At 38.6% G+C, this 72089-nt stretch overlaps 5 protein-coding genes and 2 pseudogenes across 6 annotated transcripts; 5 read left to right on the top strand and 2 right to left on the bottom strand.

The window, feature by feature from the left end:
- The first annotated feature begins 3740 nt into the window (after positions 1 to 3740).
- LOC143562169 (protodermal factor 1-like) lies at positions 3741 to 5593 on the top strand. Of its 2 annotated transcripts, XM_077050057.1 has the most exons (4): positions 3746 to 4002; positions 4222 to 4245; positions 4276 to 4621; positions 5096 to 5593. In XM_077050057.1, the coding sequence occupies exons 1-4, from the start codon at positions 3804 to 3806 to the stop codon at positions 5430 to 5432; spliced, it is 906 nt and encodes a 301-aa protein (XP_076906172.1). In that variant the 5' UTR covers positions 3746 to 3803; the 3' UTR covers positions 5433 to 5593. The 2 variants fall into 2 exon arrangements, with proteins under 2 accessions (XP_076906171.1, XP_076906172.1); XM_077050056.1 differs by having other exon boundaries at positions 3741 to 4002; positions 4222 to 4621.
- Positions 5594 to 38615: 33022 nt separating this feature from the next.
- On the bottom strand, positions 38616 to 42245 carry LOC143562181 (ketol-acid reductoisomerase, chloroplastic-like). Its single transcript, XM_077050068.1, has 9 exons — positions 41977 to 42245; positions 40811 to 40903; positions 40337 to 40402; positions 40121 to 40261; positions 39816 to 40043; positions 39609 to 39726; positions 39398 to 39537; positions 39135 to 39302; positions 38616 to 38711 (listed from the first exon to the last, which is right to left on the bottom strand). The coding sequence occupies exons 1-9, from the start codon at positions 42241 to 42243 to the stop codon at positions 38616 to 38618; spliced, it is 1317 nt and encodes a 438-aa protein (XP_076906183.1). The 5' UTR covers positions 42244 to 42245.
- A 3570-nt stretch (positions 42246 to 45815) lies between these two features.
- Positions 45816 to 49566, top strand: LOC143562170 (protein NUCLEAR FUSION DEFECTIVE 6, mitochondrial-like). Its single transcript, XM_077050058.1, has 3 exons — positions 45816 to 45955; positions 46034 to 46155; positions 49337 to 49566. Exons 1-3 carry the CDS (start codon positions 45828 to 45830, stop codon positions 49342 to 49344), a joined length of 258 nt encoding a protein of 85 aa, XP_076906173.1. The 5' UTR covers positions 45816 to 45827; the 3' UTR covers positions 49345 to 49566.
- Positions 49567 to 52199: 2633 nt separating this feature from the next.
- LOC143562171 (zinc finger CCCH domain-containing protein 2-like) lies at positions 52200 to 53361 on the top strand. The gene has a single exon (XM_077050059.1). The coding sequence runs from the start codon at positions 52203 to 52205 to the stop codon at positions 53322 to 53324; it is 1122 nt and encodes a 373-aa protein (XP_076906174.1). The 5' UTR covers positions 52200 to 52202; the 3' UTR covers positions 53325 to 53361.
- A 2198-nt stretch (positions 53362 to 55559) lies between these two features.
- LOC143562172 (uncharacterized) lies at positions 55560 to 57478 on the bottom strand. The gene is made up of 7 exons (XM_077050060.1): positions 57391 to 57478; positions 57199 to 57247; positions 56605 to 56701; positions 56422 to 56474; positions 56255 to 56317; positions 55921 to 56125; positions 55560 to 55695 (listed from the first exon to the last, which is right to left on the bottom strand). Exons 1-7 carry the CDS (start codon positions 57468 to 57470, stop codon positions 55631 to 55633), a joined length of 612 nt encoding a protein of 203 aa, XP_076906175.1. The 5' UTR covers positions 57471 to 57478; the 3' UTR covers positions 55560 to 55630.
- A 3020-nt stretch (positions 57479 to 60498) lies between these two features.
- Positions 60499 to 61728, top strand: LOC143562182 (leucine-rich repeat extensin-like protein 4 pseudogene; annotated as a pseudogene).
- Positions 61729 to 70459: 8731 nt separating this feature from the next.
- LOC143562183 (leucine-rich repeat extensin-like protein 4 pseudogene) lies at positions 70460 to 71656 on the top strand (annotated as a pseudogene).
- The last annotated feature ends 433 nt before the right edge of the window (positions 71657 to 72089 follow it).

Genomic DNA, 72089 nt, shown 5'->3' on the forward strand with positions numbered 1-72089 from the left:
TCAAGTGGAGACTAGTGATTATAAGCTACAACGAGCAAACTTATTAATGTATAAGAGACGGGTTGATGTTCCGTTTGAACCCAGTGGCTTGCTTTCGAAGTTTTCAAGTTTTCTCAAGTTCAATAACAAATGCAAGTCTGGTAAAAAGAACAAAGGAGCCGATCTATTATTTTGGGTTGTCACTAATTTTTTCGACGTTCTCAAGACTTAAGGACGAGTCTTTTTCGAATACGGGGAGAAGGAGATGGAGAGACCTAACAACCCAGTAGACCCAGGTGGTACAGGTCTAGAACCGGGTGAGATGATTTGTGAAGTTAAGTTGCGGAGACGGTTCGTGATGATTATAAACATAAATAGGGTTGATGTTCCTTTCGACCCTGGTGGCTTTGGTACAAGGCAAAACTCTTTGGTCTGAAGGCAAAACTCGAGGTCGAGTTTTCTTCGAAGACGGGGAGTATGATACAGTTTATCTACAAAAATTATTTTAAATATTTATTTAAATTTTAAGTTACCACTTTATCTTTTGTTTGAATTTTGCATTATCTTTTTTACTTCAAAACACTATATGTACTCAGTTTTACGTATTGGAGTTTAGTTGAGTTTTTGATATTGAATTTTAATTAATAAGAACTTTGTTCTTGGAACCTATGGTTCAGTTTGTCGGTCTTTGATTATGAGCCATTTGAATGCTTCTGAAACTGCATCATCTTGAGTCGGCCAAGGAGATTCGGAACACGATTAAGACGCGCAATTTGGGGGCTGATCATGTTAAGGAGGCAAGATTACAAACCCTCATGAACGAGTTTGATGGTATAATGATGAAAGAGATGGAGACCATTGATGAGTTTGTGGCGAACCTCTCATGTACGGCGTCGAAGGCGGCGAGTTTAGGAGAGGTGATCGAGGAAACTAAGATGGTTAAGAAGTTCCTTTCAAGTCTACCCCGAAGTAAGTTTATTCAAATTGTTGCCTCCCTTGAACAAAGTTTGAATCTGGAAACTGTTGGGTTTGATATATCATCAGCTTTTACTACTAAGTCTTTTAACGATTTATTAAATAACTTTTAGATATAATCACTTTTTACATCTTATTTACAAGAATTCTCTTCTAAGTTATCTATCAAATTTAGTTTTTTGGTGGACACCTAACAGTTTTGTTAAAGGTAAACTAACTTATAAATAATATTAACTCGCAATATGACGTACCCATGCATGTTAAGACAAAGAAGTCTTAAATCACTAAGGCTGAGGGGTGTGGGGGGCGCGAGAGGGGGCGCGAGTGGGGGCGCCAGCCAATAATATTGTGACGTGTGGCAGAGAGAGAAACTTGATAAGATGGGTGTTGGTAGTGGTGCTCGCGCCCCGGGACATGGTGTGGAGGGGCGCGAGAGGGGGCGCGAGCGGTTTTTTTTTTTATTTTTTTATAAATGTATTAAAAAAACGTATTATTAAACAAACTCAAAAATTATTTAAAAAAACACACATTTTTTTGAAAATTCATAATAAAAAAAAACATACTAAAAATTAAACAAACAATAATATTTAATAATAAAACTAATCTAATACAAGATCATCTGGTCGCCTCGCCCACAAATGTTCAACCAACTCATGTCGAAGATCCCCGTGTATCTCACGGCTCTTGATATTTGCTATGTTATGAAGTTTTTGTTGATCACTGATTGTGGACTGTTGTGGCGGAATGTCACCTTGGTAGTTTTGGCATATAGCTTTGCCCTCGTCTTCTAACGTCATGTTGTGTAGGATAAGACACGTGTAGACGACGTCCATTATCCTCTCCCGAGTCCAATAACGTATCGGGTTCGCCAGAACATAATATTGTTTTTTTATAGCTCCAAAAGCTATTTCAATATCTTTTCTAGCAGACTCTTGCTTCTTCGTAAAATACTTCCGTTTGTCGGCGACTGGATCTGTAAAAGCTTGAACTAACACAGCCCATTCGTTGTAAATACCATCGACCAGATAGTACCCATACTTGAAGAGTTCTTCATTTGCAAGAAAAGATTGAGGTGGTTCAACCCCGTCGATAAGGTCGTTGATCAAATGTGACTGATCGATAACATTAAGGTCGTTATTTGACCCAGCAACACCAAAAAAAGCATGCCAAAACCAAAGATCCTGTGAAACCGCCGCCTCAAGTATGAGGGTCGGCCCTTCATGATCACCACGGTGGAACTGACCTCGCCAGGCCGTTGGACACATAGCCCATCCAACATGCGTACAATCGATGCTACCTAGCATCCCAGGAAAACCATGTTTTTCTGCGTGCACCTCATATATGCGTTGGATGTCATACGTTGTAGGTTTACGCAGATATCTCCGAGCGTAAGTCGATATGACTCCTACGTACAATATATATTACAAAATGTAATAAATATTTAATAAAAAGTAAAATTAATGTTTTTTACCTTGGCAGAAAAAATGAAGGGATTCACGTGCAACCCTTTTCGACATCTGTAAATACTCATCCAAAGCGTCCGACGAGATGCCGTACGCTAATTGACGGATAGCAGCCGTGCATTTTTGAAGAGGGGTAAAACCGGGAAGACCCCTAGCATCCTCCCTTTGTTGAAAAAAGGGATACCGTGCCTCTAAATCACTCGCTATACGCGTGAACAATTGCCTGCTCATTCGAAAACGAGTTCGAAAATCCGACTCCGCGTATACCGGTTGAGGGCTAAAATAATGCCTCATCAAAGTATCGTTAGCACCCGATCGATCACGATCACGAGGTGGTGCTCTAACCCTCGGGAGTCGGGGTTGATGGGCTTGATTTTGCAAGAGATTGACCACGGTTGCGGTCAAAACTCCCCCTACATGAAGAAGCAAATCATCCTCTTCGGATGAGTCGGAATCAGACGAGTACGACGACATTATTTTTAAAAAAAAAATTGGGTTGTTTTTGGATTTTGTTTGGGTATTATATTGGAGTTTGGGATATTATATATGAGTTTGGAGATTGAAGTTGTGTTTGATATGGTAAAAATGGGTTGATTTTGTATTATATAGGATTTTGTAAAGGGGTATTATATAGGATTTTGTAAAGGGGTATTTAAAAAAGTTTGAAAGAAATGGGTAATATATAGGAAGTGTTGTATAAAGAAATAGGTAAGTTTGGTTTTTTTTTGAAGTTGTGTTAAATGTTGTATAAAATGGGTAATTTATAGGAGTAAAAAATTTTTTTTTTTTTATTAAATAAAGAGCCAACGGCTCATTTTTAAGACTCCAACGGCTCTTTTCACCATTCCCAAGCCCATTTACGCCCCACAGGTCCCGCGACCCCCCTTGCTCCTGCTTTGTTTTTCGTGCTCGCGCCCCTCTCGCGCCCCTCTCGCGCCTCGGTGGTGTGGTGCTCGCACCCCGGGGCGCGAGCGGCTGGGCTCACGCGCCCTTTCTCGCGCTCCACACCCCTCAGCCTAATATGGGAAATTAACATGGCCCATAACATGTCCGATATCAGCAAGTCGACTCGAATTTCACAACTAGTCAGATCAACAACATCAACAGAGACTGCTAGCCATTTTAACTAGTATAAGTGAATAAATTTGGTGTTAGAGAAAGTGAAAAACATTAGTTGGATTTCATGGAAAACAGTAAATGTAATCTTAAATGTATCCTGCAAAACATCACCTACCCATTCTCACTCTTCCATAACTCCAAATCTCTTTTATATAAATCACTCCAAACCCTTTACTTCCTCATTATCTTCATCTTTCATTAGCCATGGCTAGCTCAACAACTAGTTTGCTTGTTTGGGCTCTTGTGGCAGCCTTCATCTCCCAAAACATGGTCTCATGCTCAACCTTTCAAGATAAGAAGAACTTCTTCTTGCCTCCACTCTTCCCTGGTGGTGGATCTCCTCCCATTGACCCTGGTGTTGGTTCTCCTCCCACGGACCCCGGTGTGGGATATCCGCCCATCGATCCTGGTTTCGGGTCTCCTCCGGTTATCCAAACTCCACCCGTTGTCCCTTCTCCTCCCATAGGTATGTATCCACAATACACGTGTGTGTATATAAGCTGTAAGCGTCATGCTATAGTTACACCACCCCATCTGATTTCACACAATCAAACGGTTATTCACAAAACACTCGACAACTGTTTTAAACAAAAAAAAGTAAAGTTAACCTTAAAATATTAGATGTTAAACGGTGTGTGAATAGCTGACCCCAAAGATGAATCTTATTTTGTTTACTATTTTGTAGGTTACTACACTAGTCCACCTCCTAGTCATGGCTCAGGAGGAAGCACACCACCGGCTCATCATACACCATCTCACGGTGGTCATCATCACCATGGTGGCAACCCACCTTCCAACTGTGGAAACCCACCACCGTCCAACTGCGGAAGCCCACCGCCCAACTGTGGAAACCCTACACCTAAGTCACCACCCAAGCATGTTGATCCTTCTCCTCCCCATCACAGCCCTTCACCGGCTCCTCCAACCGGAGGATATCACTACAACCCACCATCCAGCGGTGGCAGCCCACCGACTGACCCTTCATCACCACCAGTTGTACTTCCTCCCACCACTCCTGAATCCCCGCCTTTACTTCCATCACCTCCGTATGACCCGAACACACCTCCCATTGGTGGAACATGCAAGTAAGCTTTCTTACGTACTAATAGTCTATTAGACTATATTATCATACTAGGGTTTATTAGCATCAGCCTTTATGTTTTATACTAATAAACCCTAGTCTAGTTTGAAAATATAGTCCAAAGTATTATCACACTAGGGTTTATTAGTACGAACCTACAGTCAGGTTCTATACTAATAATCGCTAGTCTAGTTTGAAAATATAGTCCAAACTATTATCAGAGTGGGGTTTATTAATATGAACCTACAGTTAGGTTTTATGTTAATAAACCCTAGTCTAATTTGAAAATATAGTCCTAAATATTATTTGAAAATATTGTGCAAAGTATTATCAGAGTAGGGTTTATTAGTATGAATCTACGGTTAGGTTTTGTACTAATAAACCCTAGTTAGTTTGAAAATATAGTCCAATAGAATCTAGTTAACATGCACATGTTTTCTTATGTGTATGTACATGTTTTGTTCTAATTAAACTGCAGTTTCTGGAGGAACCACCCAGGGATAATATGGGGTCTGTTTGGATGGTGGGGAACAACCATCGGGTCAGCATTCGGCACACCGAGTGCTCTTCCAGCAACCGGAGCACATCTTAACTTGCTGCAAGCACTGTCAAACACCAAGACTGATGGCATCAGTGCACTTTACAGGGAAGGAACTGCATCTCTACTGAACTCCATGGTGAACAAGAACTTCCCCTACACAACGAACCATGTGAAAGACAGTTTCGTGGCTGCACTCGGGTCGAACAAGGCTGCCGCGGCTCAGGCGAGGGTGTTCAAGCTAGCTAATGAGGGTCATATGAAGCTTAGAGTCTAAGATAAGTTATTATAGCATTTGTGTGTTTGCAGTTAATTAATTGAGTGTTGGTACTGGATTTGTGTGTTGAGTTTAATTACTTTTGGGATGTTGTTATGCATTAATTGTTTACTTGTTTGATTATGTGTTTTGGGGTTTAGATTTCCCCATTATTTGTGGTCCACTTTATATATTTACATGATTTTATGTCAAATGTCTTGATTAATCTATATAATGAAACGCATCTCTTTCTTTTGCAATATAGATGGTAGTCATTGACTTAAGCGTGACAAGTGGTGCATAAATAAAAGCTTTGTAGTCACTGAGTGAACTGAAAACGTAATTACTTTTCTGTGAACATCTTAAATAATTTCAGACTTGAACTCAAAAGTAGTTTTTAAAAATGTTTTTTATTAATTCTTTAAAAAAATCTAATGTGTATAAGGCAAGCCGGTCATGGCATGGGGCTGAGTGATCGACGGCCATATGCCTGATTACCTGCTAGGCCTGATTTGTTTTTTTAAATTATTTTTAAAAACAATATGTATATTTAGGGTACGTTTGGCAAAGAGTTTTTAAAAACTTTTAACTACAAGCTTTAAAAAAAACTCATATTTAATAAAAAGTCTTTTTGATTAGAGTAGCTTAAAGCTTTTAGATTAAGATAAAAAGATTGAAGCTAAAAGCTCTAGTTACTAGCGTTTGAAAAAAAAAACTTGTAGCTTTTATATTTAAAATTTTATAAGTTTGGTATTTGTTAATTTATATAATAGTTACACATTTAACCTTTATTCAAAACTAACTACCCGACGATTTTTTAAGAGGCCATAACTTTTTCGCACGTTAATATTTTTTTTAAAAAATTACATCATAAAAACGAGCATTTTATTCTATTTAATTTGAGTATGATATTGATATACTTCTTTAACTTTAAAAAATAACATATTTCGTGATTACCAGTTAAGATCTGCAGCAAGTCGAGTCAGGCGAGCTGAGGTATTGTGTAAGGCCAAATTAGGGTCGGAACGAGTCGATACAAAAAGGGTTCATTTAGTTCGGTTTATGTCGGTACGGTTTTGATTCGAAAGGGGACAAGTCAGAACATGTTTCAGATTAGAACAGTGTCGGGTCGGAACGGGATTCAGATCAAAACAGGTTGGTTTAAAAGATTACTATTTGAAATTACTGTATATTTCAGTTTTGCTTCTTGATTTTTGCCACCGGTTACACGCGTACTGCCTTTGCACGAATTACACGTCTACATTCGGGTTATGTGTGCACTGTTATCATGTGAATCATGTACCGACACTAATTATGCGGTTGATGTGAGGTTGCACTCCCACTCCGTCACAACCCGCGGGCACCCAACTAGTTTTATTAAAAGTTTCAGCTACTCTGCCAAACACCAAAATATATCTAAAAAGCTACAACTAACAGCCACCAGCTTCCAGCTATCAGCTACCAGCTTACAGCTAACAGCCACCAGCTAGTTTTGCCAAACATACCCTTAATGTTTAAACTCAATTACATAACAACTAACTTGGTCTAGTGGCAAAGGCGTATGACTCCCAACCAAAAAATTGTGGGTTCTAGTATGTCTCATTGGAGACATGTTTAAGCATATTTTTATACATTAGTTTTTTACATAACCCAAATCATAACCAAGGAAGCCAATTTAAAAATTAAATTGTTTAAACCCAACAAAATACTATTTTTACTTAAGGCCAAAATCATAATCAAAGAAACCAATTTAAAAATTAAATTCTTCGAGGCTTTAGACAATAGACATTGTAACACCCCGACCAAAGGCGGATTATACATCGGGGCGCCACATATTGTTTCATTACTCGTGACACTATTGGTGTCAATATTTAATAAATATATTCATTCGCGCACGCGCAAAGTAGATATAAGATAACATAAATCATCATAAATCAATATATTATAAATCATAATATTCGAACAGCAATAACTTGTCTTGATACATTTTAATCTAGGTCCAAAATAAAGAAAACTTCCTACGTGTCCACAAGCTCCAAAACAGCTACTGCAAACCTGAACATGTGTTAAAATAAACGTCAAACACTTGCGTGTTGGTGAGAAATCAAGTTTAATAAAATACATAGATAACAATAAATCTGCGCGCAACACGTGTATGTCTGGTGTTTAACAAGGGTGTAATCAGATTGTGATCAAGCCTAAATAGATCATAGTTCATAGTTCAATCCGTGCTCCCAAATGAGCACAAAAACAAGAAAACATCTGTGCAAGTGTAAACAAAGAAAACCGTAAACGATAGGTCTCCCGTGTTCATCTAATGGATCCATGAAAACTTCGGAATAGGCCGAACAAAGCGGTTAATGATACACACATACAAATAAACAGCCAAGTAAACGTCCTCAACACATGGGATACTGCGCGACTAAAGTTCATAAACCAGTTTAAGACTCAAGTTTGTACGAACACATGAACATCCCAAAACATTAAAAATAAAAAGGGATTAGGTACGAGATTACTCACTTGATAAACGATGCGGTGTAAGATAAAGCAAGAACCAACTTTAAACAAGCACAAGTTAACCTATAAACAAGATTATTGTTTTAATGATTGATTGTTAGTCTTGATTACCAGTTAGCATAATTAATAAGTAAATTATTATATAATATATATTATATATTACCGCAAAAGCAGGGCAGAAGACGAGGCAAAGAGAGAGGAGGCGGCAGAGGAAGAACAACGGCAAGGAGCAAGAGAGAACAGGAGAGTTTAAGTGCTTTGTGTGTGTAGTGTTAGGAAATTAACATTATTATTTATAGGGAAACCCTAGGGAACACAATCCCTAGAAAAGGGGAAAAGATCTCCAAAAAGTAAAAGATTCCAAAAGCAAAAGATATCAAAAGATATGGCAGCTGCAGAGGACAAGAGAAAGCTGACAGGGAACAGTAAACAGGCATGGGAGGGTCAGATAAAGGTACTGGTCAAGCAGGGAAAAAGCAGATCTCAAAAGATAATGTCGGTCACTTTTTCTGTCAACCAATGGGGTTGGTGCGCATGCTGCGCCAAAATTGGCTTTTCAGACATAAGATAGGTCAGGTCAACAGCACAGAAGATAAGACAACACAAAAGTAAACGGCTGGATTAAACAGAAGAAAAGACTCAAGACATAGCGCGAGAAAGCTTGAGCGCGAAGGCAGACACAGAAGGTCAAGAGAGCGCGAGCGCGATGGCAGACAGAACCAACCTTTGCGCGCCGCGGAAAGAACTATATTTCTAAGCGCGCCGCGGGAAGAACTTCAATTCTAAGCGCGTTGCGAGAACTATATTCCTTAGCGCGTCGCGGGAAGAACGGGATCCATAGCGCGCCGCGGGAAGAACTAAAATCCTTAGCGCGCTGCGGGGACAGTTCGTCTCGCGTATCGCAGTAACAGGTGGTCTTCACGAAGGCTTCCTTGTAAGGAGTCTGGCGCGTGGAGCTGCGCAGACAACCTTAGGCGGGAAGGAACAAAGGACAACAAAGAGTAAGGAGAGAGGGAAACAAGGCTTAAGGGCGGGACGGCGACAAGAGGGAAAAGAAGGCGGAAAGAGAGAAGAAGGAAGAGGGAGGGGACGGCGGAAAGAAAGAGAGAGAAGGAGGCGGGAAAGAAAATATATTATTATTATTATTAAAAGTAAAATATAAGTATAAATAAATATTAAATCATAAAAGAAAGAGATCGGATCAGAGAAACGGGTACCTGGGTCGGGTCGGATCGGGGCAGATGTCACAGTCTCCCCTACTTTAAGAAATTTTGTCCCGAAATTTATCTCGAAGTAGGTTGCGCAGAGAACAGGTGCGGGTACTTGATCTTCATTTGATCTTCCCTTTCCCATGTAAACTCGGCTCCGCGCTTGGACTCCCAGCGAACTTTCACGATAGGGATGCGACTGCGCTTGGTTTGCTTAACCTCGCGATCCATAATCTCAACAGGCTTCTCAACGAAATGCATAGATTCATCAACTTGAACTTCATCAAGTGGAATGTGAAGGTTCTCGTCAGCTAAACACTTCTTGAGATTGGATACATGGAACGTTGGATGCACATTACTGAGCTGCGGGCGGCAGGTCAAGTCTGTAGGCAACCTTTCCTACACGCGCGAGAATCTTAAATGGTCCAACATATCGAGGAGCAAGCTTACATTTCTTCCCAAAGCGGACAACACCCTTCCAGGGCGACACTTTGAGGAGAACAAGATCACCAACTTGAAATTCGAGAGGCTTCCGCCTGCGATCTGCGTAACTCTTCTGTCGGCTTCTGGCAGTCAGCAGATGATCACGGATCTTGGCGATTTTATCGGTTGTCTCTTGAACTAGTTCGGGTCCTGTGATTTGAGCTTCTCCCACTTCGCTCCAACAAATCGGGGAGCGGCACTTACGACCGTAAAGTGCTTCAAATGGGGCCATACCAATACTGGAATGATAGCTGTTATTATAAGAGAACTCGATCAAAGGCAGGTGTGAATCCCAATTACCTCCAAAATCAAGAACACAAGATCGGAGCATATCCTCAAGAGTTTGAATAGTTCGCTCGGACTGACCGTCAGTCTGAGGATGATATGCCGTACTCATGTCCAAGCGAGTTCCTAACGCAGATTGTAGAGATTTCCAAAAGCGGGATATAAAACGGCCATCGCGATCGGATATGATTCTCAAAGGAGTACCATGACGGCAGACAATCTCTTTGACATAAAGCTGCGCGAGTTGCTCAACACGGTAGTTTTCACGAATGGGCAGAAAGTGAGCAGACTTAGTCAAACGATCCACTATTACCCAAATGCTATCATGTTTGCTTGCTGTCAAAGGTAACTTGGTAATGAAGTCCATCGCTATACCTTCCCATTTCCACGTAGGAATTTCTGGTTGTTCGAGCAAACCAGATGGGCGTTGGTGTTCAGCTTTTACCTTAGAACAAGTCAGGCATTTTGCTACGAACACAGCAATATCCTTCTTCATACCGGGCCACCAATAAGTAATGCGCAAATCCTTGTACATCTTATCAGCGCCGGGATGAATAGAATACCGAGATTTGTGCACTTCACTCAGGATATCAGCGCGAAGGTTCTCATCAAAGGGAACCCAGATGCGATTGAGGTAGCAGAGAATTCCACTCAGATTGGGCACAAAATGCGCTTCCGCGCCACACGCTAACTCGGCGCGAAGGTTACCATTACTGATGGATGCGCGCTGCGCGTCACGAATACGCGATTCAAGGTTGCTTTGGATCGGCGCGAAGTGAAGCTGCGTGCGCGGCAAGATACAGTTAAGCTGGCAGGGTTTTCGGCTGAGCGCATCGGCTACCACATTAGCCTTACCAGGATGATACCGGATCTCACAATCGTAATCGCTGATGAGTTCGTTCCATCGGCGTTGCCTCATGTTAAGTTCCTTCTGATCAAAGATATGCTGAAGGCTTTTATGGTCAGTGTAGAGGATACACTTAGTACCATAAAGGTAGTGTCTCCAGATTTTCAAGGCAAAAACAACTGCACCAAGTTCGAGGTCGTGAGTTGTATAATTCTTCTCATGAACCTTGAGTTGCCTTGATGCGTAAGCGATAACCTTGCCTCGTTGCATAAGAACACAACCGAGACCTTGGTTGGAGGCATCGCAGTACACGACAAAATCATCATTACCCTCAGGTAGCGCAAGGACAGGAGCTCCACATAACAAACGCTTGAGCGTTAGAAAGGCTTCTTCTTGCTTCGAGCCCCAAATATACGGTTTACCTTTGTGCGTTAGAGCTGTTAAAGGCAAAGCGATCTTTGAGAAGTTCGAAATGAAGCGCCGGTAATAACCAGCTAAGCCTAGAAAGGAACGGATCTCGGTAGGAGTAGATGGCGTAATCCAGTTCTTGATTGCTTCAATTTTGGATGGGTCGACATGAATACCCATCTTGTTCACAACATGGCCAAGAAACTGTACTTCATCAGACCAGAATTCACACTTGGAGAGCTTGGCAAAGAGCTGCTCGGTTCGAAGCTTTTGCAACACCAACCGAAGATGTTGCTCATGCTCGGCCTTGGTCTTAGAATACACCAGAACATCATCGATAAACACAATCACGAATTTATCCAAGAAAGGCCTACACACCCGATTCATTAGATCCATGAAAACGGCGGGTGCGTTGGTTAAACCGAAGGACATGACCAAGAATTCAAAATGGCCATAACGAGTTCGAAAAGCAGTCTTCGGAACATCTTCATCGCGGATGCGCAACTGGTGATAGCCAGAGCGGAGATCAATCTTCGAGAAACAAGAGGCACCTTGGAGTTGATCAAAGAGGTCGTCAATACGCGGTAAGGGATACCGGTTTTTAATGGTGAGTTTGTTTAACTCGCGGTAATCAATACACATGCGAAACGATCCATCTTTCTTTTTAACGAACAACACCGGAGCACCCCAGGGCGAAGAGCTAGGGCGAATGAATCCTTTAGCAGTCAACTCTTGAAGTTGGCTTGCCAATTCTTGCATCTCAGCGGGCGCAAGACGGTAAGGAGATTTAGCTACGGGGGAAGCACCAGGGACAAGATCAATACGGAACTCGACTTCACGAGCGGGAGGGATACCAGGAAGATCATCAGGAAAAACTTCAGGGAAATCACGCACAACAGGGATATCGCGAAGCTTCTTTTCTTCAGCAGGTTTAACCACATGGGCTAAGAATGCAATACACCTTTTCCGCATGAGCCTTCGGGCTTCGGCGCAGGACATAAGTTTAAGACCGCGGGAGGGTTTCTCGCCGTAGATGTGAAGATCACCGTTTTCTCGAGGAATGCGAATCAACTTCTTGGCACAAATAACTTCGGCGCGATTCTTCGAGAGCCAGTCCATACCAATAATAACATCAAAACTTCCAAGAGGCATGGGGATGAGGTCGATCAGAAAATCGTTTTCGTTAAGGTTAAGCGTGCAATCTTTAATCACTGAGTTAATTAAAACAGTTTCGCCATTAGCCAATTCAACTGAAAAATTTTCTTTTAAATCGTTGCGCGGTCGCGCAAGCTTTTGCTCAAACGCGCGAGAGATAAAACTTCGATCGGCGCCAGTATCAAAAAGTACAGAAGCATAAAATCCGTTAAGCAAAAATGTACCATTAACTACGTCATTATCCGCTTGCGCTTGGTGCGCGGTTATGTTAAAAGCTCGTCCGCGTGTCACTTGGTTCGAAATCTGGTTCACCGGATTCGCTTGCGTAATCTGAACTTGTAGCCTTGGGCACGCGTTCCGGAAATGACTGGGATCACCGCAGTTAAAGCACGACCTGGGTCGTGGGTTTTGGTAGGTTGGTTGTGGGTTCTGCGGGTAGACTGATGTGTTGGCGCAATTGGGTTGGCGGGAGGGACTCTACAGTATTCGGCAGAGTGACCAACGCGGCCACATCGGTTACATTGTCGACACGGGGTTTGGGTTGGGTGGTGAAGTCTACAGGTTGGGCAAAAGGGTTGGGTTCCTGTGTAAGGTTTCTTAGGTGGCGGGGCAGGGAGTGCGGGATTGGTTAAGGCATAGTTATGGACTACAGGAGGTGTTGGGTAGGTTGACAGTGGGTTAGGCGCGTAAACTGGAGGTTGGTAGATGGGTTGCTGGACAATGGGCGGGTTGGTAAGCGCATAGGCTTTGCGCCTGCGCTTGAGGTTGTTACGGTTTGAGGGTTCTGGTTTGGTTTCTGTTGGTTCAGGAACAGTCTTGGTGAGTTTGGTCTTCTCAGATCCCCGCAGGAGCAGGGTTCCTGCTCTGACATGGTTGTCGCTGAGCACAGCGGCCAACTCGATGGCGTCAGAGAGGGTTAGTGGGTTCCTGGCCCATACAGAATCTTGAATTTCCATGGGGAGACCCCCAAGGAATTTCTCTATGGCTCGGCGGGAAGGGGTAACAAGGTGAGGGACAAGCAGGCTTAGTTCATGGAAGCGCGTCGCGTACTCGCGCGCTTCACCGCTGTATTGCTTAAGATTCCAAAATTCCTCCTCCAGGCGCTTAACTTCGTTGGGAGGGCAGAATTCTCGCGTCAGAATTTCCTTAAATTCCTCCCAGAGCATGCTAGAAGCAGCTTCTGCGCCACGCGCATGAGCTACTCCATTCCACCATGTAAGCGCTCTGGATTCCAGGACACTGGAGGCATATAGGGTTCGTCTGTCAGGAGGGCATTGGGTATGGAGGAAAGTGTTTTCAATCTTCTCGAGCCATTGGAGCATCACGGTGGCTCCTTCAAGCCCTGTGAACTTTGGAGGGTTACCCGCGTTAAAGGACTTAATGTTGTAACCAGAGGTGTTGGTATTGTTTTGGCTCAAAGCTTGGGCTATTGCGGCGGCCATTTCCTGGGAACGTTGCAGCGAACGTCTGCGCGAGGCTTCTCTCCTCAGATGGCGGCGAGATAGCGGAGGCATTCTATAAAAGTTTTAGTTTTAGTTAATATCTTGGTTTTAGCGCAAAGTATAATCCTCGAAAAGCTTGGTTTCGCGGAGTCAGTTACTGTCAAAAGTTAAGGTAAAATAAATGACCCTATATGCAGACTTAATAAAGGTAACAAATTCGAATCAAGAATCGACAATTCATGTATCACCATGACTTTCCGAATTCCCAATTTAAAATATACGAGCAAACGAGTATTGGAGATTGACGATTCATGTATCACCATGACTTTTCAATCTTCAATATAAAATATACAAGAAAATGAGTATTGGAGGTTGACAATTCATGTATCACCATGACTTTTCAAGTCTCCAACCTCAGAACATAATCGTAAATGGAAATTGAAAATCAACTATTCATGTATCACCATGACTTTTCGGATTTTCAAATCCAACAAACGAATATGTAAGTAAAACCAATAAAAATCGAAATTCAACAAAAATCGAAATATCGCGGAATAAAACATAAAATCATATACTGCGCAGGCGCGAACATATTCATAAATAACGAGTAATTAACAATAAGCGCGCAAACATGAGATTTTCTCTCATGCGCGAGAAGGGACTCTTAGGTATTCTAGGCCGTTACGTCTAACAACCTATCCTAAAGTCAACGTGCTCTGATACCAATCTGTAACACCCCGACCAAAGGCGGATTATACATCGGGGCGCCACATATTGTTTCATTACTCGTGACACTATTGGTGTCAATATTTAATAAATATATTCATTCGCGCACGCGCAAAGTAGATATAAGATAACATAAATCATCATAAATCAATATATTATAAATCATAATATTCGAACAACAATAACTTGTCTTGATACATTTTAATCTAGGTCCAAAATAAAGAAAACTTCCTACGTGTCCACAAGCTCCAAAACAGCTACTGCAAACCTGAACATGTGTTAAAATAAACGTCAAACACTTGCGTCTTGGTGAGAAATCAAGTTTAATACAATACATAGATAACAATAAATCTGCGCGCAACACGTGTATGTCTGGTGTTTAACAAGGGTGTAATCAGATTGTGATCAAGCCTAAATAGATCATAGTTCATAGTTCAATCCGTGCTCCCAAATGAGCACAAAAACAAGAAAACATCTGTGCAAGTGTAAACAAAGAAAACCGTAAACGATAGGTCTCCCGTGTTCATCTAATGGATCCATGAAAACTTCGGAATAGGCCGAACAAAGCGGTTAATGATACACACATACAAATAAACAGCCAAGTAAACGTCCTCAACACATGGGATACTGCGCGACTAAAGTTCATAAACCAGTTTAAGACTCAAGTTTGTACGAACACATGAACATCCCAAAACATTAAAAATAAAAAGGGATTAGGTACGAGATTACTCACTTGATAAACGATGCGGTGTAAGATAAAGCAAGAACCAACTTTAAACAAGCACAAGTTAACCTATAAACAAGATTATTGTTTTAATGATTGATTGTTAGTCTTGATTACCAGTTAGCATAATTAATAAGTAAATTATTATATAATATATATTATATATTACCGCAAAAGCAGGGCAGAAGACGAGGCAAAGAGAGAGGAGGCGGCAGAGGAAGAACAACGGCAAGGAGCAAGAGAGAACAGGAGAGTTTAAGTGCTTTGTGTGTGTAGTGTTAGGAAATTAACATTATTATTTATAGGGAAACCCTAGGGAACACAATCCCTAGAAAAGGGGAAAAGATCTCCAAAAAGTAAAAGATTCCAAAAGCAAAAGATATCAAAAGATATGGCAGCTGCAGAGGACAAGAGAAAGCTGACAGGGAACAGTAAACAGGCATGGGAGGGTCAGATAAAGGTACTGGTCAAGCAGGGAAAAAGCAGATCTCAAAAGATAATGTCGGTCACTTTTTCTGTCAACCAATGGGGTTGGTGCGCATGCTGCGCCAAAATTGGCTTTTCAGACATAAGATAGGTCAGGTCAACAGCACAGAAGATAAGACAACACAAAAGTAAACGGCTGGATTAAACAGAAGAAAAGACTCAAGACATAGCGCGAGAAAGCTTGAGCGCGAAGGCAGACACAGAAGGTCAAGAGAGCGCGAGCGCGATGGCAGACAGAACCAACCTTTGCGCGCCGCGGAAAGAACTATATTTCTAAGCGCGCCGCGGGAAGAACTTCAATTCTAAGCGCGTTGCGAGAACTATATTCCTTAGCGCGTCGCGGGAAGAACGGGATCCATAGCGCGCCGCGGGAAGAACTAAAATCCTTAGCGCGCTGCGGGGACAGTTCGTCTCGCGTATCGCAGTAACAGGTGGTCTTCACGAAGGCTTCCTTGTAAGGAGTCTGGCGCGTGGAGCTGCGCAGACAACCTTAGGCGGGAAGGAACAAAGGACAACAAAGAGTAAGGAGAGAGGGAAACAAGGCTTAAGGGCGGGACGGCGACAAGAGGGAAAAGAAGGCGGAAAGAGAGAAGAAGGAAGAGGGAGGGGACGGCGGAAAGAAAGAGAGAGAAGGAGGCGGGAAAGAAAATATATTATTATTATTATTAAAAGTAAAATATAAGTATAAATAAATATTAAATCATAAAAGAAAGAGATCGGATCAGAGAAACGGGTACCTGGGTCGGGTCGGATCGGGGCAGATGTCACAGACATGAAGCAGCTTGTCGTGAATACGAGCTTCTCATGTCTAAAATGTAAGCATCATTATGCCTCGTAGTACGCATCAGAATCCATTCTTCTGGGACCAAAAACCTGGCTTCAAGATCAGACACACATGTTTAGTGAAGAGAGTGGAGTATCGCTTGTCACATATTTGATAGACACTGGGCATATTGTGGTTAAGCTGTTCCACAAGGTTGACATCTTCACAGGTCAAAATGTCATTTGAGACCTTTCCTTTCTTCGTTATTCCCCCTTGTCACCAGCAAAGGATAGGGATCCACCATCAAACGGTTGAACATCAAATAGTAAAGATTCATCTCCCGTCATATGCTGGGTGCAACCACTGTCTAAGTATCAAATACTATTGACATGCCTTCTTGACTGACCCTACACACATTAGCAATTAATTAGACATGGGTTCCCGAGACAAAGTTGTCTCGGAAAGATTAATAATAAAGTCACCAAATTTTATCTTATGTTCTGTAAAGATGTAAGGTTTTGGTGAATCATTATCTGAAGACTGGTCCTTAGGAACCCATGCAGAATCACGTTCCTTGTTTTTAAATTTCTTGGACCTAGTCTTCTTTATTTTCAAAACAAAATCCTACAATTTTTCAACCTTTGGATTTCTTTTAACAATTGTTTTTGACGGATTCTTAGACTTTTCAATCTTTGAATCCATTTTTGCTCTTTCCTTTTTGGTTATCCAAAAAGATTTTCTTATTTTCTTACTTTTATTGGATCTCCCGCCTATTTCACTGGCTTCACTTGTGGTTTGATCAGTCCTGGATCCCGAGCTGCTAGCAGTAGTAGATTGGGACTGATTAAACTGCTTTATCATATCCTTTTGTTGCTTATGCCAGTTCTTGCAATGTGAGAAGGGTTACTACAAACATAAAAATATTTTCTATTGTAGACCCTATAACACTCGTCAAAACTATAAGATGGTTGATGATGTCGAAAAGGTGACCCTTAGAGGAAAGGGACATAATTGTGATACCCATTTGGTTTTTGACCACGATCATCAAAAACATTAGTGTTGTATGACTCTACATAATTTGGTTGACTATGACCATGGTAGTTGTTATCAATAAAGTTGTATGACTGAGGACTTCTTACATAATTAGTTGTTTCAGAAAATGATCTATTAGTTGGTGGAATATATTTACATTAAGTACTTGCTTTTTCATTTTTAAACACTTTGTTTTTATTTGAAATAACCTCAAGCTTACAACTTGATGATGAACAGCTTGGTATGTTCACATTAACACAATTTTCAACAAAGGATTCATCATACACAGTTTCATAATTACTATCTGAAATAATATCAACATTTTCATCCAAAATAGTGTGATCAATGCCAACATCAACATTGTCACAGGTTACATCACCATCTGAAGATGAGTTCAATGTATTTGGAATGGAAACAGTGTTGTTATTAGTAAAGACAGAGTTGACAAATGATTGTTTAGGATTCACATCAGAATCAAAAAAATGAACTTAAAACTTTCTTTTTCACAACTCATGTCTTTCTTCACTGCCCACCTTCGCCCACACAACCTGCTAAATAAGATGAATTACTATTAGAACTAACTGGTTCAACGACTGGATCAACAGTCTTGGGCACAACAGGAAAAAAATATCTTAGGTTTTGGTAGATGACCAATTCCATCGACCATTTCGTCCTCTGGTGGGGTATTGAAACTAAATTTGGGTAGAGACGTGTAGTTATCATTAAAAGGTGGTGGAATTGAAGCATGTTCATACCCCCCCCAGGTCTTTTGTTTCACCCCCATTTGTGATCCAATGATGCCATTAACTTATCTGAGGCTATTTCAAACTTTTCGACGGTTATTTTTCTTTGAGCTAGATCTAATTCAAGTTCTTCAATTTTAGCATTTAAAACAATTATTCTTTTATTGTGAGAATTAACTATCAAATTAGATTGCTTTTGATGTAAGCTTGCCATGCTATCATGATGAGTTTTAATTCTAGTAGTAAATATTTTTTCAGCTTTTTTATACTCATCATTTTGGTACTTAATGCCAATGTTTTCTCTTATCAGAGTAGCATTATGGGTTCTATAATTTTCAACTTTGTCAATACATATTTAAGAGCATAAATATTTATGTGCATTGGGAATGTCATAATTGCTTTGGATGCATCATGCTACAGTGCTTGATGAAGTTTGGTTTTCATTCACAAATGCCATTATGGCTAAGTTCAATGGATTCATCAGCTGACTCGTTGATATGTGGGTGAAATAATGTGTGTTAAGTAAGTTATATCGTGTATTTTATGTGTTTATATGTCTTGGACACGATTACTTTGAGTGGTTTTACATTTACAGGTGAGTGGAGCTTAAAGGAGCTAAATTGGCGCATATGAGATGGAGTGGAGATGGAGATTTTATTGCATGGAATGATAGAGAATTTGAAGACGAAGACGTTTCCGAAAACGGTGCGTAAAACGGAGCTATAACGAATAAGTTATGGGCAAAACAATGCGAGGGGGTAGTCACCGTAAGGCAGTGAGCTTAGACCGTAGGCTACGGTCCCCACCATAGCTTACGGTGGGGAGACTGGCTACGGTCGCCTGGGCGGAAAAACACGATTTTTTGGTATTTTATTCCATATTTAAGTCTGGTTCAACCTTAGGACGGCTATGCTTCATGCCCTAACATATTGTGGCGATTTTGGGGCCATTCTTCACCATTCTAACACATCATAATTATCCATGCCATCATCCATTCAAGAATTAAGAGGGCTATTGAATATGCATATGCAAGGCTAATCCGCTAGTGACCGTCTCCAGGTGTAGGGTTAAGTTGTTTGTTGGATTATTGATACTCTAAACCTTAACTCTTGGAGTTTGTTTGTGTCCTTGAAAGTGTTTTTGGTAATCAATTGATTTTCAGTTTATTAGTTAATGATTTGTGGTCATCAACAATTAGCATTGAGTTCTTAGTGTCATTGGCCTAGTTATCTTTAACCATAATATTGAGTTGGTGCATCAACACCTAAAATTGACAATCAATTAGATCATTGTTTAGCAGTGTCAATCATTCGGATTAAGTTCTGACGATCAACATAGTCAAACATTTAGTCTTTTGATTTATTGATTCAAACAAAGATTATAATCCAATAGGTTTAATTATCTATCCAACTTACTTGATAACCTGAAACCTGGAGATTGGTTACCGTTTTTCATAATTGTTTGCAATTCAATTTAATAATGTTTTCACTCAACAAACCTTTTAAACTGCTTGACATCGTTTGTCCGCTTAGTTTTATTAATTAGTGAACAATGAACTGTAGTAGCACTTTCCACTGATTCCCTGTGGATTCGACACCTTACTTGCCTTAGCTAGTAAAGGTATTTATAAATGTTTTTAATTGACCTTTCGACATCGATCACTCGTTTGATTCATCCAATCTGGCTCAAAAGTTTCACCAGATTGAGTGAGCAGGGCCTTTGTATTTGAGTTCCCTTGACCAATTCTTGGAACTCCTTGGCCTGATGAGCTGGCTTGACCAACCTTCCTCTTCTCAGCATACTTTGCTCTACCTCCTTCACTGTCAGACACATTGTAGGTCCCCCCTGGGGCGTCGCCGATCGATACGAGATCCGCACGAGGTCTAGGAGTGCGGAATCCTCCTAGACTTGTTAATGGTGTACAAGATGAAGAACACAAACACGTACACGAACAAATACACGAACAAATACAAGAACGGGATAAACAAATCTGCAGATTCTTTATAATAATAATTAAACAAACACGTTACATACTGTAACATAAAAAGAAACACGTCCGACCGGGTGAGCTCTACCTCGGGTCGTCCCTAACGACACTCTCTCTCTGTTTGTTCTCTCTCGACACTCAAACTGTAACACACAACTCTCTGAATTACTGCATTCTTAACCTAAACAAGACACACGTATATATATATATATATAAACTTCAGTAGGCGTCAGTAGGCGAAGTTGTTCATAACTTCGCCTATGGCGAAGTTGTGATAACTTCGCCTAAAGTGAAGTTGTCCTAACTTCGCCTTTGGCGAAGTTGTTCTAACTTCGCCTAAGGCGAAGTTGTTCTAACTTCACCTATGGCGTCTCCGCTGGTCTGAATTGCATAGCGACGGTCACAAAATGCACCAACACACATCAACGATCTTCACATCTCCATCAAGATGTCTTGGGTTTGTGCATTCTTTGGTAAAGTGCCCCATTTCATTACAGTTGTTACAGTGGAGCTTATTTTTGTTGAACCCAATATTGTTGATGTCAGAGTCCTTGAAGTTGTTCTTCCCATACTTTTTCATGAAGTTTGTATCCCGATGAACCGTGGTATTTGATGTCCATATTTTCAAGGTCTTGCTCATTTATATCTGGAAGAACTCCTTGATTGAAAGATGGAGGCAATAGTTTCCATTGTAACAATTCTTCATGGTTGGCGATAAAGGCATGAAATAGTGAGATGTGAGAGTCGTCAACTAGCATGACGGGTTAACTAGAGCTGTTGCTTGAGCTTGAAGAGTTGGTATTCCCATGAGCCTTAAAAGCTTGATTAACGACTTGATTCACTAAGTCTTGAATTAAAGAAGACGCTGAAGATCCTGAAGCACCTGTGGACGACTTGAAGGCTTTGTTCTGATCGGACTAAACTGAATTTGAACAGATTTTACACCATCGACAGGATGAACTGTGGGATGTGATTGGCTTAGAAAAACCGAGCCACACCAGAAGCTGTAGAAACACCTGCATGATTCAGAGAACTGACATGATTGCTCATTCGAAGTTTATCATCCATCTCAAATGATTTGATGGTAGAAGTCAGATTTGTGAGTGTTGTGGTGTTCAGAAATTTATTTAATAATGCCAACACTTTTCATCTTGGTAATCAATGCTTCAAATCTGCTGAGGGGAGTAGTAACCAATTCCCCTTGAATATGATTAAACATGTTGAATTCTCTGTTCAAAATTTCTCTTCTACTTTCCCTCATATCCAGATTTCCTTCAAAATTTTCCCCAAGAGCATCCCAAAGACCTCTTGTCATTGTGCATTCTTTTAAGGTTTGAGCTATATCAGCGAACAGACACACACTGATTACTCCATATGCTTTCTCATCATCAAGCATCAGTTTCTTGTCATTATCGGTTAAACTTTTCAAAGGAACATCAGCGGGTCCATCAGGTGTCATGGTTGTAGGCTTGTGTGGTCCATACTCAATTGATCTCAACAGTGTAAAGCCATTAATTCTTATAAAATTCTTAAACCTCCACTTCCACTCATCAAAATTGCTTTCAAAGTTTAATAGCTTAGGTGGTTTGTTTGTGGTTTCAGCCTCGTTCTCAAATATCAAGTAATTCTTTAACGTTTCAGGACCGTAAGACATTTTTATAAGCAAATTATCAAACCAAGCAGTCTTGAAAAAGTAACAAATTCTTTTGAAAACACTAAGTGCAAATGAATCGCACAGAAAATGCGATGAGATTGGTTTCTTGAATGCAATGCGACTGAGTTCAAATGCGATTGGTTTTTCCAAATGCGACGCGATTGATTTTAAATGTGATTGGATTACGAAATGTAATGCGAATGAGATCACAAATGCGATGCAATTTGAAATCTTAAATGCGATGCGATTTTTATTCTAATATGCGATGCGATTTAAAGCCAATGCGATGCGAATGAAATCTGGAAACTTGATGTATCACGTTGTTTAAGTACGAACTTGTTCACAAACACCCTTTTTCACTGATTTTAAGCTTCAAACACTTTAACAAACCCGAAGAACATTCAAACGCACTTCTCAAACACGAAAACAAGACCATAATCCAAGGTTGTGGCCCAAGAACCTTAACTAGTAGAGGCAAAAAACTCTGATGCCAATTGTAGGTCCTAGATACAGGATCAAACAACTAGTTCTTGAATCAATCTCAACTACAAGCTAGCATGTTCACTTGTAGTCAGCCGAGATCTCGGATCTTGCTTAGTGTTTGTTATTTCCGAATGTAGAAAGATAGAAGATAAGGTAGAGAGAAAAGTTGTTGAGAGTTTGTAAGTTGTGACAAAAGGTTATGGTGTGTATGGAGACTTGCACTATTTATAGTACAAGCTCCATACATCCTTCTTTCCATTACATGGGCCCAAAATGGATTTTATTTACATTGGGTCAAGCCCAAAACATTACAAGTTACATATAAAGGCTAACAAAACACATCGTAAACTAATATAACAAATATGAAAGACTTAATACACAAAATAGACTCTACCGAAATTTTGAAGTAAAAGGAATAGCTTACTATTATTGACTTTAATAAAGTTCTCTTTTCTTTTAGAACATTTTAACTTTTTCATGCGTTATGTATTAAAAAAAAACTATACAATAAAATCAAATATTTTTCATTTTTAATTTAATTATAGTATTGTTATATAAAAAATTATAAAAAGAAAACAATTTTAAGTGCATTCAACAACGTTTGATTTTCCAATAGCGTTTTGATTTTATGCATGGTGTTTTAATTTTCAATATAGTGTTTTAGATTATTCCAACATGCGTTTTATTTATGCCAATGCGTCTTTTTTTAACATCATGTTTTATTTTTGTTTATGTGATTTAATTTATATTTAAATGATAGTTTTGTTATTGTAACATTGCGTTTTATTTTTCTCATTGTGTTGAGTTATTACAACATGTTAATTTTAAAAGCATGGCGTTTTAATTTTCAACATAGTGTTTTAGATTATTTCAACATGCGTTTTATTTATGCCAATGCGTCTTTTTTTAACATCGTATTTTATTTTTGTTTATGTGGTTTAATTTATATTCAAATGATGGTTTCGTTATTGTAACATTGCGTTTTATTTTGCTCATTGTGTTGAGTTATTACAACATGTTAATTTTAAAAATTTGTAGCGTTTCATGACAGCCTCCAGCAAGTTTTATAAACAAATATGCATTATATGTAGGGGTGAACATAAATTGAACCATAACCGCAAACTAAACCATTAACCGAAATTAATTAATCATAACCGAACAAAACCGGCGGCAATAGTTAAGTACGTGAATCTGATTAACCGATCATTCGGTTATGGTTACGGTTAATATGTCTTCATTAACCAACTTTAACCAAAACCTAAGCTAACCTTGTATGCTTGTGTTTTTCCAACTTTTATACCTTCAATTTCATCTTCGAATATTTAAATTTACGTTGCACGTGTCTATAACGTGCCTAGGTTGAAACACCATAACTAAGTTTGAAACAAGTATATTTCAACTTCGAAATTTCATAATTGAGCTCGGAACACCATAATCGAATCTAGGGATGGCAATGGGTCGGGTCTGGGACGGGTCTAGGTATTCCCAGACCCGGACCCATTTATAAAACCCCATCCCAGACCCGTCGGGTATTTATCGGGTAATTACCCATCAGGTCTCGGGTATACTCACGGGTTTCGGGTATACCCGTTAGTTTATTAAAAATACTCATCGGTTATACCTAGAGGTGCACAAATCGGTTTTTTTGAAAAAACCGGTTCGGTTATTAACCGGACCGGTTTTTTTTATCCAGAAAAAAACCGGTTCGGTTAATAACCGGACCGGTTATTAACCGGTTTTTATCAATGAAAACTCTAACCGGCCAAACCGGTTTGGACCGGTTTAGAAACCGGTTAGAACCGGTTATTAAACCGGTTTTTTTATAACCGGTTTTTAATAACCGGTCTAACCGGTTAACCGGTTTTTTTTTTTTTTTTTTTTTTTTTTTTTTTTGCTTTAGGGTTTAGGGTTTAGGGTTTCGTTGTTAGCATTCTTTGCTTGGAAGATTAAAAACACATAACTTTCATTTATAGCTTTTACATTAAAAATACAAACATTAAATCGTTATCGCATATTCGTAACTCAAAAATACAAACATTAAAGAATGCTTAGACACGATTACATTAACAAGTTGATGTTTGTTACTCATTTTCTTCGCTACCCGATCCCGAGCTATTCCTTAGGTAATCGTCGTACGCGGCTTCTTCATCGGTCATTGGTTGAGTGTGTCCTTGATTGACCTCGTCTTCATACAAGGCCGCCTCATACTCCATTTCCCCCTCGAGTGAGCGTTGATGTTGTGCCCTATCTAAAGAGTCCAAGTAATCCTTGTAGCAAATCGACATCTCTACAGCTGGTGGAGTGAGTCGAGTCCTCCTAATCGATATAACCCTGCCAGAAACAGAAAAAGCAGACTCCGAAGCTACCGTGGAAGCTTGGACCGTTAGTAAATCTTTGGCCATGGCGGCGAGGATCGGAAACTCATCCTCCTTACCTCTCCACCAAGCCAGCAAATCAAGACTTCTAAATTCATCCGGAGTCATGTGTTTCACAAAGTTGGTACCACCATACCTTCCAAGTTCACTGCTTGGGGTGTTTACCCTTTGACGTTTACCGGCGTCTTCCCAAATCATGTAGTACATCCCCATTTCAAGGTCGGTTTGGGATTGGGATTGGGCAACAGCTCTTAACGAGTCATGAATTTGGGAAGACGACCCGTGTTTTGTAAGGTAAACATCATACATGTTTGCCAAGGTGGTGTTGAAAGCATTCTTTAAAGTTTGGTTATAATGGGGGTTTTGATCGTCGTTTAACTCTAGCTCATCACAAATTTTTTCTATTAAAGCTTCAACACCACCAACATTGATGCAAGGGTTTAACGCAGCCGCACAGGTCAAAACAGCGGGTAGTTGTTGAAAATATTTTCTAAATTTTTCTTTCATTTTTGCACCCATATCAAAATAAGGTGCACCCCTACAATGAATTTCAGTCAACTTTGTGCACATGACAGCAATTTTTGGTAAAGCAATGGGGCTTGTTGGATAGTAAACCCCGGATAAACTAGTTGTGCAAGATTTAAAAATTTGAAGAACCTCCGTAACGATCTCAATCAATAACCAGTTTCTAGGATCGTACGGTGCACATTTACCCCTATTTGACAAAATTTGATGAAACGCAATTAACGATTGTTTTTGTTGGATGGCTTTCTCAAACATTTCACAAGTCGAGTTCCATCTTGTTGGACAATCCCAATTAGGCCCCAACCATTGACAGTTAGCTTCTTCACAAAATTTTTTGTATCTTGAAAATGTTGAATTGTTGCTAAAAACATCTCGTAACATTCTTTTAAAATTGTTTCTTTGCGTTTCGATCACGTTTAACCCATCTTGCACGGCCAAGTTGATAATATGTGCAATGCATCGGCTATGAAAAAACGCTCCATCACAGATAGGTTTATACTTTAATTTTAAATGGCCAACCGCGGCCGTATTGTTGGACGCGTTATCAAACGATATTGAAAAGATTTTATCTTCAATCTTGTATTGTCGAATGACTTTATCCAAGAGTTTAAAAATATTTCTACCCGTGTGCGGGTAATCAAACAATTGAAACGCAACGGTTCGTTTCATCATTTGCCACGACCGGGGGTCAACCCAATGAGCCGTCACACAAATGTATGAGTCGGGCGAACCATTAGGTACCGACCACACATCCGTTGTTAAGTTCACACCAGTTTGTAAGTTTGAAAAGTATGAAATTAGTTCGGACTTAGCGTTTTTCCATGCTTTAAGACAATCTCTTCTAAGGGTCGAACGACTTACGTGTTGGTAGCGTGGTTGAACATACTTTTGCATCATCTCCGTGAATTGAGGGTTGTCGAAGTGGTTGAAAGGAAGTGATTGTTGAATCACAAAGTTGCCAAACTGTTGACGTACCGCTTCAAGGTCGTACGTAAACACCGTTCCTTGATTCGTCATCTCCGGCTGCGAACTACTTCCGGATTCGTCCTTCAAGACCTTGCAAGAGGGCTTTTCTACATGAGCTCTTAAACTGGAGTTTGCTTCTTTGTTATAAAACTTCAAACAATGTTTGCATCTAGCTTTTTGGGTTCCGTTAGACATTTCGCATAGGTCGAAATGTTGCCAAATATCTTGGTTTCGTTTCGTGGGGATGACCCGAACGACGGTTTCTCCCGTGTTCGAGGCACCCATGTTGACCGATGAAGCAGCACTTTGGGAGGCCATGATAATCGACTACGAATTAAGAGTGGTATACTCGAGTATGAAATAAACGACTACGAAAGAAGAGCGTTTGGAGTTGTATAATCGCGTATGAAATAAACGTTTAGAGCGTTTGGAGTTGTATAATCAAGTGTGATCTAACCAATACCCAACCTAAACTATATATAGATGTTTGTGGGGGTAAAATGGTAAAAAAACAAAAAAAAAACGGCTAAAAAACGGTCAAAAAAAAAAAAAACGGCTATAAAGCCGTTTGGTAACGTTCGAAAACCGGTTTAACCGGTTAACCGGTTATTAAAAAACCGGTTAACCGGTTTTTTTTATAACGGTAATAAACCGGTTATTTTAAAAACCGGTTAACCGGTTTTTTAATAACCGGTTATTTAAAAAAACCGGTTTTTTTTATAACCGGTTATAAAACCGGTTTTGGCTCCAAAACGTATAACCGATACGTAAACCGGTTACGTAAACCGGTCAAACCGGTTTTTAAAAAAACCGGTTTTTAAAAAACCGGTTTCCGGTTGAACCGGCCAAACCGGTTCCGTAACCGGTTTTTTTGAACACCTCTAGTTATACCCGTCAGGTTTTGACAATATGCAACTGGTCAATATGTTTTTTTTAATTGATTGCTTATTGATATACACATAACATCCTTTTAATAGTCTTGAACATCACTAGAATGTAAAAAAATTAATACAACAGTTAACACAAATTAGAAATATTAATTTTTATATTTACATATATATAGGGTAAGGGTCCTAAGAGAACCATTGGCAAATTGAGAACTTTGAGAACCATTTTGGACCACTAAAAAAATATTAAAAAAATTATAAAACAAACAAAACCGAAAATTTTAAAAAAGTAAAAAAACCAAAATTCTTATATTTCATTCCAGTTTCATTAAAAAAAAACCGAAATTTTTTTTTTCTTTTTAATTCGTATTATACCTATACACATATGTATACTTTCATTTAATCTCTAGTTACGTAATATACACATATATACATTATTATTTACCTTAAATTATACATATGTGTATGGGGAAAAACACGTGTGTACATATTATACATATATGTATAATAAAAAAAACGATTTTTTTCTTTTTAATTCGTATTATACCTATATACATATGTATACTTTCATTTAATCTCTAGTTATGTAATATACACATATATACATTATCATTTACCTTAAATTATACATATGTGTATAGGAAAAAAACATGTGTGTACATATTATACTATGTATATGTATAACTTAGCTAAACCGAGAAGTTTTTTTTACGTTTTTTTTAGAAACCGGGATGATAAATAAGAACTTTGGTTTTTTTACTTTTTTTATTTTTGTGTTTTTTTTTGTTTTATGATTTTTTTATTTTTGAGTTTTTTTGTGGTCCAAAATGGTTCTCATAGTTCTCAATTCCTAAAAAGTTCTCTCATGATCCTGATCCTATATATATGTGTGTGTGTGTGTGTGTGTATGTATATAGATATATAGTTATTGGGTACTTCGGGTACATAATTGAGTAAATAGGTCCATATTATCGGATAATCGGGTATATTAGAAATACCAGACCCGTCCCAAACCCGCGAAAAATTTAAAAACTAATCCCAGACCCGTCCCAAACCCTAATGGGACGGGTAAGACCCGTCCCAATTATGTCAGGTATCGGGTTTTCCCATCAGGTTCGGGTTTCACTGCCATCCCTAATCGAATCAGTTATGGGAATAAAAGAAAAAATATATATTGGACATTTAAGCAACATTACCCGAAACCGACGGTTAAATGACTTATGGTTAACCAACCATTCGGTTATGGTTAATTAAGCAATCTTCCATATATAACCAAAGCTCAGTTATAGTTATTGTTAAGCCCCCATAACCAAAACGGAACGTCTTTGCACATCCCAGTATATGTATATGTGTGTGTATATGTATATGTATATGTATATGTATATGTATATGTATATATAGAGAGAGAGAGAAAGAGAGAGAGACCGATCATGGTTTTGACCGAGTTGGTAGACTGTGGTCAGTGCATTTAAAAGTGTTATAAATAAAATGTGTCTTGTTCAGAGCCATTACCACCTCAATAACTCAAAGGGTAATATGACTGTCGAAGCATGAAATGAATCTGACCTGATCCATGACGATGTTTCCACGGATTTTCGAGATGAACGAACCACGTCTTGATCTTCTTCTCCGGTTGCTTGAGACCTGCGATGGCTTTTCGGGGGTGTGGAGGTGACTGCTAAGAAATCCTAAGGATCTCTTGTTTACAGACACAAAAAAGTGGTGGTGGCTCTTATTGAGCATGACCCCTAATAAGGAGGTGGAGACCTCCTTATATAGAGAGCCTCATGGCCACCATCATGGTACCCTAATGGGCCTAGCCCAGTTAGGGTTACCTCCACAAAACCCCCTCAGCCCAATAACATTGTATTAGTCCATATAATAAAATAAGCCAAACATAATAAATTTAGGGTCGTAAAACCGGGTTTAGTACCATACCCCTACAATGACCATGCATTTGCCACGGCCCTGTCAATGCGGTGCCCCAGCTCTCTGCCATATTATAACATTCTTTAAACATCCATTTTTTTTTCTTTTTACGTTTTGTTTTATATATAATCTAATGATTAACTTAATTGTTTCAAAATTGATCGTATCATGTTTCCTGATTTCGCGTTCTTCAATCTTCGATTTTTCTTGAATCGGAGCTCAGTGTGTGCTTCATTCCTGTTCTATAGATCCTTTGATTTATACATTTCATATTGATTATAAAGACATGTAACATGTAGCAAAGTTAAAAACATATATACGTTCATATCCCTTTTTATACATCCAAGAAAAGACACTGCCAAAAAAGATACTAAAGTTTTCTTAGGTATGTGAAAATGATTTTTGTTAGTTTTGTTTGTCTTATTTTATGGTAGTAATGTTGGTATATTTGTATGTTTTATTGATATAGCGTGACATCTTCTTTTATGTAGAAATTCAATCTCTCTCTACGCTCATTGGTTTTGTCCTTCCTCAAAATATTAATTCAATTGTAAGCTAGAATAGAATGTGAACACTTAATACTGTTTTAAAAATATTACAATACATAAAGAGTTGATAAATGCATATTTTTATGGCCATAAGAAGAAGAGAAGATAATAAAAATATATCTCTTGATTCTCAAATATATTCTCTTGATGTTACAAGCATAAGAACATGTGAAAATGATAAAAAGATAAATACAAAACCATGCATCGGCCAAGACATTGTATTATGGTCGCTAAAATGATTGATTGCAACGATCGTGGTTTGGAGTTACAAAATAAGCTTAAGGCTTGAACAGTACTTAAAAAAAAAACAAGTTAAGTTTTAAAAGCTTTAAGTGAACTCCAATGGTTGAAAGAATTTCCTCAAAACTTCACGGAATAAAAATAGTAGAAACTGTAAATTGAGTTTTAACGGTTGATCGTGCTTCTACTATTTGAGAATTGCTCTGATATAGCTTTAACTGTAAAAACAGTAGACCGGTTCTCTCTAGTCTAATCACTTTTTGTCTTTGACAATTGCTCTGATATAGTTCGAAATTTTGACCTCTTGTACAATTACCAATTAAATCTAGAAACAATATAAACAAAGTCATATTGTCTAATACGATCTTCTGTTCATATATCTCATGAGTTCAACAAAGAAGAACAAAATTTAGAGGTTGAACAGGGAAATAGTATTTACATCATACATTGTAACATTCATAATATATGTGTTTGCAAGAGATAATCACTACCTAAACTAGTGAAAACTAAAAAGCAAATGAGGTGATTGTTTAATTACTTGAGTAGTAAGACGTTTTTGTGACCTCTTCCAAGAATAAAAATAAAATAGATGGGGGCTGATCTACACCATCTTAGAAAGACCGGTTGGACCTGAAGATAACTATCAGTTTGTAGAGACGAAAATGAATAACTATTGATAGAAGACCAATGAGTGAAAAATAAATTTGTTAGCATCCACCCAAACCACTAGCGGGATGTTCTCTTCTTGTTTTATATCCATTCTTATTTCAGAATTACATGATATTTTTAGAGTTTGAACTAACGTTATTTAAAATTAAAATAAAACAAGTAATAACCATTTCATCCAACTCCACTTGACCTTTTAGTTTTCACTATATATGGACAGAGACACGAACCCGAAAATCTTGTAAGACATGAATTAGAACACGACTTGCAGATTCGCTTGTTAACCAAACACGACCTATATTTGACCCGACAATTATTTATTTATTTTTTATTTGACACATTAATTATTATAATCACATTTTTTTAAATACAATTTGAATTAACAATTTCACCATAATTACAAATATTATTTCAAATTTCTTTTTAATTATTTACATAGGATACCGATCAAATATAACTTATTACATAAACATATTTTAAAAAAATTGAAAAAAATGGGCTAAACGAATCAATTTGCAAACCCGTCTTGTTGGATTCACGGATTCAACCCGAAACTAACGCAAATCCTTTTATCCCGCAAATTCACACCCCTATGATATGAATTGTATGAGAAAGTCTGCAATATGTTTTTGTTATTCCCACTAATTTGACAAAAATCAAGTCACACTTACAATAAGCCTATAATACACTTACAATAAGCCTATAATATAACATATGATTTAGGTAAAGTATAACATAATAAATGTATAATATTATAATATATGATTTAGGTAAAGTTATGCACTTAATGAGTTGTATGATGATACAGTACAGTTGTCACATTAATTTTGATTATCTTAATTACAATTAGATATCATATAAAATATAGATGTCCCTTCTAACGTAGTGTAGTGATCAGAAACCTGAATTTCTCATCTGAGACTAAGTTCGATCTCCACATATAACATTTTGGGATGACTCGAGTGGCTCAATAAAGAAAAACCTAGATCTTTATGATCTACGGTTCTATCCTAAGAACGTCCGAGTTTTACCACCAGTAAACATTGGGACTAGAGGTGAGCAAATAAACTGGTTAACCAAACCGACCTGAAAACCGAACCGAAACCAAACCGGTTTGAAACCAATTATGTAGAAACTGGTTTGGAACCGGTTGAAACCGTAGGTTCGGAACCGGTTTGTAATTTTCTCCACCAAAACCGGTTCCAAACCAGTTAACCGAACCGAAACCGACCTGAGACCTTAACTACTATGCTTTGGCATGTGCTTTGCCTTAGTTGTGCTTAGGTATTTTTATGGTCCGGCTGCGCAATACGTAGGATGGATGCTATGAGTAATTTGAGCTAAGGCTCATATTATTGAGCTAAGGCCTTGACGTTTCAGAGTTAAAACTCGTTAACGCGTCTGTGCTTGAAGCTCGCGCATGTATGTTTTACTTCGTTTTATTTTTAGTTTGATGTCAATACAATGTTGTCATATTGCTCAAAATTAATAAAGGGAAGTGTGAAACATGTATGCAAAAGGTAATAGAACGCATATTAAAATAGAGCGTATCATTATTCATAATGGCTTACAAAGCCTTGATTACAAACTTGACAACTTTTACATGAAACATTTTCTAAGTTGTGCTGCGTTCCATGTGCGTGGGATCTTCTTTCCATTTAAATCTTTTAAAGCGTATGCGCCTTTTCCCAATTCTTCCGAGACTTGATAAGGTCCCTCCCAGTTGGGAGACATCTTTCCCGGGGGTATTGCGCGACTAGCTTCATTGTTCCGAAGGACAAAATCATTCTTCTTGAAGTGGCATTCTTTCACGCGCTGATTGTAGTATTTTTCCAGCTTTTTCTTGTATTTAGCTTCACTGATGATAGCCGCCTCTCTGCGTCCCTCAAGTAAATTGAGATCCAACCTCCTTTCTTGCTCGTTATCCGTCTTACTCATCATGAGCACTCTATAGGATGGGCATCCAATCTCTGTTGAAATCATAGCCTCCGTTCCATAGGTTAGGCTGAATGGGGACTCGCCATTGCTGGTTTTGCTTAATTTCCTGTGCGCCCACAGGACATTAGTTAACTCCTCGACCCATGCATGGGACTCTCCTTCCAACCTTTTCTTCAGCCCATTCAGCAAGCTTTTGTTCGCGCGTTCCACTTGGCCATTCCCTTGAGGATGGTATGCTGAAGTGAAGACCTGATTGATGTGCAATTCCTTGAACCAACTGGATAGATTCCTGTCAGTGAATTGTTTGCCATTGTCGCTCACGATTTCCACGGGCAGGCCAAAACGGCATATGATGTGGCTCCAAATAAATTGTTTCATTGCCTCGGCTGTGATTTTTGCCAGTGGCTTGGCTTCAACCCATTTTGTGAAATAGTCTACTGCCACTACCAAAAACTTTACTCGCCCTGGCGCTTGTGGTAAGGGACCCACAATATCGATTGCCCACTTGTGGAAAGGCCATGCAGAGGTCACCGGAATCAAGTTGTTCTTAGGCCGCATGGTATTTGGCGCATAGCTCTGACACGCTTTGCATTTTTGGATCTCTTTTAACGCGTCCAAGTACATGCCTGGCCAATAGTAACCTGCGTTCATTGCCTTGGCAATCACCATGCGCGGGCCAGCATGTATTCCACAGATTCCTTCGTGTATTTCTCTGATCACATAACTTGCTTCCTCAGCGTCTAGGCATTTCATGAGCGGTCCAAGATAAGAGCGTCGATATAACGTACCATCAAGCAGTTCGTAGTTCTGCGACTTGTGTCTTATCTTCCTCGCCTGTGCGCGATCGTCTGGTACCTTTCCCTCCTTCAAGAATTCCATTATTGGAGTTATCCATGATGAAGGTGTTGTATGAATTACAAGAACAGACTTCGCACCCACTGACGGGTTGCTCATTACTTCCACCCTGACATCTTTGCCAAAATGATCGAAGCTGGTTGATGCCATCTTGCTTAGCGCGTTGGCAGACTTATTTTCACTGCGCGGAATGTGTATGATTCTGAAAAAGTCAAATTGTTCGATGAGTTTCTTCGCCTGCTCTAGATACAAAGGCATGGTGTTCTCCTTGGCATCATAAAGGCCATTGACTTGTGCTGCTACCAGGTATGAATCTACATGAGCCTCTAGCTTTTTAACTCTGAACTTGTACGCGATGCGCAAACCAGCCAGCAGGGCTTCATACTCAGCTTCATTGTTGGTGCTCTTGAAATCCAACCTGATTGCGTAAGTATACTCATGATTTTCTGGATCCACCAGTTTGAGGCCTGCGCCGGACCCTTCGTTGTTTGAAGCTCCATCAGTGAATAATCTCCAAACGTTTTCTTCATTACTGGCTTGCGGAGGGTCTACTTCGCGCTGAGCCTCTTCAACTTTTCCTTCAGGGATTTCTGCGATGAAATCAGCTAAGACTTGTCCCTTGATTGCTGGACGAGGCTTATAGGTGATCGTGCGCTCCCCTAATTCCAGCGCCCATTTTGTCAGCCTCCATGAGAGCGCGGGACGTCGCAAGACTTGCTGGATGTTGTAATCAGTCAGGACTTCAATAGGATGACCATTGAAATATCTGCGGAGGGTCTACTTCGCGCTGAACCTCTTCAACTTTTCCTTCAGAGATTTCTGCGATGAAATCAGCTAAGACTTGTCCCTTGATTGCTGGACGAGGCTTATAGGTGATCGTGTGCTCCCCTAATTCCAGCGCCCATTTTTGTCAGCCTCCCTGAGAGCGCGGGACGTCGCAAGACTTGCTGGATGTTGTAATCAGTCAGGACTTCAATAGGATGACCATTGAAATATCTGTAAAGCTTGCGCGACGCATGTGTTAGTGATAAACTAGCTTTTCTATGATGGTGTAGCGCGTCTCAGGATCTGTCAGCACCCGACTTACATAATAAATTGGTGTTTGGATTCCCTTGCGATCCACCAATAATACTGCGCCAATGGCGCGCTCTCTTGCTGACAGGTACAACGTTAAAGTTTCACTAGGTAATGGAGCTGTGAGCGCAGGCAGATTTATCAGAAATTCTTTTATCTCACTGAAAGCTTGCTCGGCCTCAGGCATCCACTTGAATTGGGTTTTCTTTAAGCAATTTCTCAATGTGTTAATGAATGGGGTAGATTTGCTTGCATTGTTTGCTAGGAACCTGTTAATTGATACCAATCTACCATTCAACTTTTGAACTTCCTTCATGGTGGATGGTGAGGACATGCCGAGGATAGCCTCCACATTCTCTGGGTTCACCTTGAAACCATCCTTGGTGACCATTACGCCGAGAAATTTCCCTTCTTCAACACCGAATGTGCATTTGCTCGGGTTGAGCTTCATGTTTACTTCCTTTAGGCGCCGAAGGGTTTCTTCGATGTCTTTGAGCATTTGTTTTTCCTCCCTACTTTTAATCACCAAATCATCCACGTAGACTTCTAAGTTTTTTCCAATCTGCTCGTTGAAAATTGCATCCATGAGTCTTTGGTAAGTGGCTCCTGCATTCTTCAAACCAAAGGGCATTTTTGTGTAACAGAAAACACCCTTGTCAGTTCTGAAAGCAGTCTTGTCTTCATCCTGTGGTGCCATTTGAATTTGGTGATAGCCCTTATAGGCATCCAGGAAACATTTGAGCTTAAACGGCACCACAGAGTCCACCTTCATGTCAATGTTTGGGAGGGGGTAACAATCTTTTGGAGACGCCTTGTTGAGGTCCTTGAAATCAATGCACATTCTCCATGACCCATTGCTCTTCTTTACCATCACAGGATTGGCTACCCATGTTTGATATCGTATTGGGCGAATGATATTCGCGCGCAGTGGATCCTCTACTTGCTCATTCATGGCCTTTGTCTTCTCGTCTCCCATGACTCTTTTCTTTTGAGCAATTGGCTCCACGGACTTGAATGTGTTGAGAGAGTGCTGCGCTAGGTCTCACGGAACCCCAGTCATATCAGAATGTTGCCACGCGAAGACTGACATATACGTTGTGAGCAATCTTTACATTCTCACTCTTGTGTCATCTGATATCGTAGCTCCGATTGTGATTGTTTGTTCTGGGAATTTTGGGTTGAGAATCAATTCCTCTGGCGCGTTGTTTGCCACTGGAAGCTTCATTCTCCCTTCTCGAGGTATACTTATTACTGCGCATAAATGATCTCGGTACACAAATGTTACTCCTGTTGGTGTTGGGAACCCCAACGCGCCATGCGCTGGTGACGGTATGGCGTTGAATTGGGCAATCGTTCCTCTGCCCAAGATCATACTTGGCATGAAGTGGTGGGCAAGACCAGGAAGTTGACAATTTCAGCTCGCTTGTGCTTCTCATCCCCTATAGTTAGTTCGAATTGTATCTGACCTAGGGGGTGAATAGTTTCGTTTGAGACACCCGAGATTGGTGCACTCACAACTTCAAGCCTTGCTTGGTCTGCTGGATCCAACTTCCTGAAACATTGCTCATACATGATGTCTGACTCACTACCGGTGTCCACCAGGACTCTTGACACCTCATAATGAGCGATGTGTGCAGTGATGACTAGAAGGCTGCTGATAGACGGGCTTTTTCTGATTCTTGGAAAGATTATTTGTTGCTCGCGCCAATCCCCTTGGATTTGCGCGCTTCTTTTCCTCGATCTTTGCCCTTGCCTTCTTCCTTCAGCTACACAGATTCTTTTGAATTTTTTACTGGCTGAGGCTCCGTCTGGTTGTTCGTTCTCTGGTCTTGGATTTTTTACCATGTGAGCCAACTTGCCTGATTTCACATCTTTTTCGATCGCATCCTTCAAATGATGGCATGCATCAGTGTTGTGCCTTGTGGATTTGTGAAACTCACAATATTTGCCACTGTTCGGTGGTCCCTTATGGAGTAATGGCCTGGGGTTTTTAAACTGGACATTCTCTGTGCTTAACACTTGCGAAGGCGTTTTGGTGATGGGAGTCCATATTCTTGGTAGAGGTCTGTTAGGCTCTCTGCCGCCTTCCTTCTTGTCACCTTCTCCGCGATTAAGAATGTCTTTTTGGGGTTGGGGTGAACTTTGTTGCGCTTGCTTTTCTGTCGGAGAATAATTGGTTTGTTGCAACCTGGACCATACGGAGTTTTGTTTGCGCCTCTTTTCATTGTTGCGTGGTGCTTCTGTTTGATGCCCTTTATCTCTTGCTCTGTCTGGGGCAATTTGCTTTTCATTTCGCGCGAAGACTCGCGATGCTTCCATAAGCTTAGCCCAAGTGGTTGGCATGCCTTCTCTGCTCACGAGAGCTCTGCGGAGTTGATCACTGCGCGCACCTTGTATAAAGGCCACGCGCAAGAGTTGTTCAGTGATGCCTCCAATTGCAAGAGATTCCTGATTGAAACGAGTTATGTAGTCTTCAATGGTTTCATCATTCCTGCGTACGCAGTGCATGATGTCATCGGGGTCGCGCGTGTGTCTGCGCTGCTGTACAAAGTGAGCCTGGAACTTTTCCAATAGCTCTTCGAACCCATCGATTTGTCCTGTCGGCAAGCTTTCGAACCAGACACGCGCTGCGCCCGTGAGGCAGCGAGCAAACATGTGACACCATGTTGGCATCGTCCAGCTTTCTAAGTTTCCAGTGTTATAAAAACCTTGTAAGAAATCATCTGGATCTGTTGTACCATTGTACTTGCCTAAACCACTTGGCATCTTGGTTTTGTGTTGAATTGGAGCCTTCGCAATGCGCTCAGCGAATTTTGAATGTTTTACCAAGATGGCTGGCCTATATGGTGTGGTTACGTCCACTTGCTCTTTCGCTTGTGGGTTGTATGGTGTGTATAAATCCATATCAGCTTTGGCTCCAGGTGCTATGTGCATGTGTGCGCGAAGCTGTGAACCTCCTGCATGAGTATCTCGCGTCTTCCTCATGATGTGCACCTCTTCCTCATCACTAATATCAGTTTGTTCGGTGTGAACAGAATGACCGTCTTCCAGCGCGCGCGTCTTTTTTGTTGTTCCCTGAATGGTTTGTTTATCAAATGCGAGCCTTTGTGTTAAATCGGCTAACTTTTTGTGTTTTACCAACTCATTGTATTTGTCCATTAAACGCCGTTGTTCGTTTATGAGCCATTCTTTAGGGTCATTGGTTTCAACTTCCGGGCCCATTGGTCCTTTTTGTTTTGCACCAGTCAGATTTTGGAACGTGAGATCGTCTGGGGGAGTTTCAGTTTGACTATGAGGTGTTGTGTTGAAGGGATGGTTACTGGTGGTGCGCGCAGTGTCACGCGGCGCCCTCAGAACCTGATGTCCCTCATTAACATCCTCAAGCTCATTATCCTCCAGAACTTGATCATTGTTTCGAACACCGGAAACCATGGTGAAGAGAAAATTGATGAAATAGTAGTTTTGTTGCCGTTGTCCCACGGATGGCGCCAATGAAGAAGCGTGGATCAACTTACTTGTATACGATCAACGTCCCTCGGGTACGAGTGTGCTATATCACCGATGGTTTTCCGAGATACGAGTTCTTCCACCTACAAAACGAACAGCACCGTGAGCTTACCCCTCAGAAAGGGACAGAGGGGTCCTCTTTGGGGTAACCCTCCGGTGTGAGAATCAGATATTGTAGGATGGGATAATCAGGATGTGAAAATGAGTAAAGGATTTAGAGTATATTTTCCTGCCCCCCTCCAACTGTGGAGGTGGTGTGGTATTTATAGTATTAGGGTTTCCAATGGCTGGGCTCAGACCCAATTAGGGCCTTTTTGGCCTCCTCCTATTGCTTCGCGCCACGTGTACTTAGGACACCTGGTGCTTTTTCATTGATTATTCTCTGACCAAGGTATTTCACCTGACTCATGTGCCATCACGTGGTGGCACATAGGCTTTGCTGAGTTGTCCACCCTTCATTGGCAGCTGTCAACATCAGCACATTTTTTATTCCTTAAAAGATACCTTCTGGAAGGTTGCCTGATGAGTACAATCATGGTTGTCCTTATCCTGATTTGGATTAGTCTATTGTCTCATTTGTTGTGTGTCGCTTATGCGCGGCCTTTATGCGCCTATCCCGGGGATGCGCAAGGTCTTCTCTTTATTCTCACAGATGTTTCATGCGCTTGCGCATATGTGATATGCGCCACGCGCAGATGTTTCATGCGCTTGCGCATAGGTTTTGGCTTTGTGTCTTCATGACATCCTGATTTCAAGCCTCTTGTGTATATTTTGTGGGTTGACCCGCCCCGCTCGATGTTAAGGCGGGTGCATACCTCTTCAGGAAGGCTGGCAAACCCTCCTTTTCCTGTAAAGGGATCAAAAACATTAGTGTCATTTAAGGGTGGCAAATGGGTTGGGTTGGGTCAAAATGGGTCATGGGTCGGAACAGGTTAGGGTCGAAATGGGTTAGGGTCGGAATGGGTCAACTAAAAAAAGGGTTGTTTTGGTTTGGGTCGGAGCGGGTTTGAGTCAAAAGGTTCGGGTCATAACGGGTCCGGATAATGGGTCAAGGTCGAAATGGGTAAAAACGGGTTTCGGATCGGTTTTTTTTTTAGAACGAGGGCAACAGCGGAAACGTTTTGGTTTTTTTACATTTTTCGTTTTTGATTTATATTTTGAGTTCTGCTTTTTTTATTAATTTTTTGAATATTTTTTGGAGGGGTTTTTATTGTTAATATTATGTTAACAAATTTATTTAAAATAAAAAGAAAATAAAAAAGAAGCGTACATAAAATAGACGACCGGCTAAAACAACACTTCTTATCTCACTGCCACTTTGCACATCCTCATAGCACTCATACAATATATCCATACATGGATAGAAAGATGCGCTGTATGCGGTCAAGAATTCCTTTTTGCCTTCTTCGCCCAACGACTCGTATACGGCCTTCATGCCCTGTTTTAATTAAAATTTTGAAAAGACTGTAAAAAAGATTGTAAAATAAGCAATATTATGTGAAAAATTTTTACCTAAAAGCATAGATAATAAACCTGAGTCGATATTGTCTTTGATATTATGCCGGTAATGCACTCAACGGTATTTTTGTAAGCCAATTCTTCCGTCATACCGTTTTCAGTATACCTTCTAAACAAAGACTCCACAATACCATGCACCGCACCAAGTAAAATACCTAAAATTTACCAAAAATAAATTAAATACATCATATTTAATATGTAAAATCAAATGCAGAAAAAGACTTACCGCGCTCCCCAAATATATTACTCCTGTACTCCTGCTCGAGTGTAGTGGCAAATGTAAAAGGTGAACCGAGTGCAACCGACCATCCAAGAGCAACATCAGTGGCTCTTCCATCAACATCCTGTAGACACATAAATATATAACTAATCGTCAAATATATATATTTTTTAATATGTCACGACATATACATGATAAAAGAAAATAACTGACCTGATGAACAGCAAAACTAGCATTGATTCCGGCCCCGTTTATTTCTTTTCCTTGCACATACAATCGCCGAACAGACGGACCCATTCCTTTGGGGCAAACAGCAACCACACTAATATTCTTGGGGAAATCAAGACCGGCTGATTGCAGATGACCCAGAAGAAACCCGTGTGACAATCCGAGTATGCTGTTTGGTTTCATGTGTGAAAAGATTTTCTCATAATTATCAGCCTGCAACAAAATTAATATCACATCACAGTTGCTAGGGATATACGCTTAGAGATTATAACATATCCCGATCAACTAACCTGAGCCGAATCAGAAATCAAGAGCAGAACCAAGTCACTCCCAGAAATAGTCTCGTAAATATCTCCAAGAGTTCCGGTTTCTTCAGAAAATCCAGCAGCCCGAGCCTCGTTAAACGAACTCGAACCCTTTCGTAAGCCGATCTATTTCAAGAACAATCAACTTATTAAATTATTAATCTACCACTACAGCCAACAAATTCAAATTTTCAAATTCACCTTCACTTTAATATCAGATTTAGCCTCTGCAAGTGAATCTCTAAGATTCTGAGCTTGAGCAGGACCCTGCAGAAACCCTCCAAATGAAATAACTACTAGAGCCAGTGTTATAAAAATCGGAAAAAATCACCGACAAGTCAGTAGCCGGAGATCAAGTGACTAACTTTTATCTGATTGGGCCAAATTTGTACTAATCAGGTCAAACTTTGTAAATTACATATAAAAATGTATGTATGCATACATATAAAACTGCAAACTACATATAAAAACATATAAAAATGTGTGTATATGTATAAAAAAACTGAAATTACATATTAAAGTGTGTATAAAATATAAGTATGTATACAAAAAGTAAAAATTTCATATGAAAATTCCGATCTGATTATTAATCCCAAATAATCGCTAGTCAGAACCTCACTGGCCAGTATTAACAATAATGATTAACAAAACATTAAACTGAATAATATGACAAACCTGAGAGCCCCAACCAATAACACCAATCTGCTTGATCCCCTTAAACGCATCAGGCAACAAGTGAAACAAATCTCTTCCTCCTCTCACAATATACTACACAATATTATCAAAAGCAAACATTAAACCCAATCACACAAACAGCATATACATATCATGGATAAGACTGGTACCAAATTTCAAGTGGGTACCTATAGATCCATCGGTACTATAAGTAAAATATCGATATATGTACTCGTAACAATATGTTCCTCTATATATGTTATTGGTACCGAAAATACATCTACCAAATTTCTAGAAAAGTGGGTACCAAATACCGTACCAAATTTATATTGATATTGGTACTCGTTACAATATGTTCGTCTGTATATATGATATGGTACCTTACCGGTACTGAAAATAGGGGTGAGCAGAAAACGAATTAACCGAATCGAAACCGCACCAACGCATTAACCGACGGTTGATTTTTATTTTTTTTTTGAAAAACCGAAATTTCGTTTTCGATTCGGTTATCCATTTTTAAAAAACCGAACCGAACTGATTGATGATGATAATGATTATCAAGATGATGAGGAATGGACTAAACTTTTAAGATATATAAATAAGATGATGAATGAAGATCGGGACTAAACTTTTAATGCTTTTTAATTTTTAACTCTAGTTAGCAACTTTGTATTCGTATAGTTCCACGTAACACGTGCCTATTTTTGTTTTTTGAATTCAATATATACGTGGACTGTGGTACTCTAACGCGTTTCTTATCAAGCTTAAAATATGCATTTTCATTTTTTAATTTTATTATTTTTTTTTGCAATGTCAACACATAATTGAAAAAAAACTGAAAACAACCTAACCGAAACCGAAAAAAACCAAAAACCGAACGGTTTGCATATTCAAATAACTGATTGTTTCGATTTCAGTTTGGGTTTCGCCTAATAACCGAACCGTGCTCAGTCTAACGCCCCTAACTAAAAATACATGTACCAAATTTCTATAAAAGTGGTTACCAAATACCGTACCAAATTTATATCAATATTGGTACTCGTTACAATATGTTATGGTACATTCTGAAAATACATGTACCAATTTTCTAGAAAAGAGAGTACCAAATACCGTACCGAATTTATCGAATTTATTACTGGGTACCGAATACCGTACAGAATAAATACCTCATCATGGCCAGCAAGGTTAATCTTCTCCTTATTAAAAACCGACGTGTCAAAATCAAGAAGCGTGGGTCGGGTTATCGCCGGTGCAGACACCATTTTAGCTCCGAGAGCCGACCCACCAGATCTAGCTGCTGCTTTGAGTGATCTCGACGTCGTCGTTTTAACTGGGAAAGCCGCCACGTTAAACCCTAGTGTTTTGTGGGTAATCTTCGATGAGGTGGTGGGTGCCACGGTGGAGAAGGTGGTGGTGGTTTTAGCAGCCGCCATTATTAATACGTGAGGGATGTGGAGAAACGGCAGTGCTATGTTTGTGTTGTGCACCAACTTAATTTTTATGCGTTTTAACTTTTTGCGTGTTAAGCTGTTTTACGTCTTAATTTGGAGTTAATTATCCCCTAACGTTTTGTTTATTTCAGTTTAGTGTATGTTGTCTAGGTTTATGAACAATCACATTTCACAATTCATACGGTGATACTGATACAATCACAGCACATCTTTTTTTGTGTGAAATATGGTAGCTTTGCTGAAAATGTAACGTCTACGTGATGAACTTATATTTTAACCTACTACAATTGATGGCAAGATATGTCAGTGTTGAAGTTTTCTATTTTGATAAATTATATGATGTTAACATAATGTACATATGTAGAGTGTATATATGTATATTATATGATTTAAGACTAATTAAAGTTAAGCATGTTATTATGATCATTCGTGTGGTGTTTAATCTATAATATAAACTAATTTAAATTAATTAAATATAATGAATCTATAACTAATTTAAATTAATTAAATATAATGAATCGTATTTGGTATTGCATAAATACAAACACAATAAGATAATATTTTATTTTTTTTAAAAACATCAATAAATTAGTTGTATATTATTTGCTAAACGTATTTATACAATTCATTTAATGTCTTTTAGGGTGGAGTGGGTAGTCATACTTGAAGACTCTCTTATGATGCAATGATTGGGTTGGTTGTCCATATAATCGACAACATACCGTGACCTTTTGATTTTTTTTCCGGGTGTCAACCTTATTTCATGAACGCCTATAAACAACAAACAATCTCTAGACCTTCTAAAACACAAACTTGAAGTTTCATCAAATTTGCATTATTATTATTTGGTGTGACAATTGCAACACGCCTTATTTCTATGCTAATCCATCATTGCATACTTAAACATATACAGAACATGTAAAAGTTAACTAATTTTTTACAAAGTTACAAGCATAAAAGCAATTAGGTTAAAAATGATTTTACCAAGTCATCAACAACTTCTTGATTTCTATTTACATGTTTCAAGCTTCACTTTGTTCCCCTTAGCTTTGAGGTGGTGCATTAGAACACATCTATCTCTATATTAAGAAGTTACAGTCATCATATTTAAATAATACTTAAGAAGATATATTCAAGATTATTTTAGTGTTACTATAATCTCTCTCTTTTATTTATTCAATAATAACTATTGTTTTGGGAATTGAGGGTTTACACCTCACTCACACCAACCTTCATAGGACAACAGATCAACTAGTCTAATCGACCCGTTAATGACATCTTTAAGTTATATTAATTTAGAGCCCACTGGCACCCCCATATTGACTTCTATTTAGGATGGTTGCCACAAACAAGTCTATTTCCCACGTTGTTGAATAAAAAATATTACACAGATAAAAATAAAATATATTGCTGGGGCCAATATTCGGTCTTTATGACATTTCTTTTGTTTCATGCTAACTAAAATATTGATGATCTTAGTATTGGATTGGTTTATGCAAATAATTGTCGATATCAATTCTTATAGTGTTATTTGTGTTTTTAATTGTCCATGTCAATTCTCAATCTTCTACAAAGCTAGTAAAATCATCGACCTTTTTTTATTAAAAAAACATATCATTGTATTTTCTATTAGTGTATTTATATATACGATATAAATATATATGTGTATAAAAGTATGTAGGATTAGGTTCAAATAAGAAGTTTGATTTTTTTAAAAAGGCTAGGAAGGAGTGTATTTTAGTCTAATACTTTAATATCAAAACTCACTTACTTTAATTTCAAAACCCAATTAAATTAATTTCAAAAACCCAATTACATCTTCACTCATCTCTTACAACCACCACCATTCTACCGCCCACCGCCACCACAACCGTCACCCATCGCCACCACCTCGCCGAAAAAGTCCAAAAAAACACTATGAAAAAAGAACACAATGATAAAAACACAATAAAAAACACAATTGTATGACACAATGTAAATAATACAATGGAAAAAACACAATGAAAAATACTATTGTATAACACAATTTTGTAAAACGAAATTCGGTAAACACAATTTATAAAAAACCCACACTAATTTTTTTAAATTTTTATTTACAATATGGTACTCATATAAAAGATAAAAAGACACTCGTTATTATGGTGAATTTGTTTTTCAATAAAAGCGTCGTAAAAAAAAGTTATGGACATTTTAAAATGATGGGGGAATTTGACATGTACCTTGCATGTGGAGAGAGAAAGTTAATAAATGTGTTATTCCTTTTAAACTCTTCCCCTTTTGTTCACACTTGATTTCCCCCTAAACTAATCTCAACCCTCCATGTTCAAAATCAATGCCCAAGATTACTTCTTATCATTCCTACAAAAGATATACTTCCTGTTATAACCCAATCCTAGGTTATAATGGTAAACATAAGTTACATAATTTTGGTAGGAAGAATATTTTGGATATTGATGGTTAAGATTAGTTTATGGGTGAAATCAAATGTTACATGAGGGGAATGCCATAATAAGGATAACATAGTTGTTGACTTTCTCTTCCCGTATGCAAGACGTATGTCAATTATCCAATCATTTTAAAACGTCCATAACTTTTTATACGACATTTAAAAAAAATAAAATAAAATCACCATAATAACGAGTGTTTTTTACCTCTAATATGAGTACAAAATTGTGTTTTTATCAATTTTTTTTTTCATAATGTTTTTCCATTGTTTGTTTTTACATTGTGTTTTTCTTAATCTTTTCCATTGTGCGTTTTCTAGCGACTATTTTCCGGTGACTTTCCGATGAAACACAAACTAGTTAATAACCGGTGTTGGAGAAACCAGGGGCGGGTCTAGGGGGTGTCCATGGGGTGCCTTGGATTCCCCTCAACTTTCACTGCGAAGTGCAAATCAGTGCAATAAAAATATTCCATATCCGTTTTATGTATTTAGATACCCCTGAACAAATATTAGGATTCCCCTATATCCAAAAAAATTTTCTTCTAGATTTACAATTGTTACTAGCCCATTGTAACCCTGATGGCTAGGAGATAGCAATACTTTTTGAACTTCAACCAATTACAAACCAGTTTATAAAAACCCGTTATTTTAATAGGTTAATAACCAGTCACTAACGTTAAACTTGTTATTAAACATTTTGACTGTTTTCTAATACCATATGTCTTAGTTGTTTAACAAGAAATTTACATGGGGCTAGAGGTGCACAAACCGGTTTGGGTTGAAATCAGTTTTTTGACCATGTTACGATCGGTTTCAGTTCGGGTTTTGACTGGTTTTGGTTCAGTTACCCGGTTTGGGACCGATTTTGATAGAGAAAATTACAAACCGGTTTGAAACCTACGAGTTCAGTCGGTTCTAAACCTGTTTGATTTTGGTTTGATTTTCAAATCAGTTCGGTTAATTGGTTTATTTGTCCATCTCTGCTGCATGGGCCCTTAAATACCAAATCAGTTATATTTGGGTTAGCCCGATAAGTTAACACCACTCGGGCTCATTCGCTCAATGTACAAAGGGTTTTAGTTTTAGACGACAATAATCCGGTAACCAACTAACCATCACCATGTCCGCCGTTAGGTTGTTTATACGATCAACTTCCGTTCGTTACGCCGCCGCTAAAATATCCTCCGGCGTCAAGACCTCCGTCACTCGGTTGCCAGCCACTAAACCTCTTTCTCATCGTATCTTCAGGTATATTAATATTAATAATCACACACGTATACATGAAAAACATTTTTTTAAATAATTAATTGATGGCTGAGTTTGCAGGTGTCCGGTTGAATTGAGCGTCTGTTTGGAAACGGTTCAACCGGTTCGTACGGTTACTGAATCGAGCTTGATGCCTTCAGTGCTTGTTTTATCTCGAAGCAGTTATTGTTGGATCCCTGAAGGTTAGTGAAATCTCTACATTTTCGATTTTTTTTTATTTTTTTTAATTTAATGGAATTTAGAGGTAGAATTTGTTATGATGATCTAAGCAGTGAATATGCGGAAAAATAACATATATCGGTTATGGCGGTGAAAAATAACAGATATCGGTACTTTTAGTATCATTTATTTATTTGTTTTTTTTTTAAATTTTTTTATCACATTGAAAAATAACAGATATCGGTTATCGCGGGGAAAAATAACAGATATCGGTAATTTTAGTATCATTTATTTATTTGTTTTTTTTTTGTTTTTTTTATCATGGTGAAAAATTACAGATATCGGTTATCGCAGTGAAAAATAACAGATATCGGTAATTTTAGTATCATGTATTTTTTTTAGTATCATGTACATGGCAATTTAACATTAATAATTTAGTGTACTCACCTACCATTAACAAGTTAACCTTTTGCAACTTGCAAAATACTAACAATTGTAGCAAGTAGGAACTGATTAAGACTTAAAACACTAACATTGAACATCAAAAATTGATAACTAAGGCTTAACACACTGATATATGGAATATCAGTCCATATCGCTGATATTATCGGTACCAATATTTTACCAAGGGACCGATAGCCGATATATCACCGATATCAACTGTATAGGTTTCTATGATACAAGGATTTTGTATTGCTGAAATTAAAGAAAAATATAAAAGAAATGAACATTTTTTGCAGTTTATTTTATTGAATCTGTTGATTACCTTTCCTTAACAACACTAATGAATTATTTAACAAGTATAGAATGTATTCTGAAATTGGTGGATATTCACTTTTGGAATTGTGCATACCTCTCTGCCGATGTAAAGGCTTTAGAAAGTATTAAAGATGCTTGTTTTAATTAATAGAGACATTTGTTTAAGCTTGCAAACTACATTAGAAAAAGGTATAATGAATCTTTGAGGTGGTCTGTTTAAGTTTCTACATGAAGGTCCTCCATGATGGAATGGATAGTTGTTTTGATTTAGTTGAATAGCAGAAGTTGTGGTGTTTATGTTCATAGACTAGGAAGTTTGGAGTTGTATGAAACAGCGAGGAAGAAAGGATCTTATTCACATGTTGAAATATGGTTTCATGGAATATTACATAACCGGAAGTGAAAATTTGATGTTTTTCCAATTTAAAAAGGTTGTAGGGTTTATGTCAATAGTATAACCTAAGAGGGCGCATTTAACAACTCTAGGTTTCAACTTAGCTCTCCATTTTTTAAGTGTGGGACTGTGGGAGCATTACAACGACATCAAATTATTTTTGTTGTGATAGGTAGGTGGTGTTTCATGAAGGAATTTGGGAGGAGTGACTATGAACTGATAAGGTTCGGTAGGAATCTTTTGATTAGATGTATTGTTGTAAGAACTAAGAACATAATGCCCTCAATACATGATGAATAAATAAGACTGGAAAATGACTCTTTTAAGTTTCAAGAGGATGCTTATGCTATCTTTCAACTTCGAAGTTTACAACCAGTTTTATGTACTATACTCTTTTTTTTTTGGGTTGGGGGTGGGGAGAACATGCCCTCTCTTTTCTTCTCTAAGTCTAGTTCAAGAGCATTATCTGATTGAATGGCTTTGTGTTTGGTGTTAGGTTGAGTTTTAAATGTTGATGTAATTGATTTAGTTAAAGAAAGAGCGTCTTTTTTCTGTCGAAACGTGTCAAAGATTGGTCTACTGAAGTCATTTAGTTTGGTGACTGGTTAGAATATACATGCGCCTTATATTTACACGTCTTAATCTCCTTATATGAGTGTGTGTAAGTTTTTGTATGGTAGCCTATGTTGTCTTGCTTTTGGGCGTACACCACCAGGTACAAATTCATCATTCATAGAATGAAAATTAAGGAAACAAAGGTTTTATATTATTCGTAGTTGTCAAAGGTGTCTCAAGCGCGCACCTAGGCGCCCAGGAAAGGTGAGGTGCACAAAAAATGGCTTGTGCAGGCAAAGGCGTTCTAGCGACGATTCAATGACTTTTACCAATACCTGGCGTCTTTTTTGCTGGATTCCAAAACTTTTGGCCAAAATTCTGGCCTCTAAAGGTCTGTTTTGAAAATACTTGGAGAGAATTGAATGTGCATAGTTTTTTGACTAGGTTTGGCACTTTGGCTTGTCCATTTTTTTATAAAGGTTTGCTATTTTCAAATAGTTTTTCGGTTTTTCCTTTTAAACTTCATTGGTCTTTTTATTAGTTTAGTTTAAATTGCAATTTATATTAGTTTCTAGTTATATTTAGGGAGTGATATTAGTTTTTATACACCTACTATATATATTTTTTAAAATTATTTTTGTTATCCCACCTTGCTTGTCTCGGATCTGGTTTTTTTAAGCGCCTAGGTCCAAAGCTCACTCTTTAGTTACACTTTGTGCCTTTGACAACAGTGATATTATCATAAGATATCTTAGTCTCTGATTATACATATTGGTAGAAAAGTAACAAGAATTGATTAGTTGTTCTATCCAATTCCACCCAATTGGCAAGGCCGTCAAATTGAGATTCGACTTCGTCACCTTGCCATCATCCCTAATTTTTAAGGTTTCACATTCGACGAACCATATACTCACAAACAAGATTTTGCAACCATGTGAAATGTAATCTTGTTGGTGGTTACCATGTTGAATAACTTATAAGATTACTATGAGTGAGGATAACAGAGCATGCCACTTTATGGAAAACATTATCATACATCAAATTATGTTTCGGTCAATTCTTACAAACCTTATCATTAAGAGTTATCACATATCACATTTCTTTATTTTTTAATTTTTTAAAGTTTCACAGCCGACAAGAATTAAAAAGAAATTCGCTTTTCAAAAAAAAAAAACGAAAAAAATGAGCATGTTTAGTCAAGCAACCGAGAGAGTGTCAGCATGAGTAATACAGTTGAAGTATGGATTTACTTTAAATTTCAGAAATACCGGTAGCTACATTTAACACCAAGACATGAACTTCGATCCCCAAAAGTAATATGTCCAAAAAGCAGAATGTTTGAATTCTTATTGCTGTAAATATATGCACACATTAACAGTGATACAGCGTTATTATCTCAAGACTGATGGATTCATGGTTGCTTCAAAGGCTGTTGAACTTTCTCTATGGTGTTTGACTTTGTTTATGTTATAATCTGCTACTTTGACTTGTTACAGGTTCATGATAATATCATTCGTTTTCATCGCTTGCAAGAGAATCAACCTTCTTGAAACGTGAGCTGTTTTCGCTTTTTTGAAGATATAGGACCGTCAATGTTAATGGTGTTTGACCTGACTGGTATTTCTAAACCAAGTAGTTATAGGTTCAAAACTGATAATTGGCATTGGTACTTGTTTCTTTGTGTTCTTATCATTTTTTTGGTGTACCTAATATATATTTATCATGATATGCCAATGGATCTTGTTTTTCTAAGATTGAACTTCTTCAATGTGGTATACCTTTTGTTGCATACATTTCTAGTTATATAATTTTAATATTTTATTTGAAGTAAATGTTAGAAGTTTAGCTGCAATAATTGTGAATATATGTTACAAAACATGTAACGTATATGCGCGCCGTGATTTCATTTAACGGATGATGAAGTAAGGAGGATTTTAGTTTGAAAATTTTGTTGAAAAAAATTATAACTTGTACATAGCTAAATGTGTATGAACTCACGTGTCACGTATGACGTAACGTTGTAAAGAATTACATATATGGTTATATACATGTACCTGTAGATAAGATCTAATTACAATATTAAATAAAATCCAAAATCATTGTTATTACTGGTTAAACTGATAGGATTATGAAGTCGCGTTGTGAAGATTTGCACACATTCTTGTGACGAAAACTCGTGTTTTAAAACACAATACAATAGCAATTGCACGTAACCCCACAAGGGCTGCTAAACACTAACCACGTAGCATACTTCAAGGAAACTACTAAAACTCTTAAATAATATAAACATAATATAATTACAAGGAAAATGGGGGGAAAAAAAAGGCCATGAACTGCATGAGTAAATGAAAAAAGACATTGAAATGTGAAGGAGACAAATTCACAACCCAGAAATTAATAAACAAGTGAACCAAGAAATGGAATTTAAATCAATATATACAGGCCAAGTAACAGAAGAAAATACTAAGTTTCTGTATTGCATCTTGTGCAGTTTAAATCAACATATATTTATATATATTTGTTATGTCGTTTCTGTCTTTTGTCCTTACGATATACAGACGATCGTAAACCATAATTACAAAGGTTGGTATGGTCCTTCTTGACCGTTTTATTTAAGGCAAAAGACAATTTTGGTTCTAAAGATAACAAATATGCTTTTAACTTTTAAGCTTTTCAAAAGAGCATTCAAAGGAGCAAAGCTACTCAAGCATATATTTTTTACAATAGCCACATGTATAATAATAATAATAATAATAATAATAATAATAATAATAATACACTTGTGTGTGTCCTTTTACGTAAATTTAGAGTATTAAAATTCATAGATATAGGCTGCTACATCTTTAAACATCAAATCGTAATTAACTTGCATCTTCAATTACTAAATTCATCGAGTTGTTCCAAAGAATCAAAACGGCCGGTGATTAACGGAATTCCTTGTCGGTTCTCTGTGAAATACTCGTTTGGCTGAGGGTTTCCAAACACATCGTAAGCTAAACCAGTGCTGACGAATAACCAATCCGCAATGAATAGGGAAGGTATAGTAATGCTATGAATGACCATCGGAGACCCTGTACGTCACAACATCTCGAACTTGATTCATAAAGAAACTCTAACGCCTCCACCGATTATAATGGTTAACTTAATTCGATCAGTGTTTTAGATATAATATATAAATTGGAACTATTTAGTTATCTTTGCTATAATAAAATATGATGTAACAAGTTTAAGTTCTCTTTGTGTATCACATTGTACAAAGTTTTATTATTCTATCATATACCATTATACCCTCAATGTAATAAAGAACCGATGGATCGTCATAAGAAATCATATAGAGTTATATATAGAGGTGCACAAAAAAACTCGAATCCAAAACCGGACCTGAAAAGATACCCGGAACCGGTTTTTTTATACCCGGGTTTTTAATACCCGGACCCGTACCCGCCCTACCCCTAGGGTATGGATAGGGTATGCATTTCAGTATTAAAATCCGTACCTGGAACCGGACCCGATTTATACCCGGTAATACCCGAAAACCGGAACCGGTTCCAAACCCGGAACCGGGTTTTTCTAATACCCGAAACTGGGTTTTTCAAATACCCGCTTTATACCCAAAATTACCCGAAAAATACCTGAAAAATACCCAAAAATACCCCTAAAAATTGTAATCCCTTAAAAAAATCCAATATATACCCGAAAAACCCCCCACAAAAGCCCCAGAAAACCCAAAAATAGGATTTTTTTTCAATACCCGAAAATAGGGTATTCAAATACCCTGTTCGATACCCGACCCGAACCCGACGCATAGGGTATGGTTTTTAGAGAGAATACCCGGACCCGAACCCAACCCGGGTATTGTCAATACCCGATTTTCCAATACCCGGTCATACCCGAATCCGGTTCTATACCCGAACCCGAGTATTTGAAAAAACCTAATTTATACACCACTGGTTATATACATGTACTACAAAAATTATCTTACTTCGATAACCAAGATAAGATAGGTGTGGGCCGGGCCTTATACCTTTGTTGGGATTATATGTAAGGGGGAGGTATACACTTTACTACACTACACTCAACTCCACGTTGCCTTCATCACAACTACAAGACATGACGACAATAACACCAAAACCAAACAAAAATATTAAAAAACCGAAACAGATCGCATAATTGCATGCAACACACTCTCTATCCAGCCGCCACATGTCCCCTTGCATGCATCCTCTTTACACCAGCACACCCTCTTATTAATCCTCGTCATCCTGTTCTTCAATACACTCACCCTATTTAACTAACCACCCACATTCATGTTCGTTACACAAACCCTAAAATATTATTATTCATCATTCAACTAAAACAATTATGGCTAATAGTTGTCTTGAACAACATCACCATAACCATAAGCTTCATTCCCCTCATCAACTCTACATCAACAATAAATCACTTAGGGATATTGATATCAATATCCCGCCGCGAAAGCTGCTAGGCCGTCGTGCCTCAGCACCTTCCGCGGCCTCTGGTGACTCGTTCATAGAAGCTTATATGTATCAGAACGAGTCACCACGAGTGCTTCCGGAGGAAACTTTGTTTAAAAAGTTTCTTCCGTATAACGACGCTGATGATGAAGAGGATGATCCGTACGCCGCGGATCATTTTCGTATGTATGAATTTAAGGTTCGGAAATGTACGAGGAGTCGGGCGCATGATTGGACCGACTGTCCGTTTGCGCACCCCGGCGAGAAGGCTCGCCGGAGGTGTCCGAGGCGGTATAATTATTTAGGGACTGTTTGTGCGGATTTTCGCCGCGGAAATTGTAGCCGCGGCGATTTGTGCGAGTTCGCTCATGGGGTTTTTGAGTGCTGGTTGCATCCTTCCCGTTATCGCACTGAAGCGTGCAAGGACGGGAAGAATTGCCAAAGAAAGATATGTTTCTTTGCGCACACTCAGCGTCAGCTCCGTGTGGTGCCAACTGAGTATCACACGGAGCCGACTAAGAAGCATCCTTATAATAATAAGGATGCTTTTTCTCACTGTGCGCATTGTCGGTGCCATTTGGATGTGCATCACACCATTTCGCCTACCTCGACTTTGAACAATATCGATCTTGATAGCCTGTCGCCTCCTGCGTCTCCGCCTTACTCCCCCGCCCAATCCGGGGCTGGGTTTTCGCCGATTTCGAGGTTTGCGGATAGGTTGAGTAGAGGTGATTCTTTGTGTATGTCTCATTTAGGAAACAATAGTTCCATGCATGATCAACTTGTTAGTAATCAGTCTCTAGATGAGCTCATGAGGTCCATGGAGGCAATGACAATGGAAGATAATATTAATATTAACATGAATAGGAACTCTCCTTGGATGGATGCTTGCTTCAATGGTGGCCAGTTTGATGTGATGACCGGTGATTCAAGGCCAAATTCGTATAATGATTCGAGTTCTTCTGTGAATGGTCCTGATCTTGGATGGGTGAATGATCTGCTTACATGAAGTGATGGATTATAATGTAAATGATGGTGATGATGAAGAGGAGTGGATTGATTAAAGGTGTGATTGGTGTTGTATGATTATGAATATTATGTGTATTTTATTTTTCTGCGATTTAACATTTTGATTATGTGAAATTGTGGCTAGTTTTCCAAGTGCTGAGTTCGAAGGCTTGTTGTAAACGTTGACGTGGGTGTATGAAAAAGAATAATAAGATTTCCTATTTGTTTTATGTATTGATCTTGACATTTTATGGATGGTATAATAAGATCTCTTTCAAGTTTTCTCATGTTGGCATTTTTTGTTTGAATTTCTAAATAAACTATTATATTTCATTATTTCTAAATAAACTACTATATTTTTAGTATTTAAGACGAATGAATATTTATATCAAGTGTAGTTTATGGGATAAATAAAATAAATGATAAAAAACAGTATGTATACGCAGTTACGAGTAATATGTGTTGTGTTGCAATATCGTGCTATGTTTTCAAAGCATTAAGGACTCGAATGTTAGTTGAGAGAAAAATCTACATCAAACTCAAAATGATTACAATAAAATGATGGTCGCAGCCCCTTTTAAATAGCAAAATCAATCCTACTAAAAACGAAGATTTGGGACGTAGGGGCTGAAAAGGTATCATGTATATGTACGACTCGTTGAACACTGCTCAGAAAATTCACAGCCTCCAAAGCTAGAAACTCAAATACAGTAAAGTGAAATATTTCTAGATGAATAATGTATCATATAACATGTTAGTAAATACTGTAAAGTGAAATTTTTTTAGATGAATAATGTATCATATAACACGTTAGTACTAGAATGCTTTTGAGTCTTGGGTTTGATTATTTTGCTTTTTTTTTCAGCTTGAAAATATTGTGTTGGTTTTTAGTTTTATATTTTAGCATGTTGAGCCAGAAAAAAAATTGTTTTAAAAAAAGTAAGTTTTGTATGCAAAAGTATTGATCAAAAGTAATTATTAAATGCTGATTAATAAACTTGGCCCTTGCATTATTACTAAATAATTACTATTGATGAATTTGTACCTCACAAGATGGAAGTCCTAACATTGCCTTTGACCCGAATTAACGAATTTATACATGAAAGTTAAAACTTTGTGGTCAAAAGTAGTTAAATAATTACTAGTAATTAATGAATTTGTACCTCGCAAGATGGAAGTCCTAACATTGCCTTTGACCCGAATTAACGAATTTGTACATGAAAGTTGAAACTTTGTGGCCAAAAGTAGTTAAAATACTTACGAATGGATTTCTGCCTAAACTTTTGATCCAATAAATGAGTTTAGAATCGAATAACAATCATAAACATAAACAAGGTAGGTGAGGTTTGATCAATTCGATGGGAAACAAGTTATAAAACGGAATGGTAATTTTTGGTTTTGAAAAAAATAACCAAATCGTAAGTAGTAAGTAATTTTGATTCGATTTCATCAAATTTCGGGTTTCATTTAATCGATTTGTTACTCAACCTATGTCTAGGTTATTGTTTACGATATGTGTAATGGTTTTAACTACATGTTATTGTTAAAGTGTTACGTCACTTTCGCATAGGCCGTAGGCGGTGATAGTTCAACTAAACCACCATTTCACAAGGGTGCAGCGGTTTCAACTAAAAGATATATTAATGAAAAAAATGTATATCTCACACTCACACCCATTAAAGCTTTGAAAAATGAGTTTTGACGCATGCATAATGGTGTTGCTCATGTTAAAGGCGGATGTAACATGATTTTCACGTCTTATTGAGTCTCGATTAGTCTTACACCACTCTTAAACTTTTAGGTCTAGTTCTTCAATTTAGGGCACCCACATCATGGCCTCATCGGTATCCATGGCTACGTCTTCTAGTTTAAAGTTTATTCCAATTAAGTCACTTACACTTTTATTGTCTCAATTAGATTACTCAACTTTTAATTTTATCTCAATTAAATCACTCAACTTCAAGATGTGTTATAATACTCCATTTTTTACCTTCATATTAAACGTTCATAAATAACTAAACTGTCATTAAAACCAACATTTTTTAGTTTTTTATCAGTAAATATATCACTTACGATAATATAGTAGTTGTCCCCATCGTTTTAAACTAAAAACCGAACATAATTCAATACTTTCAAATTTTATTAAGAAATACATGAGAAATATTACTCTATTTTACCCCCTTTATTCTTTTACAAAAGTCACCTACACACCAAATCACCACCATTTAATCATTTATAACATACACTGGCAGGCTGGGTTCAAAGTTCAAACCCCTAACCTTATAAAGTAACTTGTTAGCGCAGTTCTCACAGTTTCGACAGGCCCGGATGTTGGAGTTGGACCAGCAAAACGCTGCTACCGCCAGCTATATCTGGAAACATAAACAACAATAAATTTTTTTTTAAAAACTTTTCTTTGATCAATGTTAAGTAGAGCAGTTCAAGAAAACTGTAAATAATAACACTTCTCACATTCTATATATCACAACGGTTTCGCAAATTCGCATCACATGCTCCAATGCATTAGATGTTTCAAAGAAGAGTAAAATAGACATTTGGGTGGTTTGAAAGAATAATAATAAAAAGAAAAGAATCACCCGTTGTCATAGGACTTGATTCTGATGGTTTCTCAGTTGTTTCCACATTCATCATCATAACATTGCTAACATCAGCCTCAACTTCGGTCATTATGTCGCTCCTATCTGCTGCAATGGCCACAGGTGGGGCTCCATTTTCCATGACAGTATCAGATTGCAATTGCGGGTCGGTAGAGATGGTCAAGGTTGATGTCACGGACAAATTCTGCAAAACCAGGTTTACAATAAATCACCAATGTCATTAAAATCAGCTACTTTGCAAGTTCATTTGTATAATGGTTCGGTTTTAAAACTTATAAAGGTCACAAATTACAACGTGTAGATAATAAGCTACCTTTTCTAAGGCCAGAGCAAGCTTCGAGAGATTTGGATACAAGATTCTTGCATCCAGTATGATCTGTTCATGTAAAAAACAGAGCCATAAGCTGATCAGAAATTCGAGCATAGATTCATGTCAACTTAAAGGTTATCAATCATCACAAATAATATTAGCACAATCACCTCAGATAGCCTTTGCAGGGTAAATGGTGGGCCGTCAACGAAATTATGAAGAGCTGCAGAATATAATCGAATGAATGTGAGTTTTTCATTAGTCATAATAAAATAAAATATAAAAGAAATTCTTCAACTCAACAGGTTGTAAGACATAATGAAAATGTAAAAGGTACATGATTGCGAAAGTACCATTATCCAACCTTTTTGCCAACTCAGCGTGTGTCTCTCCTAGTGATATTTTTTGTTCCTCGGTTGTCATTTTTGCCTGAGGATACTCAGAAATGACCTATAGTAAAAATGCAATAAAAAAAATAAGACTAATTACCATCTAGGAAAAAAAACAAAGATTATATATTAGCTTCTAAGACCATGTTGGACACTAGAGAATTTGAACCAAAAGAGTCACATGAGTTGAAATCATCCACATTGAATTTTTATTTTTAAAGCATAAACGCTCCAGAAATCATTTATTTTTTTCAAAAATCAGATTTTGGTAAACATATCTGACAAGTAACAAAAGACTACCCATTTTGTCACCTAGAATGGACGTTATGGGGCTGCTTGTTAGCCTCTTAATAATTCCATTAAAGGTTGCCTCTGACACAGTCAGAGGTAGAGTGTGTTTGGTTCACTAAAAAACACCTATTCATGGAGCCTTTTAATGGGTAAGTTTCAGAAACATGCTGAATCAGTCATGTCTCTTAATGATTCAGCACAAGATTGCCAAACGGCCCCTAAGACACAAGCTCATACAAAATATATAAAACCTGTAGATTAGCATACCTGCATTAAATGAAGAGACAACATGCTTCTCAATTTCTCCCAATCATACCTGCAGAGTCACATAACATAGTAGTAACATGAATAAATAGTTCTCATTTCTCAATGCCAATAACCATAAGAACGCAAGTAATGAGAAGTTCAATTAATATTTATGAAAAACAGAATGAATGAGGTTAATAACAAAGTGCATACCAAAACCTTCCAGTGGCTGCAATGACTTTTAATACACTTATTACTTCTTCTTCTTCAACAGTCTCTTGCCTCATTTCCATGCCCCTAGTGTTCCCAATCATAGATAATGGTTTGGTTTAATAAAGTTATAAGAGTTACAATACTCGGTGATAAAATAAAGTAACCAGCGATAAAATACTCTATATAAGAATACTCAGTGTTGTGAAAGTCAGTTCTAGGCGCCAATCTATGAAATTAGCGGAAAAATATCGGTAAATGACCGCTAATTGAGATATCGGTTATCACGGTGGGATATTGGTAATTTTAATACCATGCAGAATTTATATACATATACATATATATATATATATATATATATATATATATATAGGATGAGTAACATTACAGAACTCTTAAATTACTTAAGAACATAAAGGAACTCTTAATAACTAACGATTTTTATAAAAATTTTGATATGTTAATGTTATTTGAGTGTAGTTTTATCACTTTTTACATCTATGTTTACGATTACAATCATGAAAATTAGTTTTTACACACATCTATGTTTTTTTACACATATGTAAATTTGTTATCACCTAAATTTTGCACATGTTTAAACTTGTGATTTACATGTGTAATCAAAAAGTTGTTTTAAAAATACGATAAAACTGCTATCTAACAATAATAATATATATATAATTCAAAAAAACTGTTGGTTGTTAAGAGTTCTCAAAGTTCATAAGTTTTTTGAAATTTAACACTAACAATTCAGTATACTATCTACCATTAACAAATTAACCTTTTGTAACTTGCAAAACACTAACAATTGTAGCAAGTACGAACTGATTAAGACTTAAAACACTAAAAATTGACAATTGAGACTTAAAAAACTGATATCGGCAAAACCGGTAATGCATAGGTCAATACCGCTGATAGTTTCAAGAGATAGGGCACCGATAACTGCATAGGCGCCAATTAGTCACTAATCGATTCGATTCAACTGATAGGCCCCTCCTCTAAAATCGGTCAAAAGCTAGTCAAAATCGTTTTGTGTAATTATATAATTACTTACTCTTCTGTTACCTAAAACTATGAAATAATAATCCACTTATTATATTACGGTAATTCATAATTATCAGCTAAAAAACAGGTATAACGAAAAGCAGGTGCCCTAATTAGTAATAGTAACAGTAAGACGAATGTTTGATAAGTGTTTGTTTACATAGACAGACTTAAGAGTAAGAGTATGCATACCTAGCTGTATAAGGATTCAAAACGAGGTCGATTGCGATTGCGATTGCGAGTGTAGTGGTGGCGGAGGGATGTCGATGGTCAATTTCAAGTCGGCTATCACCATTAATTCCGTTCGCGTCAAATTTTTTATCCCCAAATTCTTACCTTGTGTTGTCTTTTTTCTTTTTTGCAAATAATAAAGCTATAAAAATAAAAAGTATTATTTAATTAAATAAGATAAAAAATTTTTAATGATTTTTATGTGTAATTACAAAGTTATGAACGGGAGACTTGCTGGGAATGCTCTTATGCTCTGTTAAATTTTGACATTTTTCTTTTGGAAAATAAAAGAAATATTTATAAAATATCCAGTAGGTTGTAACCAGGGATGAACTCGGGAAGGTACCGGTACCGATCTTGGAAATCCCGATCCTGAAAATCCTAAATATTGATGCTGGTATGGTATCGGTATTTTGTGCAAAATTCGGGAAATATCGGTACCGCACCGAACTATACCGGTACTGGAAACTTGAAATTGGTACCGAAAACGCTCATCCCTTGTTGTAACTAATAAAAAGGTTGTATGTGTATGATTAGAGACATTACATAAATCATTCAAAAGGTTACAACTCAAAAAAGTTTTACGATTTCAAATCAGTTACCAAGGACGCCAAACACTATCCCATATGGCCGCTATCGAGGTATGATAGGGGAGGCCACAGGCAAGGTAACGCGCAACGCGCATGAGGAATTGTGAAGGTATGTAAGGATGATCATTTTCGGTACGAGTACCAATTGATGCCGCTACCGAATTCCACCAAGTTTTGAGATTTCGAAACTGGTATTTCCTGAATTATACGTAAAATGCTTGTACCAAACAAAACATTTTGATACCGGTACGGTACTGATTTCATCCCTAAAGGTATGTGGTGTCGGATTTCAAACAATCTAAAATAAACATATACACCTTATTTAATTTTTTTTTATTAAAATTGTTTAGTGACGACACTACACAAGTTTGAGGAAATACCGAGTGTATATCCTATTGTTTACGTGAGAGTGACGTGATAGTTATATATAATTTTTAACTTAAAAAGTTTAATCACTAAACATCTAAACATAGCGTTATAATAATTTATAACGTAGATTACATACATAATTTTTTTTATACGTAGCCGTAAATTACTTGATCCTTAGTTTTTGTTTGTGCTATTGGTATAATTTCCAAAAAGGAGTTCGCTAAACGTACCACTCTAAATTTCAAATCAATGAATTTTTCAAATGTCACAATGTTCAATTTTGTATGTTCAGTGGTTGACCAACACCTAGTACTAGTTTGAAACGATTAATTAATTGTTAGTTTTGAGTCACTTGTTTATGTTGGGACCTTTCTTTAGGTACCAAGGCTATATGCCTATATACAATGCATACATCATCCCAACAAAATTAAACTATAAATAAGAAAAGGGTCATATTTCAAATACATTTTTTGCTTAAGATTCTTGGATCTTTCATTATCTTTTTAACTTATTTGACTTCTTAGCATCAAACATTGAATCCATTCCATTGCTTTATCCCTAAGAAAACCTCCATAACGGTGGCTGTCTTTCTCTCTTAACTACTTAGAAGTTAGCATCTCTTTATCAACCATTGCAATATTCAAACAACCATCGATTACTTCGGATTCGTCTTAGAATTTCGCCCTAAACCTACAAAGATCTTGCAATCTCATCATGTTTCAACATCAAACATGAAATCAATCTTCAAATTTCAATGATTTTGTCAGCCAATAACGTTCTTGCGACTTGAAAAATATATATATGTGTCATGTGTAAGACAATTATTACTTACTAGACCAAAAGTTCAAAATGATCCAAACTGCTTATAAAAGCACATAATTAGTTTTAGGTTATGTGAAAAATAAATAAAATGGCTTCCAAAAGTGTCACAACCAGTACTGCTTTGGTCTCCTTTCTAATATTATACCTAGCTATTTCTTTCAACAACATTGCAGCCAAACACCGTCGTTCGACCACCACTAAACACCACTCGCACCACCATGACATCACCAATGCATCAAACCCTCGTCTCGAACAAGCTTATCATGCACTCCAAGCATGGAAACGCGTAATTTACTCCGACCCATATAACACAACTTCAGACTGGACTGGCCCTTCGGTTTGTGACTACACTGGAGTATACTGCGCTCCATTTCCAAACGACACTAGTATTATGACGGTCGCTGGAATAGATCTAAACCATGCAGACATCGCAGGCTTCCTCCCTAACGAACTCGGTTTACTATCTGATCTTGCACTTATACATTTAAACAGTAATCGCTTTTGCGGTATCCTCCCTCTCACTCTCTCAAACCTCTCTCTCCTCTACGAATTCGACATTAGCAATAACCGATTAGTAGGCCCCTTCCCTTCTGTTCTCTTCTCTCTCCCAAGTTTAAAATATCTTGACATTCGTTATAACGAGTTCGAAGGTGCATTGCCTCCTAAGCTTTTTAACATAAACCTCGACGCCATTTTTGTTAACAACAACCGTTTTGGTTCGGTAATCCCTACTAATATAGGCTTCAGCACTGCTTCGGTAGTGGTTTTCGCTAATAATAATATTGGAGGATGTATCCCACCAACTATTTCCAATTTTGCAAACACCATGGAGGAGTTGCTAGTGACTAACACGAATATATCGGGTTGTTTACCGCCCGAAGTAGGGTTTTTGTATAAGTTAAAGGTTTTGGATGTGAGTTTCAATAAGTTGGTTGGTGAGATACCTTATAGTATTGCAGGGTTAGCTCATTTGGAGCAGTTGAATATTGGGCATAATATGATGAGTGGTGTAGTTCCTTCGGGGGTTTGTGAGCTGCCGAATTTGGCAAACTTTACGTTGTCGTATAACTATTTCTTCGAGGAAGAGGGGGTTTGCAAGAATTTGACGTCGAGGGGGACGAAATCTGATGATCGAAGAAACTGTTTGCCGGATAAGCCGCTTCAGAGGAGCAAGAAGGATTGTGATAAGGTGCTTGAACACCCGGTTGACTGCTATATGCATCCATGTGGTGGTGGTGATGATCACAAGCATGCAGTAAACCATCCTATAAAGCACCGTACGTAATGGACTGATGCATGATAAGTTGTAACGTATAATTTGTTGATGGTCTTCTAGTTCTAGAAAGATGTCTTGTTACTAATGTAAAGTAGGTTGCACAAATTATTATATATGTAGTTGTGCACTCGTACCACCGTTGTTAAATAAGAGGATTTAATTACTTCAAATTGAATTTTCATGATTGATTTTTCAATCCACTTCAAAAAAAAAAAAGTGATTCATATATAGCTCTATGTTAGAGCACAAAGATATCCGTATATTCGGTGTATATTCGGTTTCATAATTAGATTGATATCACGATTTCAATCAAGGGAATGATTTCTCATATTAACAACCAAATCCCTCTAAATATCTAACCGAATCAATCTAATTATGAAACCGAATATAAGGATATCTTTGTGCTCTAACACTCTACAAGTTATGTTTGAAAACGCAAGATCTAGACAATAGAAGTTAGAGTAATTTGTTATTAAGATTTAGTTATTTCTTTTGGATATTATAGAATGAGTCCTTAGTTCTTGCCAAGCCATCAAGCGTTCATCACAAAGGAAAATGACTCAATATTTATAAACATAGTTAAATGTTGTAAATGTTAAATAACTAACTTGGGTCATAAGTATGACTAACATGAAGGGCTAAATATGTCGAGAACGATAACTCAAATGAAAACTTGGAAATTGTTAGAGAAGGCGAGGTATATACTGTGTAGCACGGGGACGGCAGTGAAGAGGGATTAACCGTCCCAGGGATGCTTTGGGGACGGAAACATCATGGGTATGTTTACCAAACGTTTCCGGTTAATAGGGACGGATCCAAAACGTTTCAGGGGCGTTTTTAATTATTTGTAGGGTTTTAACCCTTTCAAATTCCTAAAACAACCATATTACAAATATACGTATATATTTAATCGGCCTTTCAATCATGAAGAAACGTGGATCGGCTCACTGGTAGACGATCAACTTTCCTCGGGTATGAGTATGCTATTTCACCGATGGTTCTCCGGAGTATGAGTTCTTCCACCTACAAAACGAGCAGCACCGTGAAATTACCCCTCAGAAAGGGACAGAGGGGTCCTCTTTGGGGTAACCCTCCGGTGTGAGAATAAGAGATTGTAGGAGAAGATAATAATAATCTGAGAGTGAGTAATGAATTGGAATGTATTTTCTTGCTTACCTCCCCTTGTGGGGGTGGTGTGGTATTTATAGTGTTAGGGTTTCCAATGATTGGGCTCAGATCCCATTAGGGCCTTTTTGGCCTCCTCCTGTTGCTTTGCGCCACGTGTCCTTAGGATACCTAGTGCTTTTTCATTGATTATTCTCTGACCCAAGCATTTTACCTGACCCATGTGCAATCACGTGGTAGCACATGGGTTTTGCTGAATTGTCCACCTTTCATTGGCAGCTGTCAACATCAGCATATTCTTATTCCTTAAAGGATACATTCTGGAAGTTTTCCTGACGAGCACAATCAAGGTTGTCCTTATCCTGATTTGGATAAGGACGAGGTTGATTATGTGCACGTGTGATATGCGCCTATCCTGAGGATGCGCGAAGTCTTCTCTTTATTCTCACGCGCAGATGTTTCATGCGCTGATGTGGTATGCGCAAGCATATGTAATATGCGCCGCGCGCAGATGTGATATGCGTGAGCATATATGATGCGTGAGCACGCGCAGATGCGCCACGCGCAGATGTGATATGCGTGAGCATAGAGCATGTGATACGCGTGAGCATATGTGATGCGTGAGCATATATGATATGCGCCGTGCGCATAGGTTTTGGCTTTGTGCCTTCATGATATCTTGATTTCAAGCCTCTTGTCTATATCTTGTGGGTTGACCCGCCCCGCTCGATGTTAAGGCGGGTACATACCTCTTCAAGCCCCCCCAGTCTAATGTGTGTCTTGTCTCGCGCGAGCGAGGTAAGATAGATATTAGACTTAATAGTTCTCTTTTAATAGGGTTTTGTCTTTTCCTTTTTTATTTCTCATCGTTGCGCGAAATTCTATCCTTTTGGTTAAAATGAATCGTCCATGTACGCGGTTGGTTGGTGCTGACATGCGTCAGAGACGGAGGCATGTGTCAGACTTTTCGTGTGCTCGAGGTGCTACAGTTGCCTTTCATGTCCCCTCACACAGTGTCAGGAACACGTGTCGCGCTCGTGTTGGCCTGCACCTGCTAGTGGGGGCGCGTGAACTCTGATCAGTGCATGTTTCGTTCCCTTTCATGTCCCCTCACACAGTGTCAGGGACACGTGTCGCGCTCGCGTTGGTCTACACCTGCGAGTGGGGGCGTGTGGACTCTGATCAGTACCTGTTTCTCTCTCTCCTGGGCCTATAAAAGCAAGCCCTTTGAGTTATTATTCTTCATCTTCCTTGTTATTTCAGAGTTTTTCTTTCCTTCCATTTTTATTCCGATTAGGGCCTGTCTTCTGCTTCCAGATTTCCATTGTTGAAGTAACCTCTGTCTGATTCTCAGTTGTATGTCTGATAGCCCAGACACCACAATCTCCACAAGCAAACGCCGTGTAAAGTCATTGGTGATGTCTACTTTGAAGAAGACCGGCAAGGGGAAACGGGCTGCCGAGGCCTCATCGGAGGAGGTGGGGAAGGTCAAGGCAGTGAAGAGGTGGGATGAGATCCCCTGCAAATTGAGGCAGTCCGATTTTGACAGTCTCATCGCCTCTCAGGGTTTTCTCCCTGAGTATGGCTGCATGCTCCCGGCGGCCGGGCAAACGGCGGCGGATCCGCCCACCGGCTACATCTCCCTGTACTGCCACTTTTTCACCCACTGCAACATTCGTCTCCCGATGACAAGGTTTGTGGGTGCGCTGCTTCGATTTTATAGGATTCACATATCCCAAGTCCATCCGTTTGGACTTGTGCGCATGACTCATTTTGAGTTCATGTGCAAATCTCAGCGCGAGGAGCCCACCCCTCGGCGCTTTCAATATTTTTATAAGCCGAAAATCCAAGATTCTTGGTTCTCATTCGTTCCTAGCAGTCAGAAGGTCAAGTGCTGCACTGTTTCCTTCAAGAGCCTTCATGACTGGTCTGAGAAATTTTTCTATATTAAGGCTGGTGTGATTCCCATCCGCATGACCATGCGCGCGATCACTTCTGCGCCCGCGGATGTGAATGTTTTTAAGAACCCAACTGGCGCATGGGTTAAAAAGTTGACTGCTGAAACATCCCCCGCCAAGAATATTTGCGAGGAGGCGCTGGTGGGGGTTGGCATGAGCAGGAGGTGGGCCGACAGCGCGACTGAGCCCGTTATCCAAGTTGATGGATTATGTGAGTTATTAGCTCATTGCATTATTTCTGCGCGAATATAATTCGTTTTGCTGATATCATTTGTCTTGTTTTGTGCAGTAAGCAAGGAGTATGTCCACGCCGCCTATGATGAGCATATGGAGGGTGGCTCTGTCGCGCTGGGCGCTGGGGAAGTTGGCTTCCCCGATCGCTTCGATGACATGTTCATCCCTGTTGATCTGGGATTTTGCTTTGACAGCGACGCGCCTGGTAAGCCCTTGTACTTATGCTTATGCCTTTAGAATACCAAATTTGGTTAACATTTCTGTCGCACGTATTGTAGATGCGCTCGAGAACTACGAGCTGGAGCTCGCGGAAGAGGAGGTGGAGGAGGAAGCTGAGGTGCCCCAACTCAAGCGTAAAGCTAAAGGGAAAACTGGCGCAGGGGCCAGTAAAAAACAGAAGAAAAATGATGCCCCTGTTGCTCAGGATCCTCCTACTCAAGCGAAGGGACTTGAGAAAACCCAGTAGTTTACCTCCAAGTTTTCCTTGTCTTCTTTGCCTCAAAATGTGGGCAGACCTCCTGTCCACACAAGGTATGGTGCCGCCACCTCCTCCCTTCGCGCTGCGGAAAAGGAAAGCGGCGCTGCGCCTGCTGTTTCCTATTCAACAGGTATACTTTGCTTATATTTTAAGGTTTTAGGAGCGCGATTCGGATAGAATTATTAATGAATCTTTGCTCACTCAAATGTTTGTAGAGCCGGCGACCTTGGTGGATCAACCTCAGGCACAACCAGGTACCGAGGCTGCGCCGGAGGTTGCTTCGAAGTCCCCCGTTTTACCCTCAAAAAAGGGGAGAATGGACTTCATGGCGATGTTTAACTCGCGAACGGCGGTGCGCCAAGGTATGTATTGCGCTTTTATTTTCTGACTTTTTTCTTTTAGATCAAGTCATGAACCATTTCTCTTTGTTGATTTTTTCATAGGAGTCATAGCTGGCGTACAAGCTGCTGGCGGCACTGCTGGCGCCGGTGCCAGCGCCGTTAGTTCTGCTCCTGCTCCTGCAAGCACTGAATCTCCCCTCATTGGGATTACTAAGGAGCAGGAGGCTGTTTTACGCGCGGATCTTGCGGCGTCGAGACCTCCCTCACCTCCTCCTGCGCGCAGCCCTCCTCGCGAGACTGGTTTTGATTTTTCCAGGTCGCAGGAGAAAAGGCCTGTTACAGAGGAAGATGAGGAGGCGCATTTTGAAGACTCCGATGGCGGCCGCGCAAGCCCTGTAGCGCCACAAGATTTCGCGGCGCAGTCTTCTCATGGGGCTGGCGCTGACTTTTCTGCTTGCTCCCCGCAGGTATAAGTTCGTTTTGCTCCGCTGCGCGGACTTCCATATTAGTATTTAGATGACTAGAACGTTGCTTTGTGTTTGCAGGAAGCCGATCACATCTACCGCCCGAGATGGAATATTACTGAGGATAGCTCATTTCAGTCCATGGGGGTGTGTGAAGACTTCTGGGCTCACTCCGTGCCTCCAGCTGAAAGGAGGTTTCAGGAGGAGCGCGCCCGCGTGGACTTGCTCAATGACCATCTTTTCGCTGGGTCAGCGTTCTTTGCTGCCTCCCAAGAGCTTCGTTATGATTATGTAAAGGTGCGTGATGCTCTTGCGGAGGCCAAGCACGAGGCTAAGGTATCTGCTTGGAATCTTTCTGACGCTCGAGAGAGAGCTGAGAAACTCCAAGCAGAACTCAGCGAGAACCGAGCAAGTGCCAACGCTGCCTTCGTGAAGCGCGGGCATGAGCTGCAGGCTGCGCGGGAGAAACTGCAGGAAGCAGAGGCGGACGCGGCCAAGTATGCGCGGCGAGTGCGCGACTTGGAACTGGACGCAGAGGCGCGTGACCAAGCTCTTGTGCAGTCTATTACTGACAAATCTTCATTAGAGAGTGAGGTTGCGCGCCTGAAGAATGAGCTTGAGGCCGCGCGGGCAGAGAAGGATGAGGCCCTGGCGACGGCAGCGTCTAGCCAAGAAGCGCTCGATGCTGCGCGAGCGGAAAGGGAAGAGGCTTTGGCGGCAGCAGCGTCCGACAGAGAGGAGCTGAAACAGACCAAGGAAACTGTTGAGTTGTTAAACTCTCAGATTCCTGCTCTTGAGACGTCTGTTTCTTCCCTCGCGCAGGATCGCCAATGGCTAGTCTCACAGGGTATGACTCGTTGCGCTTATGCGATGAAATACTCAGACGAGTTTCAGACCCTTGTGATGGATTGCAACGCTGCCTCGCGCTTGGTGGGTCGAGCTGAAGGGTTTAAGGATGGCTGTGAATATAGCATGCTGAAGAGGAACCCATCCGACTACCCTTATCAGCTCGACGTTGTCTGCGCGGACATGGCCGAGATGGGGGAGAAGTATTTGAATACTCCCATTCCCATCCTTGAGCAGGTATTTTAACCTTAATGAGTTTACCTTGACTTATTTTCCTAGTCTTTTTGTACTCATATTTTTCCTTATGATTTGCAGATAGCCGCGCTTGCTGACCAGCCCGATCTCGGCGCGCTAAAGAAATTACTTGACGAGTGCGAAGGGGCTGGTGGCGGCGATGATGGCGCGGGGAATGCTGCCCCTGCTAGATAAAATACTCTATATAAGAATACTCAGTGTTGTGAAAGTCAGTTCTAGGCGCCAATCTATGAAATTAGCGGAAAAATATCGGTAAATGACCGCTATTGAGATATCGGTTATCACGGTGGGATATTGGTAATTTTAATACCATGCAGAATTTATATACATATACATATATATATATATATATATAGGATGAGTAACATTACAGAACTCTTAAATTACTTAAGAACATAAAGGAACTCTTAATAACTAATGATTTTTATAAAAATTTTGATATGTTAATGTTATTTGAGTGTAGTTTTATCACTTTTTACATCTATGTTTACGATTACAATCATGAAAATTAGTTTTTACACACATCTATGTTTTTTTACACATATGTAAATTTGTTATCACCTAAATTTTGCTATCTAACAATAATAATATATATATAATTCAAAAAAACTGTTGGTTGTTAAGAGTTCTCAAAGTTCATAAGTTTTTTGAAATTTAACACTAACAATTCAGTATACTATCTACCATTAACAAATTAACCTTTTGTAACTTGCAAAACACTAACAATTGTAGCAAGTATGAACTGATTAAGACTTAAAACACTAAAAATTGACAATTAAGACTTAAAAAACTGATATCGGCAAAACCGGTAATGCATAGGTCAATACCGCTGATAGTTTCAAGAGATAGGGCACCGATAACTGCATAGGCGCCAATTAGTCACTAATCGATTCGATTCAACTGATAGGCCCCTCCTCTAAAATCGGTCAAAGCTAGTCAAAATCGTTTTGTGTAATTATATAATTACTTACTCTTCTGTTACCTAAAACTATGAAATAATAATCCACTTATTATATTACGGTAATTCATAATTATCAGCTAAAAAACAGGTGCCCTAATTAGTAATAGTAACAGTAAGACGAATGTTTGATAAGTGTTTGTTTACATAGACAGACTTAAGAGTAAGAGTATGCATACCTAGCTGTATAAGGATTCAAAACGAGGTCGATTGCGATTGCGAGTGTAGTGGTGGCGGAGGGATGTCGATGGTCAATTTCAAGTCGGCTATCACCATTAATTCCGTTCGCTTCCAATTTTTTATCCCCAAATTCTTACCTTGTGTTGTCTTTTTTCTTTTTTGCAAATAATAAAGCTATAAAAATAAAAAGTATTATTTAATTAATTAAGATAAAAAAATTTTAATGATTTTTATGTGTAATTACAAAGTTTTGAACGGGAGACTTGCTGGGAATGCTCTTATGCTCGGTTAAATTTTGACATTTTTCTTTTGGAAAATAAAAGAAATATTTATAAAGTATCCAGTAGGTTGTAACCAGGGATGAGCTCGGGATGGTATCGGTACCGATCTTGGAAATCCCGATCCTGAAAATCCTAAATATTGATGCTGGTATGGTATCGGTATTTTGTGCAAAATTCGGGAAATATCGGTACCGCACCGAACTATACCGGTACTGGAAACTTGAAATTGGTACCGAAAACGCTCATCCCTAGTTGTAACTAATAAAAAGGTTGTATGTGTATGATTAGAGACATTACATAAATCATTCAAAAGGTTACAACTCAAAAAAGTTTTACGATTTCAAATCAGTTACCAAGGACGCCAAACACTATCCCATATGGCCGCTATCGAGGTATGATAGGGGAGGTCACAGGCAAGGTAACGCGCAACGCGCATGAGGAGTTGTGAAGGTATGTAAAGATGATCATTTTCGGTACGAGTACCAATTGATGCCGCTACCGAATTCCACCAAGTTTTGAGATTTCGAAACTGGTATTTCCTGAATTATACGTAAAATGCTTGTACCAAACAAAACATTTTGGTACCGGTACGGTACTGATTTCATCCCTAAAGGTATGTGGTGTCGGATTTCAAACAATCTAAAATAAACATATACACCTTATTTAATTTTTTTTTATTAAAATTGTTTAGTGACGACACTACACAAGTTTGAGGAAATACCGAGTGTATATCCTATTGTTTACGTGAGAGTGACGTGATAGTTATATATAATTTTTAACTTAAAAAGTTTAATCACTAAACATCTAAACATAGCGTTATAATAATTTATAACGTAGATTACATACATAATTTTTTTTATACGTAGCCGTAAATTACTTGATCCTTAGTTTTTGTTTGTGCTCTTGGTATAATTTCCAAAAAGGAGTTCGCTAAATGTACCACTCTAAATTTCAAATCAATGAATTTTTCAAATGTCACAATGTTCAATTTTGTATGTTCAGTGGTTGACCAACACCTAGTACTAGTTTGAAACGATTAATTAATTGTTAGTTTTGAGTCACTTGTTTATGTTGGGACCTTTCTTTAGGTACCAAGGCTATATGCCTATATACAATGCATACATCATCCCAACAAAATTAAACTATAAATAAGAAAAGGGTCATATTTCAAATACATTTTTTGCTTAAGATTCTTGGATCTTTCATTATGTTTTTAACTTATTTGACTTCTTAGCATCAAACATTGAATCCATTCCATTGCTTTATCCCTAAGAAAACCTCCATAACGGTGGCTGTCTTTCTCTCTTAATTACTTAGAAGTTAGCATCTCTTTATCAACCATTGCAATATTCAAACAACCATCGATTACTTCGGATTCGTCTTAGAATTTCGCCCTAAACCTACAAAGATCTTGCAATCTCATCATGTTTCAACATCAAACATGAAATCAATCTTCAAATTTCAATGATTTTGTCAGCCAATAACGTTCTTGCGACTTGAAAAATATATATATGTGTCATGTGTAAGACAATTATTACTTACTAGACCAAAAGTTCAAAATGATCCAAACTGCTTATAAAAGCACATAATTAGTTTTAGGTTATGTGAAAAATAAATAAAATGGCTTCCAAAAGTGTCACAACCAGTACTGCTTTGGTCTCCTTTCTAATATTATACCTAGCTATTTCTTTCAACAACATTGCAGCCAAACACCGTCGTTCGACCACCACTAAACACCACTCGCACCACCATGACATCACCAATGCATCAAACCCTCGTCTCGAACAAGCTTATCATGCACTCCAAGCATGGAAACGCGTAATTTACTCTGACCCATATAACACAACTTCAGACTGGACTGGCCCTTCGGTTTGTGACTACACTGGAGTATACTGCGCTCCATTTCCAAACGACACTAGTATTATGACGGTCGCTGGAATAGATCTAAACCATGCAGACATCGCAGGCTTCCTCCCTAACGAACTCGGTTTACTATCTGATCTTGCACTTATACATTTAAACAGTAATCGCTTTTGCGGTATCCTCCCTCTCACTCTCTCAAACCTCTCTCTCCTCTACGAATTCGACATTAGCAATAACCGATTAGTAGGCCCCTTCCCTTCTGTTCTCTTCTCTCTCCCAAGTTTAAAATATCTTGACATTCGTTATAACGAGTTCGAAGGTGCATTGCCTCCTAAGCTTTTTAACATAAACCTCGACGCCATTTTTGTTAACAACAACCGTTTTGGTTCGGTAATCCCTACTAATATAGGCTTCAGCACTGCTTCGGTAGTGGTTTTCGCTAATAATAATATTGGAGGATGTATCCCACCAACTATTTCCAATTTTGCAAACACCATGGAGGAGTTGCTAGTGACTAACACGAATATATCGGGTTGTTTACCGCCCGAAGTAGGGTTTTTGTATAAGTTAAAGGTTTTGGATGTGAGTTTCAATAAGTTGGTTGGTGAGATACCTTATAGTATTGCAGGGTTAGCTCATTTGGAGCAGTTGAATATTGGGCATAATATGATGAGTGGTGTAGTTCCTTCGGGGGTTTGTGAGTTGCCGAATTTGGCAAACTTTACGTTGTCGTATAACTATTTCTTCGAGGAAGAGGGGGTTTGCAAGAATTTGACGTCGAGGGGGACGAAATCTGATGATCGAAGAAACTGTTTGCCGGATAAGCCGCTTCAGAGGAGCAAGAAGGATTGTGATAAGGTGCTTGAACACCCGGTTGACTGCTATATGCATCCATGTGGTGGTGGTGATGATCACAAGCATGCAGTAAACCATCCTATAAAGCACCGTACGTAATGGACTGATGCATGATAAGTTGTAACGTATAATTTGTTGATGGTCTTCTAGTTCTAGAAAGATGTCTTGTTACTAATGTAAAGTAGGTTGCACAAATTATTATATATGTAGTTGTGCACTCGTACCACCGTTGTTAAATAAGAGGATTTAATTACTTCAAATTGAATTTTCATGATTGATTTTTCAATCCACTTCAAAAAAAAAAAAGTGATTCATATATAGCTCTATGTTAGAGCACAAAGATATCCGTATATTCGGTTTCATAATTAGATTGATATCACGATTTCAATCAAGGGAATGATTTCTCATATTAACAACCAAATCCCTCTAAATATCTAACCGAATCAATCTAATTATGAAACCGAATATACACCGAATATAAGGATATCTTTGTGCTCTAACACTCTACAAGTTATGTTTGAAAACGCAAGAT

Source organism: Bidens hawaiensis, unplaced genomic scaffold (genome assembly GCF_021521415.1).
Source record: "Bidens hawaiensis isolate Kalapana, Puna unplaced genomic scaffold, B.hawaiensis_p1.1 tig00020918_1, whole genome shotgun sequence".
Lineage (NCBI taxonomy): Eukaryota > Viridiplantae > Streptophyta > Magnoliopsida > Asterales > Asteraceae > Bidens > Bidens hawaiensis.

Excerpts from the sequence above, each read along its gene's own strand:
- LOC143562169 (XM_077050056.1), top strand. The coding sequence starts at position 3,741 with ATGGCTAGCTCAACAACTAGTTTGCTTGTTTGGGCTCTTGTGGCAGCC. Across the intron at positions 4,003-4,221 it reads TGTCCCTTCTCCTCCCATAG|GTTACTACACTAGTCCACCT; the intron begins GTATGTATCCAC and ends ACTATTTTGTAG. Across the intron at positions 4,622-5,095 it reads CCCATTGGTGGAACATGCAA|TTTCTGGAGGAACCACCCAG; the intron begins GTAAGCTTTCTT and ends ATTAAACTGCAG.
- LOC143562181 (XM_077050068.1), bottom strand. The coding sequence starts at position 42,243 with ATGGCGGCTGCTAAAACCACCACCACCTTCTCCACCGTGGCACCCACC. Across the intron at positions 40,904-41,976 it reads ACCTTGCTGGCCATGATGAG|TATATTGTGAGAGGAGGAAG; the intron begins GTATTTATTCTG and ends AATATTGTGTAG. Across the intron at positions 39,727-39,815 it reads CTAGTTTTGCTGTTCATCAG|GATGTTGATGGAAGAGCCAC; the intron begins GTCAGTTATTTT and ends ATGTGTCTACAG.
- LOC143562170 (XM_077050058.1), top strand. The coding sequence starts at position 45,828 with ATGTCCGCCGTTAGGTTGTTTATACGATCAACTTCCGTTCGTTACGCC. Across the intron at positions 45,956-46,033 it reads CTTTCTCATCGTATCTTCAG|GTGTCCGGTTGAATTGAGCG; the intron begins GTATATTAATAT and ends CTGAGTTTGCAG.
- LOC143562171 (XM_077050059.1), top strand. The coding sequence starts at position 52,203 with ATGGCTAATAGTTGTCTTGAACAACATCACCATAACCATAAGCTTCAT.
- LOC143562172 (XM_077050060.1), bottom strand. The coding sequence starts at position 57,470 with ATGGAAATGAGGCAAGAGACTGTTGAAGAAGAAGAAGTAATAAGTGTA. Across the intron at positions 56,702-57,198 it reads TGTCTCTTCATTTAATGCAG|GTCATTTCTGAGTATCCTCA; the intron begins GTATGCTAATCT and ends TTTTTACTATAG. Across the intron at positions 55,696-55,920 it reads ATCAAGTCCTATGACAACGG|ATATAGCTGGCGGTAGCAGC; the intron begins GTGATTCTTTTC and ends TTATGTTTCCAG.